General features: G+C 39.9%; 1 protein-coding gene across 1 annotated transcript; it reads left to right on the top strand.

Moving 5' to 3' along the window:
- The first annotated feature begins 424 nt into the window (after positions 1-424).
- On the top strand, positions 425-18,047 carry LARP6 (La ribonucleoprotein 6, translational regulator). The gene is made up of 3 exons (XM_020982082.2): positions 425-887; positions 10,161-10,371; positions 13,426-18,047. Exons 1-3 carry the CDS (start codon positions 619-621, stop codon positions 14,491-14,493), a joined length of 1,548 nt encoding a protein of 515 aa, XP_020837741.1. The 5' UTR covers positions 425-618; the 3' UTR covers positions 14,494-18,047.
- Positions 18,048-60,948: the final 42,901 nt, after the last annotated feature.

The raw sequence follows: 60,948 nt of genomic DNA, 5'->3' as shown, positions 1-60,948 counted from the left end.
AGGTAGGCGCAAGCCTGAGAGATTATGATGACCTAGATTTGGAGCCAGAGGCTCAAGATTCAAAACTAGCTCTACCGCTTGTTACCTATGGGATAGGTCATTTACTCTGAGCCTCAGTTTCCCATCTGTGAAGTGTGAGGTGGTCCTATATAATCTCCTAGGTTTTCTCTGAGTTATCACTGTAGTTCCCATAATCCTAAATGCTACCTTCTCTCCTGCCTAGGGCCCCTTCCTTCCGTGCAACATGAGACGGATGAGGGTGGAGGGAAGGTGGAGTATCGGGAATTGGGGGGTTAATTCCCTGACGGGCGTCAGCTGACCCCCGATCGCGACGCAAAAAGCACAAATGAAATTGACTCACCCTCCAGCCTCCCCCACCCCGCTTCCCTTAAAAGGAGAGGTTCAGCCTAGTATTGGGCGAACCAGATCTGCTGCTAGGGAGGCCGGCCCGCCTGCAGAGGGGGCAGCACCGACCCCTCAAGTCCCTCCCCTCCCAGATCCCCAGCCAGTCTCCCGCTGCCGCCGCCCCCGATCTGGCAGGCAGTCCTAGCGCAGGCAGGGGAGACCGCCACGCTCCCAGCCTCAGCCCCTCGGCTCCGCCTGCTCTCCGGCTCCGCCATGGCTCAGCCGATTGAGGTGGGCGGCTGGGACGGCGCAGGGCAACAAGAGGATGCATTGGGAGAGGAGGAGCAATACGAGGCTTGGTCCCGGACTAAGAATCCGGTGCAGATTCGAGTAGCCATCCAGGCGGCCGAAGAGGAGGGGGAGAAGAGGTTGGGGCCGCGATGGGGGGGCATCGGGGAAGGGGAAGACGACGGGGACTCGGCTCGCTATCTCAGCCCCGGATGGGGCAGTGCCAGCGAGGATGAGCCTAGCCGCGGGCACAGGTACGAGAGCAGGAAAGGCCTGGAGAGGGCTACGGGGTGCTTTGGAATGGAGAAGGGGAGGGGAGGGGGCGGTCTGGACAACCGCATGGGCGATAGCGCGCCAGACCAGACAGGCAGCAAGGGCTGTTCTGCACTAGGGCTCAGACTTTCCCCTCCCCAGGTTCCCTGGGGCTGGAAGAGCTAGCGCGGGGCACCCAGATCGCGCGCTTGTTGGGAGACACTCACACAGCCTGCACCACATCCCGGCCCCTTCCCCACAGGACGGTGGGAGGGGCCCATATAAGTCTGGTGGGCCCCATTCTCGATCTACACGATTCTGTTATCGTAGACTCTGAGGTTTTTCTTTCAGAGAGCAGCATCTCCATCTCTGTCTTCCCAGTGGCTGGCCATCGGAGGTGCAGAGTTTAGGGAGCCGTTGATGTCCTGTAAGCCAGGGCTGCCAAAAACTCCATATCAATCATTTGGGTTGGGTCAGTCATGCCTATGGAAAAGGACACTGATGTACTAGTCCCAGCTGTTACTCACTTTGTCTAGCTGTCTACACCTAAATCCACATTTTTTTTTGTAAGAGCTGAGCTCCCCCCAGTGCAAAGAGCGTGATAAAAGAGTATTGCTACCCACTCCTCTATTATATTCTATGTAATCCAAGCTGTCTCCTTTTGAGTGCTTTCTGTCTCTGTCTCTTCCTCTCTCCCTCTCTTTGTCTCTGTCTCTGTCACCCCCACCCCAGAGTGAGTGATGAGAGATTTGTAGATTCGTAAGTGGCATAAAGGTAGACTCACAGAAGGATTAATTCATGAACTCTTAGCTATCTATTTGCTAAGTTCTGTCACTTCTAGCATCCCCCAAGCTGTAGTATTCAACAGTTTTAACAGTCTATACCAGTCAAGCAGTCAGTTTAGCATATTATGCCTTATAATATAAATTGACTTATTCTGGTTGTAGAGGAACATTGCTTGGGGTTCTAGTCCCAGTTTGGCCGTTGATTAGCTGTATTATCTTGGCCAAATCACTTCCTTTCTCAAGGCCTCAGTTTCCTCATTTATAAAGTGAAGGAACTGAAGGCTTGATGATGTTGAAGGTGTCTTTCAGCTTTGACATTCTGTGATTTTTAGGTTTCTCAAACCTGCTGATCAGTGTCTTAATTCTAGGTAAAGCCCAAGAAGTATTTTTTTTTTTGCATAAGCCTGTTGTATCCCCACTAACTAGTACCTGCCGTCAGTGTCCTAACCATCTGAATTCCATGCTTCACAATACTGTTAGATTCATAATACTGGGTCTAGTATTCAAAGGGGTGGGACTCTTGTAGTATCAAGAGACTCTCTTTCCTATGTTTGCTCTAGGAGGCTTCAGTGTTTCAACTTCTGAGCCTTAATCATCAGTCAGGGGTCATGGTTTCAAGGACCTCACAGGCCATCAAGTCCAGCCCAAAAGGAAAAAAGAATCCCCTCCCTACCATAGCCACTAAGTGATCTTCAGTATTTTGCCTGAAGACTTCCCACAGCTTCTAAGGCAGTCCATTCTGCTTTTGGATAGCTCAAATCATGAAGAAGTATTTTTCCTATTATCAAGTTCAAATTGGCCTCTTTCCAACTTCCAACTATTGCGCTTGGTTCTACTCTTTGAGTCCCAGAGAATAAATTTAATCACCCCTTTTCCCACATGACAGCTATCATATTGTCCCAAAGTCTTTTCTTGTGCAGGCTAAATACCTCTGGTTCTTTCAGTTGATTCTCATAATATGAACATGAGGCCTTTAACCATTTAGTGTCCTCTGGGTGCTCTCCAGCTCTTCCTAAAACCTGGCACCCAGATTTGTATGCAGTATAATAAATGTTTAACCAAGGCAGGGTACAGTGGGAATGTCACCTTCCTAGTCATAGACATTATGCCCCTCAATGTTGTCTAAAATGACGTTAGCTTGTTTGGCTTCCATGTCACAGTATTCACAGAATTTCAGAATTGAGTGACCCAACTTAGCAGCCATCCAGGCTAGTTCAGACCTGAAAAAGAATCCTCTCTACAACATGCATGACACAGAGTTATCCAGGTTTTGCTTGAAACCCACTGAGTGGCATAGTAGGAAGAGTGCAGGATTTGTAAACAGAGGAACCAAGTTCAAATCCCTATGTTGCTACTTATTGCCAGTGTGAACTTGATAAATCACTTAACCACTCTGGACCTTAATTTCCATGTCTGTAAAATGAGGGGGTTGACTTGGATGACCTCAGAGGTCTAAATCTATAATCCCAATGAGGAGTAACCTATTACCCTCTGTGCAGCCTATTCCATTTTGGATAGCTTGAAGTTTTTGCTTACATTAGACATAAATTTTCCTCTTTGAAACACTCATCCATTACTTTTAGATCTGCATTCTGTAGGAAAGAGAAAATGTCTAAGCTCTCTTCTGCGTGATAACTCAAGTAATCATGCATCTGTGGCTTCACTGATCCAGGAGTGCCTTCCAGCAGCGCAGATTGTGGCCTCTCTGTACTTGCAATGTCATCTGTGCAACTCCAGTTCATATCCTCCCAAAAATTTGACATGGGAATCAACCTAATGTGCTGAAGACCTTCCTCGCTTTTGCCAACATCACAAGGGTAGCAGTGGAGGTCTTTGGCTGTCTACCCCTCATTCCTTACTCTTGCAACTTGACCAACCCATCTTGGAGTTTCTTATTGGTTATTGCTGCCACTCAACATATGCTTCTCCATTGCCCTCTGTGTGATCCCCAATTTTTTTTTTGTTATTTGCAAGCAGTTGTTTTCCTCTTGTCTCATTGCCACATAGCAACACCATTGAAATGTTTATATTGAAAAGATGAGCCTTGACTTTCATAGGAAGCTTGGGATCACTTAAAAAGAGCTTTGCAATTTCCCAAAAGCATTGCAGCTGGCCCTCTTCCTTTGATTCAATTATTTTCTTAACTTCTTATCCAATTCTACTTTCTGCCTCAGATATACATATTGTTAGCTGAACTTTATAGAATATCTATGTGAATCCATGTAGAAATCTGAAAAGTAGATTTCCTTCATCCACTTGGACAGACTCCTTTGAATGATGACAAATCTCTTCCAAAAGATTCTCCAGTATTCTAGGGCTTGATTCAAACATCACAGTGTTATCTGTGATGAAGGAGGTCCAGTGCAGAATTCAGATGGAAGAAGGATCCCTTTGGATGGTGATCCTGACATAGTTTTAAATCAATGATTGGTATTAAGCATAAGTGTACGTTCACCTCTGGTGAGCATACGTTTCCCTGTTCTGTGCTTCACTGGATGTTTATTAATAGGTCATTGACTGGGGTTATTTCTGTTATTGAATCTTCTAATGAATTTTGAATGATCTTGATGTATGTTTGGGAAACACCTTATTGTAAAAGAGTCTACCTGTAAGGTAGTATTTTGTTATAGGTTATTTTTTATAATCAACAAACAGGAAGCACAATGGGATCTTATATGTTCTACTTTCAGTTAATTATGAAATAGTGAAAATGTGACCAATTGTTGAATATCACTTGCAAAGGTATACTTTTTCTCTAATAGCACTGTTTTGTGTAGTGGTGTCTTTCACTGTCCTGGCTCCCTGTTCGTTGGTTACTCTCCAACTTATTCATGTTCTTCTTAAAATAAAGAATCCTGAGCTAAACCTAATGTAAGAGAATGATCAGACCAATGTAAAGATTTTTTTAATTTTTAAAAATTTTTATTCTGAACGTAAATAGCAAATGATGGTGATGATGATGATGGCTAACATTCAAGTAGAAATTCAGGATTTACAAAGCTCTTATTAAATATTAGCAGATACTTCCCTATACATAATAGAACAGAAAAAGAGGATTGTATGTGAAACTATAGATCTCTGTTGTGTACAACTTGCTAGGATGAGTATAGATGTCATTAGTACTATTACTTCCTTATTTCTGTATGCTTTGCCTCTCTTACTTCAGGCTAATGTCACATTAACATTGTTTCAAACTCTTGACTCACACTGAACTTGCAGTCTCCTAAAATCCCCAGATGAGTTGATATCTAGCCATGCATGCCTCCTGCCATCTCATGCTTATAAAGTTGACATTTGGAATCCAAATATAATTCTTTGAATTTATCCATCCACGAACTCCATGATCCAGGTACACTGGCTTACTTACTGTTCCACACAGAGACATTTCCCATCTCTGTGCCTTTATGCTGGCTGTCCCCCACACCTGGAATGCTCCACCTCCTCACCTCCACATCTTAGAATCCCTGGTTTCCTTCTAGACTAAGTTGAAGCGCTACCTTTTATATCAGGGGCTCTTAACTTTTTGTGTCATGGATCCCTTTGGCAATATGATAAAGCCTGTGGATCTCTTCTCCAAACAATATTTTTAAATGCATAAAATAAAGTACATAAGATTGCAAAGGAAACTAATGATTAGTGAAAATAAAGATGTAATTTTTCCCATTCCAGTTCACAGACCCCTTTAAATATATCCATGTATTTTTAGAAGGTCTGTGGACCCCAAATAAAGAACCCTTTTGAATCTACATGAGATCTTGCCTGATGCTTCTGAGTGGTAGTGACCTCTCTCCCCCCAAAATACCTGGTATTGATTGATCTTGTACGTATTTGATATAAACTTATTTAGAATCCATTTTGTCTCCCCCCACCAAAAAAAAGAATGTAAGCTCCTTGAGGACAGGGAATGTTTTTCTTTTACACTTAGCACAGTGCCTAGCACACAGCAAGCCCTTAATATATGCTTGTTGACAGATCCCTATTAAATTTATCTTATTTGAATTGGCCTCAATGTGCTAAACTGTTCAAATCTTTCTTAATCGTAACCCTTTTATCCAGTGTGTTAGCTATTCTCCTAGCTTCATTTAATCTGCAGATGTGATAAGCATGTCATCTATACCTTTATTTAAATCATTGATTAAAAATATTAAATAGCACAAGATCCTTGAAGTACCATTTATCAAGCTTGTTATAATACAAGAAAGCCTAAGGAATGAAAGTGAAGTTTCATGTACCTAGAAAGGATATAGGGTGAAAGAAGCAGGATAAAAGGCAGACCACTGGTCAAGAGAGGAGACTTCTTCATCTTTTGGAAAGTGATTCAGCAAACATTGATTAAACACCTACCGTGTAAAAAGGTACTATGCTATCAACTGGGTATACAAAGATAGATATGGAGACACAACTGTGATCTAAATCAAGAGGAGGAATTTACAATCCATTGGTAATAATTGCTTCCATTCAAGTTGGGTAATAGTTTTCAAACATCTTTTGCTTGGAAAAATTCTATTTCATTAAGAAATGAATCTTTCAATCTTTACCATCACTCATGCCCATCTCTTTTATTTTCTAGGTCATTGGGGTCTTTGTGGGCATTTTTCTATTAGTCTTCTAGACTCACAACCTAGGTGGCATCCCTAATTGCTTATTCTCTCTGAACTCTTCTGCCTTCCCCATCTCATCAGTGGTCAAGTCCTGTCGATTCTATCTTGGTAACATCTTTCCTTTATGCCTCCTTTTCTCCTTTGAAAGTACCCCAGCCTTGATTCAGACCCTTATCACCTCACATCTAGACAATTGCAACAGCTTGCTAACTGGTCTCTCTGCCACAAGGCTCTTCCCATTCCAATATGCCCTCTACTCAGCTGCCAAAAGGATCTGCCTAAAGTGCAAAGCTGTCAGTCACCCCCTCCCCTTATTTATTCAATCAACTCCAGCAACTCCCTGTTACCTCCAGGGTCAAGTGTAAAATGCCCTTTGGCTTTGAAAGCCCTTAATACCTGACCCCTTTCTACCTTTCCAGTCTCCTTGCACCATATTCCTCTCCACATACTCTGCAATCTAGTGACACCGGCTTCCTTGTTGCTCCAAGCACAAGACACTCCATCTTCCAGCTTCCCACATTTCCCCAGGCTTTCCCAAATATCTAGAAGACTCTGCTTCCTCATCTCCATCTCCTAGCTGACTTCGCTCAAGTCCCAGCTAATATCTCATCTTCTACAAGAAGTCTTTCACCACCCTCCTCAATGTTAGTGCCTCCCTTCTCAATAATCTCCAATTTATTCTGTTCATATTTCTTCTTTGCACATAGTTGTTTGCATGTTGTTACCATTAGACTGTGAGATCCTTATCAGCAGGGACTCTGTTTTGCCTTCCTTTGTATCTGCAGCATTTAGCACAAAGCCTGGCACAGAGTAGGTGCTTAATTAATGTTAGGTGGCTAAAAAATGCAGCTAGAGAAACACACCCACGATAGAAATAAGATAATACATTCCCCCCCCCCCATTCACTGCTTGTTCTAAGAGGCAGGGTAGTACAAGAACACCTTGCTAGAGCTTCAAAGAAGGGATTATTTCTCTATTGCAAATATTAAAATTTTTTTTTTCAAATCACAGACTCCTTTGACACTGTGGTAAAGCCTATGGACCCCTTCTCAGAATAATGTTCTTAAATGCATAAAAATAATATATATAGGATTACAAAGTAAATAAATTGTGTCAAAATAATCATGTAATTTTTTCATAGCTAAGTTTACACATTCCTCCTGAAATCCCCTTTAAGACTCCAGGTTAATAACTCCTATTCTAATACACAGTGTCTTGACTTGCCCAGAATACTCTGCTTGCAGAAACCCACTCTGACTTTAAGTAACTAAACATTCAGCAAGGCTTTGCAAGGGGGAGGGGGAAGGTAATATGCAGTGTCTGGTACTGATGAGATTTAGCTGTGGCTATAGAAAACAACTTCTCATTATGTCTGTGTAGATTTTATCAGCAACAGAAGTTAAATCCCCTTGGCACCAGAGCTTCTTCAGACAAGTCTTGGTTCCTGGTTCTTCCTACCTGTTCAACCTTTACCCTCAACTCTTCAGACTCCCACCTGGTGGGCTGTTCTTTCCAGTGCCCAGTGGCGCTCCCTAGGCAATTCTCTGATACAGCTCCTGCTACATGCTGGCATCTGGAATAAAGCTGACCCTAAGGGCCCCTGCAGAGAAGCTGACATAAACTCAGTGGAGATAAAATATTCAGAACGCACTAACCATCCTGTTCCATCCTTCTCTCAAAGCTGCCTGTCTTTCACACTACAAATAAATAACACATGGCTTTTTATCCGACATATATCATAGACTTCCTTTCTCCATTTATTATCTGAGAGTTTATAAACCAACCATTATTAATAATAAACTTGCATGAGAACAACCATCTTAACTTTCATTCGTGCAGTACCTTGCAGTTTACAAAACACATTCACATAGGTTATTTCATTTGATACATCTCATTCGAGCCTCATATAACACTGCTTTTTGGGTCATCTGCAATTTGTGATTCTTTACAAATTGTGATCTCCCATTATTTGCAGCCACATAGCTCCAATGTACAGTATTTACTTAAATGTTCAATGAAATGTATGCTTCATTATGGAGTCTTCTGGATTGCCTGATATATAATAAACTCACTGATCTGTTGTTTCTCTGATCCCCTATGGAAATCCTTATAAGAGCAAGAACTGCATTCTCTACTTTCTAGTCCCATAGTAAGTGTTCATTTAAGTAATAGGTTATGCATTTTGATAAACAATTACACAGTTTCACCTTTAACATCCTATAAAATCCTTGGGTGGATGCTTTCCAATTCTTGTGATTTATCTTTATCCCTGTGATTTATCCCTATCTAGTTTTTTGTCACCAGGTACAGACACCCTGTGCTTTTATGATTATTAGATCTGGTATCACGAACCGTAGATGTGAAAGGGGCCTTTGAGACCATTTAATCCAGCTTCTCACCCAAACTCGAATCCTTTTTCTATCATATCTCTGCCAAGTGTTCATGCAGCCCTTACTTGAATAGCTCCATGATTAGGAGACACCCAGTTCCTGCATCACCCCTCCAGCCTCTGTTGCAAAGGGGAACCTGGGAGTGGAATCTTTCCAACAACTTAACTTGCAAAGAACAAGGTGTGAAATTTATATGATCTGTTTGACATCAGCTTTTCATTTCTTGGTCACATTTTGCATTGAGATCATTGTGCTGATTCTTGAGCTGGCATCCTCCCTTTGATACACATAAAGAACATCATATTTTGATTTAGCTAGTGGTCTCCCAATTTTTTTATAAGACTATTTCCTTTGAAGTTTATACCTGACTTGTCACACCTTTGGAGCTTCCCTTTCTACTTTTCCCTTGAGTGATTCCTGTGCTTTTTGAAAGATATTTCTTCATCATGATGGTTTCTTTGGCATTACTAGTCAGTAAGACAGGATTGTGTTAGGCTCTTTGTTGTCTTCTGTCCACCTTTCCTCTCCCCCAACCCCCAGGTTCCAAAAGCCCAGAATTTTTTGGCTTCTTAAATGTTTTTCACTCATGAACACCTTTAGTGCTTCTTAAACTGTGGGTCTCGAGACCATATACAGTTTAAGATAGTACTCATTTTTCATGGGCTTCAAATAAGATACTTTAAAATAGTCTACAGGCTTCCTATGGATTAATGACTTTAAATTCTTCTTATACTTCCTTTCCTCTGTCAGTGTCCACATTTTGTCAAAAATTTCTTTTTCAAAATTGAATTGCAAAAGGTATGACTGATTTATATATATGTATATAATTTATATAAAATAATTTTTGTTGTTAAGTCATTTCAGTCACGTCTGACTCTTCATAACCCCATTTGGGGTTTCCTTGGCAAAGATACTTGAGTGGTTCACCATTTTCTTCTCCAGCTCGTTTTATAGATGAGGAAACTGAGGCAAACAGGATTAAGTAACTTGCCCAGGATCACACAGACAGTGGGTGTCTGAGGCTGGATTTGAATTCAGATCTTCCTGATTCCAAGCCCAGCCTTCCAACCACTGCACTATTTAGCTGTCCCATGTCTCATTCTATACCCTAAATCTATTACCTCTGTTAGGAGGTGAATAGTATGTTTTAAGATGGGGGTGTTTTTGAACACTAGGTTGAAGTGTAGGTAGGAACCAAATTTGAAGCAGTTCTTTTGTGAAGTCAGCACATTCCAGATGTGACAGAGGCCCTGGAGCGCTGGTTTTCCAGTTCTACTAATTTGAGTTAAATATGCAGCTCCCTGGGGTACTCACTATCTACAACTGAGTCATGAGTGTGTAGGGGCAGATAATATTGTATCACAAATTCATCCCTTTCTAAAAAAGAAAATTTAACACTTTAAAAACATCACCCTCACTGTGGGGCCACCTTTTCTCCAGTGACCAACTGTAGAATGGTTACTAGCTTCACAAATTAAGCATTTCTCATCTGGTTTTAGTGGTACGACTACAAGCGGAGGAGAGAATGATGGTTCTGACCAGGACCAGGACTGGAAGCCACCAAGCTATGAGTTAATCTTGAAGCTGGTTGATCAGATTGAGTTCTATTTCTCGGATGAAAACCTAGAAAAAGACGCCTTCCTCCTCAAACACGTTAGAAGGAACAAGCAGGGCTATGTGAGTGTCAAGCTACTCACATCTTTCAAGAAGGTAAGACCAAATTTGAGGAAGCTATTTCAAGGCACTCAAGGACAATTGGCTTATTTTTCTTGTGGTTCTGACTGACCAATAATGTTCTTTGAACATTTTAAAATTGTGAATTAGAAAGTCATCGACAAACATGAACATTTTCATATACAAAGAAAGCCAGAAAAGAGGGGATTGTGTGTGAAACTATGAATGTATTGCATAAAATATGTCAGTACATATACATAAACATATTTAATAGCTAATGTTTATATAGTGCTTTAAGATTTTCAAAGTGCTTTACAAATTTTATCTCATGTTATCCTCACAACAGCCCTGAGTGGTAGGTGCTGTTGTTATTTACATTTTGCAGGAAGCTGAGGCAGATAGAGGTTAAGTGACTGGCCCAGGGTCACATATCTTATAAGTATCTGAGATGGCATTTGAACCCAGCTCTACCTTCCTGACTTTAGGTCCAACATTACTTTGCTTGTCTACATCCCCTTATGAACTCCCTTCTCTCATTTATGTATCTTTAAAGGTTTCATTGGTTCTCTTATTTTTTTTTTGGCATCACTATCACTACCCCCTGGTTCACCCTACTCTCCTGATATTGGACCCCCAAAATAAAAACCCTCTCTTGAAACAAGTAAGTATAGTCAAACAAAACAAATTTCTACTATATCAGATCAATAATTTTCCATCTCCATTTACTAAGGCCAGAAGAGGATATGAGCTTAAATAATAGGAGAAGGGATTTAGGTTAGCTACTATGAAATATTCTCAGATTGGAACTACAGATAATTATAAAAGGGAATTGCCAGAGTGTCACTTTGATCACAGAATAACTCTAGGTGCATGGATATCGGGAGGAAGGCTGTGTGAAGGCACAGACTAGCTGGCCTCAAAACAGTTCCAGCAGCCCTAAGGTTCTGTGAAATACAAACTCTTCAATTAGTAGGTTGTATCAGTAATCTGAGGGTTAGGAAGTAGCAGAAGGTAGCCTGCGAGTTGTTATTTAATTGTTTTTCAGTTGAGTCCAACTATTTGAGACGGGTTTTCTTGGCAAAGATACTGCAGTGGCTTGCCATTTCCTTTTCCAGGTCATTTGACAGATGAGGAAACTGAGGCAGACAGGGTTAAGTGACTTCCCCAGGGTCACACAGCAAGGATCTGAGGCCAAATTTGATCTCAGAAAGATGGGTCTTCCTGACTCCAGGCCCAGCGCTCCATCCATTGCACCCCTTATTATTAGCTCATTATGAGAAGTTTCTTGAAATGTAAGGTTTAAGATTCAAAGCTTAGAGGCATTCTAGTCCAACCCACTTATTTTACAGATGAGCAACTGAAGCCTAGGAAGGTTGGTTGACCTCCCTACATTGGGGTCAAGGAACAGTGTGTCCAATGTGGCTGATCAGACCACTGCAAGCCCAGAAGGCTCTTTTACAGGTCAGACACCAATATTCCCTATGAACATTTGGAGTGGAAATGTCCCTAAATTTGCACATCCCACATTTCACCTGGAAAGGTTAAATGCCTTTCCTAGAGTCACACAGACAATAAGTAGCTGAGTCCGTATTTGAAGCCAGGGCCTCTGACTCCACCACCCTGCCTCTCTTTGGGTCTCTTAAGGTCTGACTGTGGTTGAAATGGCTTCTTCTGATTGCAGTCTTATCAAGGAGGGAGATGGAGAGCCCCCAACAGGTGCTTCTGTCATTGTAGGTAGTTTTATAGTCCTAGGAGTGGAGGTGGGAGAGGAGGAGGGGGAACCATCCCCATATATTTCAGTATAGTGAGAGAAAATGTGAAAGTAGATCAATTGTTCCTTGATGAGAACCGTGCTTGCTGGCCAGGAAGGAAACAAGCTTAAGTAAGCTTGATGAGTCATGCAACTAGAAGATCATTTCCACAAGTTATCTTGTGCACTTTGGCAGATTGTTTCACACCATTCAAATGCAAAGAGCCCTGAAGCAAAGCATTTCTCTCCAATGGTTTTCCCTCCAAAACCTAGGTCCTCTGTCCCATTCCATGTTTCTGAGGTCTAATTTGAGGCATTCTCCTGTTCTCATCTGAAATGTTGCAAGGAGACCCTAGAGCACTTTTGGACTAAATGTAAGTCCCAGAGGTACTCGTGAGCACAGAGAAGGAGAATCAGATTGTATTTGAGATAACTCTTTTCTGGGAATCCTTTTTTCTGTTTTGGATTTTAAAATCTCTGAGCTCTCTCACTTTAATGTTTCTTTACTTAGCATCCTTAATTGTAACTCGTGATGAAGTATGGTGCCTACCTCCTGACAAAGAAGTGGTGCACTCATTGTGCAAATTGAGACACATATTTTTTTGGACGTGACCAGTGTGACAATTTGTTTTGTTTGACTATGCATACTTGTTTAAAAGGCTTTTGTTTTCCTTTTTTACCAGTTTTAATGATACTACATATATTTAAGGGTGATGGTTCTAAGAAAGAGTGGGAGAGAATACCTAGGAAAGATTGACCAGTGGCTATTTAGAAAAATAACGGGAACAGTAACAACCATAGTTTCTTCCTTAAGATGAAGTATGTGTAAAGAGTGTGCTATTATCTCAATCCCAAGGGGGTTGGTGGAGTATGTTATTCTAAGGCCCAAAGGACTTCTTTTTAGGGGAAATTTGGTTGATTGATGATGTATACGGTTTATTCTTCTTGGTACCCTTCCCTAGGTGGGAAAAAGAAAAAAAATAGATTTTTATTAATTCAAAAAATTTAAATTAAAAAATAATATCTTTAGTTGTAGAAATATTTTTGTTGTTGTTCAGTCATTTTCAGTTATGTCTGACTCTTTGTGACATCTTTTGGGTTTTTCTTGGCAAATCCATTAGAGTGGTTTGCCATTTCCTTCCCCAGCTCATCTTATAGATTAGAAAACTGAGGCAAACAGGGTTAGTGACTTGCCCAGGGTCACACAGCTAGTAAGTGTCTGAGGCCAGATTTGAACTCAGGAAGATGAGTCTTCCTGATCTAGATAGATCTCATTGGTGTAGGATTGATGATTCTGAAGGAGTAGTTAAATAAGGCAATTTCAAATTTGCCTTTTCCAGGTGAAACACCTTACTCGGGACTGGAGAACCACAGCCTATGCTTTGAAGTATTCAGAGACACTGGAGTTGAATGAGGATCATCGGAAGGTGAGGAGGATTACACCTGTTCCTTTCTTTCCTGTTGAAAATCAACCCAGTAGGATGCTGCTGGTCTATGACCTCCACTTGTTCCCCAAGCCATGGGCTCTGGCTGTGCTTCAGGAGAATGGAAGACTGCAGGAAAAGGTCATGGAGCATCTTCTTAAGATCTTTGGAACATTTGGAGTCATCTCATCTGTACGAATTCTCAAGCCAGGGAAAGAGTTGCCTCCAGACATCCGGAAGTTTAGCAGCCGGTACAGTCAAGTAGGGACTCAAGTGTGTGCAATTGTGGAGTTTGAAGAGGTAGATGCTGCCATCAGGGCCCATGAGTCCATGAGCATGGGATCTCCAAGCAAAGGCAGCATTAAAGTTGTCCTCATTGGTATGAAAGCACCCAAGAAGAAGGCACCAAAAGATAAGAACCAGGAGGAGGAACCTGCCGTGAGCTTCCACCAAAATAAGACCCTAAATAAGAGAGTGGAGGAGCTTCAGTACCTGGGTGATGAGTCATCAGCTAATAGCTCCTCAGACCCAGAGAGTAATCCGACATCCCCCATGGCAGAACGCCGATACATGGCCTCCAGCAAGCTTAGTCCTTCCATCTATCAAAACCACCACCTGAGTCCAAATGCCTCCCCTCGCTCAAGTCCTTGGAACAGCCCTCTGGTGCAGCGCAAAGGAGTGTCCAAGAAATCTCCACTGGCTGAGGATGTCACACTGAACTCTAGTGCCAGCCCTGAGATTGTTCAGAAGTGTATGGATTATTCCTCAGACAGCAGCATCACTCCCTCCAGTAGCCCCTGGGTGCAGAGACGTCGACTAGCCCAGTGGGGAACACGTGAGAAAAGTCCGGCAGCCAGCCCGCTACTCACCCGGAAAGTCCAGAATGCAGATGGGTCACCTGTGGGAGTACTGAGGTTGCCAAGAGGCCCTGATGACACCAAAGGATTTCATGGAGGGTACGAAAGAAAAAGGGTCTTTGTCTAAACATAGTTCACCATCAGTACCAGCTTCATAGAAAAACCACCTTTATTTTCCTGAGTCCAACAAAACATGATCAAGGACTGTCTCAAGTACAAGTTTCAATGTTTATATTGGTGTAAATTTCTTAATTTATATATTTGTATTGGCAGGCAACTACCTTTTAAAGAATGTCTCCTGCTTCCAAACAACCATTTATCCTGGTATGGTCACTTTGATAATGCCACATATATGTAAACATAATGGTACTAAACAGGAATGGGAGAGACTCTCTAGGAAAGATTGAATAGATACTATTTTTCTGCTTTTTTTTTTTAAATAAACCTCCGTTGAGATGGGGTATGTGTAGAGATTGTGCTACCATTTAGAGTCCAAGGAGTCTAGTGTGGGTGTGGCTTAAAGACCAAAAGTTTTTAATGACAGCCTAGTTGACTGATGACTTACGTGGTTACTCTCCTATAGTCAAGTCAGTAAACATTTATTAAGTGCCCACTGTGTGCCAGGCACTGTGCTAAGTACTGATCTTTTAAGATCAAAACAAAAATGTATATTTTCTCTTATAAGTGAATTAAAAGAAAAAATATAGGAATGATTGGCTCTAGGGTCCCGGATTCATCTTGGCCCATTGATATGAAGAGCTGGCCCATCATTTGGAATCAGTGAATTGGCTATCTAGTCCCAATGGAAGAGGAGGGACTGAATAAGAGAATCATTGATTCAAAAGCATGGCCAATAGGTCACAGTGAAACAAGCTTAGCTTTCTCAGATTCCTTCCCCCATTTCATTAAATAGCAGGAGGGAGGAAAAGCAATGATTTTATTGTACAGACTTCCATTATGTGAGTGAAGCTTATGACTGTAATTATTTGACAGATTTTTTTCATTTTCTTAAGCAGGAGAGATTGTGTGGAGGTGGAGTTACTGTATATTCCTGTACTGTTTTGGCCTCCAGGGCACGCTGGTTGGGGTCCAGTGCTAGAGATACATTCAAAAGTAGATTTCAGATTCTTTTAATACACCTTCTGTTTTCAAGGGGACGAAAGGGGAAAGATTTGTCTTTCACAAACCATGTCCTGCAGTCTCATTGACTTCTCCAATCAACCAATGATTCCTCACGTTCCTGCACTGTGTACACACACACACACACACACACACACACACACACACACACACACACACACGAACACAATTGGACCTTACTGCAAGGTGGAGAAACTCCAAGGTAAAAGTTTCTAGAGTTAATATTTGCTGTGGTGTCAGGTTACCTGACACATCATAGCATCCAGTTACTCTGCATTAAGCAGTCTTCTCCAGGTATAGCTTGCTGGCCATTTACTTGTTAAAATCCTTGGGTTCTTTCCAGCTTATGACAAAGTCTTCCTTTTGCATTTTTCCCAAAGCCAGGCAAGCTGGGTCTTATGTCTTGGAAATATTGTGCCATCCTCTCCTTGTTTTTCCTTTTCTTCCTTTCTCCCGGAATGTTTACATGCTGTCCTTCTCCTTTGGTAATGGCATTTGTCCTTGCTTCCACACAATAAACTAAAAATGTCCAGGTCACCTTACCAGTCAGTCTGCTCTTTCCTAAACTCTGGCTAAACCCTCAGCTGTGGCACAGCGTTACTGTTTGTTAGCATAGCAAACGCTTCCCGAAAAGCTTGGCCGGGAAACCCAGCCCAGGGTGTTTTTACAGATTTTTTTTTGATTTTAATGAAAGCCAGATCCTACTTCACTCTGCAACATAAAACTCTGACTGCTAAGACAGGATTTACCAAAGGCTAATCTTCAGGGAAACAGCCCCAAACACCAAATCTGTTTCCTATACATAAGCTCAGCATACTTTAGGTGACATTTTGTCACCTAAAGGTGTAACTGGGTCAGAGGGGCCTTGATTTGGTCTGTATAATACAAGTGTCAAAAATGTGAGATCTACTTTTTTAAGCTGCAATATTAATTATTTGAGTATTTTGTATGTAAGCATTTTCCAAGGTATGAATTAGGCATCCCTTGTATTTTTGAGCTGCTAATTTAGAGGAGAATAATAAAATTTGACTGAAAAGTCATGTAGAGAAGGGCTGCATGATATAATGCTAATCTTACAGAATCATAGACCTAGAACTGAAAGCAAACACTCCCCTCATTTTATAGAGAATGAAACTGAGGCCCAGGCAGGTGAAATAATTTGCCCATAATCACACAAAGATTAAATGTTAAAGTCTTGATTCGAATGAAAGTCCTCTAACTAGGGGCAGCTAAGCATTGCAAGGGAGAGAGCAATGGCCTGAAGTCAGGAAGATCAGAGTTCTAATCTGTCCTCAGATACTTGCTAGCTGTGTGACCCTGGGCAAGTCACTTAACTACTATTTGCCTCAGTTCTTCATCTCTAAAATGAGCACATACTGGAGAAGGAAATAGCAAACCACTCTAGTGTCTTTGCCAAGAAACCCCATGGACAAGTTCTTGGGGTCACAAAGAATCAGATACAACTACACAAAACCAACAACAACCTCTTAACTATAAAGCACTTTCTACTTTATCACTCAAGAATCACTTAAAGTCAAAGGATGTGGTTTTTATATCTGGGTTCTGGCACTTACTGCTGGGTGAGCCAAGGCAAGTCTCAACCTCACCAAGTCCCAGGAAACTCTGTAAGACTTAGCTGCTAAGGTAAAAATGAGTTTCAAACTGCCTTAATGGAGTATATATGTTAGGGAAATGACAGGTGCTTGACATATTGACATTTGGGAGTATGCTGGAACCAGCTCATAAGTTCCTGAGAGCCAATTGTTAAATTTTCTGTGAGCATTGGCAGACTACAAATAAGGCTTCATTTATTGTTTGTCTCAACTTAAGAAAGTGGCAGTGAAAATATTAATAATGCAGATTAAATCTAAAAATGTATTCTGTGTACTTTTTCTGGAGAACTAGTTAAACATTTTTCTGTATGTACAGTTGCATCCACTTGTAGTGGCACAGTGGATAGAGTGCCGGGCCTGAAGTCAGGAAGACTCATCTTTGTGAGTTCAAATCCAGCCTCAGACACTTACCAGTATATGACCCTGGCCAAGTTTCTTCATCTGTCAAATAAGCTGAAGAAGGAAATAGCAAACCACTCCAATATCTTTGCCAAGAAAACACCAAATGGAGTCATGAAGAATCGGGCATAACTGAACAACAACAGTGGTTATGTAATGTAGTTGTCTCAAACTTTAATGAACTGATTTTCAAAATGAAAACTATGTAGATAGTGATCACACACAAAAAAAATCAGAAGAATAGTAACCACCACTTCTATTCCCATTAGGAAGAATTCATTCCTAATGTAATCAAAGTTCGCTTTTTTATTCTGGTGTGGCTAATGTGAATTTGGACAGCAATTTTCCCCATGCTTAATCAACCCTGGTTAAGTTCATCCCTGAGGCACTATTTTGTTAATGTTGTAAGACTAAACCTTGTATGCTAGAGCAGTGGCAATGACCTTGAGATCATTGCCCCTAAACTCCCAAACTACGTATTCTATCGAACTTTGTTCTGCAAAGAATATAAACCCTTCTATGTCATGTCTTACTGGTCCTCCTGATTTTTCATTGAGAGGTTTTGATGTAATATCCTAGAGTACTAGACTGTCTAAGAAAGGGAATTTAACAACCCCCCCAAAAAAAAGGGAATTCAGAGATCACCAGTCCCCTCATGTTACAGGTGAGGAAACTGAGGCCTAGAAAGACTAAATGACTTTCCCAAGACAGGACCAGGATACAAGCCTCTTACCCCTGAGTTTGGTACTTTTCCCACAATAGTAGGGTAGGAGAGAATGAAAACTAGTAGGCCCACAGGCATAATAAAGTGAATCAGTAGCTCATTAGGGAGACAATGTGGTATATAGTGGAAAATAGCGCTGGATTTGGAATCAGAATCCTTGGTTCAAATTCCAGCTCTACCGCTAATTTGTGTGGCCTTTAGTTTCCTCATCTGTAAAATGAGGGCATTGGATTAGATGGCCTCTGGGGCCCCTCCCAACTCTAAATCTGTGACTCTGTTAGAATCCCAAGGTTCTGCCTCCATGTTCTCGAATAATTTGTAATGCAAACTCTGTCCGTTGACAGTTATTTTTTTCTTCTAAATAGGTAGTCAAGATCCTCCTCAAAATATCATTTCAGCTATATTAACAAAACACATGTCCTTAATTTCCTTATTTAAAGGTGCAATACCTATTTTTGCCATGGGAATTTTGTTGTTCTATGGGAAGCAATGGGAGACTCAGGAATCCCAATACCCTGCCAGCCACCAATTTCACTGCTGCAGTTGTAGGTCATACTACACACATCAGTCACGAGGATAGAGTTCAATCCAACCATGATTCACTTCCTAGTTCTGTTGTTCATTCCTTGTATGACATAACCTCTCTGAGCCTCATTTTCAGCTATAAAATGAAATGATGTGACTAAGGCTCTTCCAGCTTTAAATTTGTGATACAGGGATTCTTTTTTTCCCTCAAAAAATGAAATATGCAATTTCTTAAATAGCACTTATATTAAGAAACATAACATTAATGAATATCTATTGCTATAATATTCATAAATAGTATAAGTGATCAATAGAAATATCACTTTAAAACTGTTGAAGAGTTAAAACAAGAATTTAAAGAAATACGAATCCTAGATATTCTGAAATACTTTGAATATCTTTTTTTGTTGTTTATGATATGGGTGGCTAGGTATCATAGTGGATAGAGTGCTGGACCTGGAGTCAGGGAGACTCATCTTCGCCAAGTTCTAAGCTGGCCTCAGACACTTAGTAGCTGTGTGACATCTGGGCAAGTCACTTAACCCTGGTTGCCTCAGTTTCCTCATCTGTAAAATGAGCTAGAGAAGGAAATGGCAAACCACTCCATTATCTTTGTCAAGAAAACCCCAAATGGTGTCATGATGAGTCGGACGTGATTGTAAATGACTGAACTGAACAACAAGAAGAGTTTATGGGATAGGGATTAGATCTATTATTTCATTGATATGTGGAACTGCAAGATAAAGAAAGTCCCTCCACCAGTACAGGGAGGTACCTTGTCTTTGCCTTATTGTCTTTTTTTTTTTTTACTTTTAGGCAATTGGGGTTAAGTGACTTGCCCAGGGTCACACAGCTAGTAAGTGTCAAGTGTTTGGTCTGAGGCCAGATTTGAACTCAGGTCTTCCTGACTTCAGGGCTGGTGCTCTATCCACTGCGCCACCTAGCTACCCCTGACTTACTGTCTTAAGAGAATTGTTTAGGGCACTGAGTTCCAAGGTCTGCTTTCTATCTACTATGCCATGCTTCTCAGTTCATCTTTCAACTGAAATTTGCTTTAGTCTAAGGTTGCAAGCCTGTGTTTGCTTTTGCTGGTGCATCTAAAGTCTCTACAGTTGCCTGTATACTAGCAGGAACTTTGGTAGATTTCACATATCTGGCTTCCTTCATCTCCTGGTAGCTTGAAATGTCAGAGGTCTCTGACAGAGGTAAAGGTAGGTAAGTGCCCTACCTTGGTTGGACACAAACATCAGGACTTGGCTGCAATACTGTGTGATTCATAGTAATAGGTAAGTCTAGACAGGCTGGCAAGCTCCTGTTGCCACTTTCTGTGGCACAGAAGAATCCAGCTGGTTCTCTGATTCTGATTCACCTGAGGCTGGGTAATGTTATCAATTAGGACACTTCCTATTCCTGTGTCTGCCTTCCATGAGAGAGGGAATAAACAACTGGTTGCTCAGTACATCTGGAATATGTATGTGTGTGGGTATGTGGAAAGTATGTGTGTGTTTGAGGGTGGAACCTTATTTGGCAATATGCTTTGATTTCCAGTTAGTGTAGTAATTCCTAGCTGAGAAGCTGTTTTCACAAGTACCCCTAGCTCTGGAATCAGTCATGTGATCTGTAGAGCTTGAGAAATAGATGTAGTGTGTGCAAAGTCATAACGTGGAATTTCAGAGCTGGAAGACACCTTAGAGATACTCTAGGCCAAAGGTTCCTGACATTTTTTGTGTTATGGGCCCCTTTGGCAGTCTGTTGAATCCTATGGATACCTTCTCAGAATAACACAGTTTTAATAATAATTAAAGAAAATGTGAAATCCCACTTAGAGGTTAGTGAAAATAAGTATGTAATTTTTTTTTCATCCAAGTTCACAAATCTCCCCAAAAGTCTATTCCTGGATTCTAGGTTAAGAACCTCTTCTCTAGGCTGCTACTGTTGGTAAAGAAATATTTTTGAAATAGATTTTTGGGCTATATTTTATTTTTACATCAGCTAGATTTTCATCTGTGTCCTCCCTCCTAGATCCCACAAAGCCATCTCTTTTAGCAAAGAATTTTATTTTAAAATAAAAAGAAATCTATTAATGCCAGTCAACATATTTTTTAAAGTAGAAAATTTTTTTAAATGTTTTCAAAAATATTATATACAATATTATATGCCAGGGGATCTGCATGTCTACAAAAGTACAAGAGGAGGTATCTTGTCATATTTCTTCTAGCCACATTTGTTTCTGATAATTTCGCAACATTCAATCTCATGTGCTTTGTGGTAGTTATTTCCATTTACACCGTTGTAGTCATTGTAGAGAGGGAAGGTTTTTGCAAGTGATAAAGCATCATATTAAAGTGAGCTATTACTTAATCCAATGCCCTTATTACCTGCACAGGACAATAGGGTGGGATGGAATGGGATGAAATAAGATGAGATGTGATGGGGTTGAATGGCACTAGACCCAAACTGCCTTTACCGATGCAGACAGATAACCTCCTTTGAAATTTACAATCCCAAAGGGTCACCTGAGACAGTACACATTGTGAAACACTATAACCAGACCACATATTAAGTTCAAACTTGAATTGTCAACCCTGGGGTTGTTTTCCTCATGTAAAACTAACTCAAATGCTAAATGTTTTCAATGGTCACATGTCAGCCTTATGTAGCTGTGTTTACACCCTAAAAACTGATTACTTGCTTTTTCTGCTCCCCCTGGTGTCCAAATTGTAGCATAGCTTGTAGCTATATCTTTTTAAATTTTTTTCCCTCAATTGAATGTAAACAAAAAATTTTAACATTCATTTTCAAAACTTTGATTTCCAAATTCTCTCCCTATCTTCCTCTCTCCCCTCTCCCTTATTTGAGAATTGTAACCATATCTATATGGCTCATTTTAAAATATCCCTCTGTATATAGTATAACTTAGTATCACAAGTTTAGAGCTAGATGAGATTGTAAATGTCATCTATTCCAATGCTTTCATCTTGCAAATTTAGAAGCTTAGCCCCAGAAAAGTTAGGTAATTAAAAAATGGTCACGTTGAATCCAGGTCCTCGAATTCCAAATCATTTGGTGATATTTCTACTTCCTAAATAAGAACGGAAAAAATTATTCACTCACTTAGCATCCATTTAAAAAGTAGGTACAAAATACTATCCTGTATACTAGTAGATGCAGAGATAATTAAGATGTAGCCTCTGCCTGACTAAAAGCTAATTTGAAACCTTTCTCCCATTAAGTAATGCAGTAACATAATGCATTAAAATCCAGACATAAAAATTAGTTATTTGTAAAACTCTGAACATCCTCTTTGAAGGGCAGGCACATGCCAAGCTATTTGCAATAGTAATCCAATTTAGCAACTCCTCTTTGCCCACAGATACCTCAGTTAATATGTGTAGTCTGGTAACTGAGAAAGGGCTGGCTGTGTGGTCTAGTTTTCCCATGGAGGATAGAAAAATAGAACATTCTGCTTAGCACAACAAAGTCTGCATTTGGGAGGGGGAAGACCCCAAGATGAAGATAACTGGGGGATCTGCAAATGAGTCAGAGTTCCTGGAATAAACTGAGGAGCACAGTGGAATACAGCAGAAAGAACACAGACCTGGATCTGTGGCTTTTTATCTGTGTGACCTTAGGGAAGTCATTAAATCTCTTAGTCTCACTTTCTTCAAGCTCTAAATCTGTAAACTCTAAGTGGTGAGAAGATAAGGAAGATTAGAGGAGGTCTGGATCTTCAGAAAGCAGAATCAAAGAAGACCTTTAAACTACTTCTGTCTTTGTTAAAAAGAGAGGGGACCAGATGATCCCTTAATTACTCAGCCCTAATATTCATTGTGCATTTCTGTTTGTACTAACCAACTCTGGTGCCAGTTAAAATAAAGACAGGTACTGAAGGCATAATTGGGAAAGGGGCAGTGTCAGGATCTGTGGTTTCATGGTGGTAAGGAACTCACTATGAGGAAACCCCTTCTACCAATGCAGATGGGCAACTTTTTTTTTTTAATCATTTCTACTGTTAAGGAATTGCTGGGACACTTGAGAAGTTCTTATTTTCCCAAGGTCACATAGCCAATGTGTATCAGAGGCAAGACTTGAACCCAAGTGTTGATTTCAAGGCCAGTTGTCTTTCCACACTGCCACCATACAGAGACTGTTGTTGTTTGTCCTTCATTCTTGAAGAGGACCATGAAATAAGGAAGGTGATGACATGCATTACAAGTGAATTGGATTTAAATGAGGAGGGGCTGTGCAAAGTCACCAGCTTCACTTTCTCCTCCAGAGCCAGCTGGGTCTAGTGGCAAGATATAGATCAGGACGACTAAAGAAGGCTCCCACAATTCGGAGATAAAGAATGAAATAACTCCTGTTATCAAGGAATCCTGTCATCAGTATCCCATTATATTTCAACGGAAGGCACAACAACCATATAAATATAAAGAGAATAAATAAAATAAACACAAAGTAGTTCAACATAAGGTAGTTTGAGGGGGAGGGCACTGAGACTGAAACCCAGCCATATAGTACAGCCTCAGGAAGGATCTGCATTCCCTGTGCAAGCAGGAGTTTGGTCATCTTTTTCCAATGAGAATAATGATAAAGCATGTTAAAACTCAAGTGTAATCATAGGTGGACAGTATTGCATTGCCTAAAATTTAAAAAAAAAAAGGTTTGGCAGAGAACAGACCCACATTGTTACCCCTGATATGTTGAGGAGGAACAGACTTAAAAAATGAAGGGCTAGCTGAAGTCCAAAGTAGCACTGACTGCAGGGAGTAGAATCAGACTCAGAACTCCACTCTTTTTCATTCTAAGGCAGCTATTCTCAAACTTTTTAAGTTTTAAACTATTTAAATTTTGTTTTGGTACCCCTAGCACGTAGCTCTTTTTAGCTATGTGATAAATTTTTTTAAGGAAATGCAGCAGCTATTATTATCTCTATTTTACAGATGAGATAACTGAGGTCCAGAAACAGAGGGATTTGCCTATGATCACACAGCTAGTAAAGGTTGAAGACTTGACTCCAAAGTCAGCTTTCCTGGATGTGGAGTCAAGACGGCAGTGTAGAGAAAGTAACACAGCCCAGTTCTCCCAGGGTTCCCCTCCAAAAAGACCTTTAAAATAATTCCCTGATCAAATTCTGGAGTGGCAAAACTAGCAAAAGGTTGGAGTGAGACATTTTTTCCAGCCCAAGACAACTTAGAAAGTTAGAAAGAGAGGTCTGTGGCACTGGGGTGAGGGCCAGCCTGGAGTGAAAGTGACAGCAGTACTAGCTGTGGGTCTTAGAAGCAGCAGCAGCAGCAGCAGCAGCAGCAGCAGCAGCAGCAGCAGCAGCAGCAGCAACAGCTTTGGAAGTCTTTAAGCCAGAGCCAGTAAGATCAGTCAACTGATCAGAAAGAGACTACAGGGAATCCCTGTACTGGCACTGGGTGTAGGACAGGGTGCTGTTTAGCAGTTCTGTTGTTGAGTCAGAGTTCCAGGGTGGAGAAGAATGCTTGCAGTAGCAAGGGGTCAGGGACCCTGAGGAGCAGTATTGCTTGCTGTTGCAAGGGAGCAGAGACCACACCTGTCTCCAGATGACACCACCTTGGGAGTACAGAAAAACTTCCAAACCCTCGAAACTAGTTCTGAAAAAAGTAATGTGAAAAAGTCTGAAGCTTGAAACAGTACTCACCTACCCCCACAATGGTAACAGAGCCCAGCTTTAACAAAAGTTCAAAGTTAAAAAATAGGCTGGGAAAAGGAGCAAGCAACAGCTACACACACACACACAAAAGTGAATTGGACACAAGCCCAACAAGAAATCCTAGAAGAACTAAAACAAATTTGGTTTTAAAAATTAAATGAGTGGTAGAGAAAAAAATTAAGAAATGAGAATGAGGCAAGAAAATCAGGAAAAGACAATTTAGAGCTTGATAAAAGAAGCACAAAATATAGTGAAGAAAATCATACCTTAAATGACAGAATTAGCCAAAATCACTGGCATAAACCCACATCTCACACTGTATGCCAAGGTAAGGTCAAAATGGGTGACATGATTTAGACATAAAGTATGATATCCTAAGTAAATTATGGAAGCATGGAAAAATTTACTGTCACATCTATGGATAAGGAAAGCATTTATGACTAAAAAAGAGATAGAAAAGATCACAGGAAACAAAACTGATACTTTTAATTACATGAAATTTAAAGTTTTCGGACAAACAAAACGGTGCAACCAAATTAGAAGGAATGCAAAAAACTGGGAGAAAAGCTTCTATAGCAAGTTTTTATTAAATAGAAGACTCATTTCTCAAATATATAAGGAAATGAGGGAAATTTAGAAAGAGTCCCCAATTGATAAATGGTCAAAGGATATGAACCAGCAGTTTTCAGAAGAAGCAATCAAATTATCAATAGTCACATGGGAAAATGCTCCAAATCATATTGATTAAAGAAATTTGAATTAAAACAACTCTAAGGTATCACCTCACACCCATTAAATTGACTAACATGACAAAATAGTAAATGATAAATGTTAGAAGGAATGTGGGGGAAAAAAATAGGTACAATAAAGCCCTCTTGGTGGAGTTCTGAACTAGTCAACGATTCTGGAGAATAATTTGGAACTGTGCCCAAAGGGCTATAAAACTACATACACTTTGAACCAACAACACCATCACTAGGTCTGTTTCCCAAAGAGATCAAAGAAAAGGGAAAAGAACCTACTTATACAAATGACATTTATTTATTTAGCATTCTTTTTTGTGGTGGCAACGAATTGGAAACTGAGGGGATCATCAATTGGGAATCGGCTAAACAAGTTGTGGCATATGATTATGATGGAATACTATTGTGCTATTAAGAAATGATGAGCAGGATGGTTTCGGGGAAGCCTGGAAAGACTCAAATGAACTGCTGCAAAGTTAGCAGAACTGGGAGAACATTGTACACCATAACAGCCATGCTGTAGCAATGATTAACTGTGAAAGACTTAGCTAGTCTGATCAGGACAATGATCCAAGACAATTCCATAAGCTCTATGATCAAAATGCGATCCGCCTCTAGAGAGAGAATTGATAAACTGAATACACTTTGAAGTATACTTTTTTCGCTTTCTTCCCCTGCCCACTTAATAGTATTTTGTTTCTTCCAATTATATGTAAAGATAGTTTTCAACATTCAGTTTTATAAGATTTTGAGTTCCACATTTTTTTTTCTCCCTCCCTCCCTCTCTCTCTTTTTTTCCTAGGCAATTGGGGTTAAGTGACCTGCCCAGGGTCACACAGCTAGTAAGTGTCAAGTGTTTGATCTGAGGCTGGCCTCCCTCCCTTTCTTTCGCCCTCCCCAAGACGGAAAGCAATCTGATATAGGCTATACATGTACAATCATATTAAACATGTTTCCACATTAATCATGTTTTAACTTTCTTTTCTCGCTTTTTCCTTTTTTCCCCCTCAATATGGCTAATACGGAACTATGTTTTGCTGTACATCACCTGTATAATTGGTATTATATTGCTTGCCTTTTCAGTGGGTGGGGGAAGGCCAGGAGGGAAGGAGAGAATTTGGAACTCAAAATTTTTTTAAATGAATGTTTTGTTTTCTAAGACGTGAGCTCAAATCTAGCATCAGCCACTTACTAGCTGTGTGAGACCCTGGGCAAGTCACTTAGCCCCACTGCCTTAAAAAAAAGCCTTTTTCACTCTACTGCCCTGACTCCAATGAAGAAAGCAGACTTTTTCTATCACTGTCTCTCTTTTTCCTCTTCCTGGTCCTCTGGAAGGAGCACTGTTGTCTCCATATTTTATCTGTTAAAGGAGTCTTCTTTCCATGACTGATTGCCATTTCAGTTCCGAGAGACCATGAGGAAAAAAAATCTGCTGAAGTAGCTTGGAAGGTACCAGAATCTTAGAGAAGCCCAACTCCCATTCACTTTGCTTGGCACAAACCTGCTCTTAGCCTTCTGTTTCTAACTTTTTCCCCTCCATGAGGAATGAGGGGACTCAAGTAACAATGCCATTTTTTGTATGTTGTGTTGCCAACAGCTAGTCAACAGAACCTCTTCGATGTTTGTTACCGTTGCTCTAGCCAGCTGGCCAGCTTGCCTGGTGTCTGTTGAATAACAGAAGTATTTCTGTAGTTACACTGATCAACCGCTCAGCCAACCCAGCAGGTTCATGGAGACTTCCAAACAACTTGAGCCCCAAGTCAGTGCTTCCATGTTTATTGAGGCCAGTGGCTCCCAGTGCTGTCCCTTAGTCTTTTGTTCTATTGTTCAGATTCCATTGTCCTGATGGCCAGTGAGAAGACAGGAGGTACCTTGGAAATCAACTTCAGGGAGCTATTCAAGCTTGTTTGAATCTCCAGAATGACTTGTTGGGTAGCAACAGGCCCCAGGCCATTAGCTCTAAGGAAGCAGTGAACGTTTGTATTGTCTAAAACAAGCAGTCCTGTCCCTGAGCCCTCTCCGTTTAGCAATGCGGAATTTGTTTAGTTCACTCTAGGAGACCAAGATAATTAAACCCAAGGTGTGACTGACTCTGTGATCGGTGCTACATTATTTAGAAATATACCTATCTACTTACTTCAACTTTCTGTTGAATGTCCAATCCTGTACATAGGCAGTAAAGTCAAAATTTTCTCCTTAGCTAAGAGGTTAGTTAGGCAAACCCATACATGGGCCCTAAAATGCTGAATCTATACCTCTCAATTGTGATATCATAGATTTAAAGGTAGCAGGTACATTACAGGTCATCTAGTCCCTATCATGGGGCAGCTAAGTGTTGCAGTGGATAGAATGCTGGACTTGGAGTCAGGAAGACCTGAGTTCAAATCCAACCTCAGACATTTACTGGCTGTGTGACACTGGCCAAATCACTTAACCTCAGTTTGCCTCATTTTCCTCATCTGTTAAATGGGGATAATAATAGTACCTAACTCCCATGGTTGTTGTGAGAATCAAATGAGATAATAATTTTAAAGCACTCAGCAGGGTATCTGGTATGTAGTAAGTAAGTAACATATAAATGTTAACTATTCTTATTCTTATTATTAATTATCTGGTCCCACCCCTTTATTTTACAGGTGAGGAAACTGAAGTCTTAACAGGTTAAGAGATTTTCCCAAGGTCACATGAGTACAAAGTTCACACTCTTGCCCCTATACCACACTGACTCCTATTGATTTAATGGAATCTTGGGATTTTAGGTTTGGAAGGTGGTCTCCAAAGTGGGGGCTATGTACTCCTAAAAGAATGACTCGTGGGAGTGTCTTACCTACCAAATAGTGCAGGGAAAATGACTCTTATCCTACCTTCCCGACAATAGACAATTACAGGGTCTCCAATGCAACCCTACCAATTTGATTATCTATTATCTCCCAAAACTAATCCGCTCATTCCTTCCTTTCCTGTCATTGTGAAAGCTCCCAATCTCTCCATAACAGACGTCAGAATAGTTCTAACTAACCACAACCCAGGCACCCACAACTGATGCATAGATGCCATTGGGAAAATCCCCTCCCTCTCCCAGTTTACTCAGCAATCCCGGTACCCTCAGGTCATTTCCTGACCTATCTCACCAATGGCTTGCTTTGTAGTCTAGGGCAGTGGCCAGTAAATGCTCCACCTCTTTCTTTATTAGCGTGAGTTGCACAAGATGGTCCTCAGAGATGCATTTTAATCTGTAGCACAGATTAGATTAGCATTCCCCTCAAAACCCACCGCTCCTCCCTATTTCCCTATTACTGTTGAGAACCCCATCGTCCTTCCAGCCACCCAGGTTTATGACATTGGAGTCATCCTTGCCTCCTCACTCTCCCTCATCTCACATGTCCAATCAGTTATTTGCCTTTATTGTTTCTACCTCTATGTCTCTTGCCTGTTATGTTCCAGGCACTGTGCTGGCTCTGGAGCTAAAGAGATAATGAAAAATGCCTGCTTTCGAGGAACATATATTCTAATGGGGGAAACAACAACTAAAATAATTATGTTTAGAATAAATATAAGGGGGGAAAGTACAAAGAAGTTAAATATGAGGTATTTATATGCTCACACACCTACCACCGTAAGACCCTAATTAACTCTAACCTAAACAACTATGATAGTCTAGGAATTGATCTCTCCTCTAGCGATATCCCCTTTGCCAATCTGCCCTAAAATGTAAGTTTGACCATGTCACTACCCTACTCTGTAATACTCCAGTGGCTCACTATTAATGAACTCTATTAATTAATTAACACTATTAATTAACTCACTCCAAGATTGTCTTAACTTGATTTCCTTCTACCCTTCCAGTCTTCTTACATTTTTCTCTCCTTCAGGCCTGCTATGAGCCAGCAACAGTATCCTACTTACCCACATGACACTCCAAATCTCCTCTTTATGACTTTGCACTGGTTGTCCCCCATGCATGGAATGCTTTACTTCTGTTTTACCTATTCACTTCCTTGACTTCCTCTAAGACTCAGCCCAAAGGTCTTTCCCAGTCCCTTCAAATGTTAGTGCCTTTGATGAGGGCGGGGCCCAAGCCAAGATCTTCACCCTTTGCCTCAAAGGGAATCTGACTCACAGGCCCCAGACCCTCATCTCCCTTTGAAAGCCTTAGGCTCCCTTTTGTCTATAGGCCCCAGAAAGGCCTTCCTTTATCTCCTTTTGAAAGTCCTAGCCCCACCTTGATTTTGTGCAGATGCCTTTCAAACTTCTGCCTTCCTGTTCCCTCCATTATCTATTCCCATTGTCTATTCAATCTCTCTGACCTCCCCAGTTAGAATTCTTACCTAGACCCTTTCCCCAACCCCCTTCTCTGGCCACCCAAAGTCACTTTAGTATTTAAGATCCACCTTGGCCCTCATTCAGATGCTGAGAATCTCAGGCCCACAAGGCTGAGAACCTCTCATGCCCGCTCGTCTTTACGGGCATCACCTAGCTGAGAATCTCTCGTGCCCCAAAGGCTGAGCCTTTCCCATGCCCGCCTGTCCTTATGGGCATCACCTGGCCTCTGTGATTTATCACTAATAAACTTTTCCTCTGGCTGAAGAAGATTTGAGTTGAATTCATTCAGCAGGGCCCGGTACCACGATCTTGGGGTCCCAGCACCCCAAAACCCCTAGACCTCTTCACCTTCACCTCTTTGGTTACCTTCTATCTACTCTGTATATAGCTTATTTGTTGTTCTTTAGTCATTCAATCATGGCCAACTCTTCATGTAATACATGGACCATAGTATGTCAATACCATCCATGGGGTTTTCTTGTTAAGGATACTCGAGTGGTTTGCCATTTTCTTCCCCAGAAGCAAAGAGAGGTTAAGTGACTTGCCCAGGGTCACACAGCTGGTAAGTGTCTAAGGTTGAGTTTGAACCTAGGTCTTCCTGACTCCAGACCAGCACTCTATCCACTGAGCCACCTAGCTGACATATAGTTTATATGTATCTAGTTATTTATATGTTTTCTTCTCCCCCCCCCACTCTTAGCATGTGATCTCCTTGACTCTGAGAAGGGAGAAGGCATAGGAATGCAAGGAGATAATGTAGGAGATGTAAAAACAAAAGATATTAACAAAAATCTATCTTTTAAAAAAGAATGTGGGGCAGCTAGGTGCCTGTAATGAATAGAGTACCGGCCCTAGAGTCAGGAGGACCAGAGTTCAAATTCGCCCTCAGCTATTTGACACTTAACTAGCTGTGTGACCCTGTGACACTTAACCCCATTGCCTAGCAAAAAACAACAACCAAAACAAAAAAACCAAAACAAAAGAATGTGAGCTCTTAGAGGACCTGAACTGTTTTTGTCTTTATTTTTATCACCAGGAATTAGCATGGTACTTGGCATAGAATAAGTACTTAATAAATACTTGTTAACTGGCAGAAAAGAACAAACATTATTTTTTAAAAACACCATAAACCTAAAAAGAAATAACATTCCAGGAAAGATAACACACCACTCACTAGTTAGTCCTAAATTTTTTTTCCTGTTCATTAAAATCTGGTTTAATTAAAAAATTTTTTTATGGGGGGGGGCAGAATTTGTGAGTTGGCTCAGCAGATAGAATGCTGGGCCTAGAGTCAGGAAGGCTTGAGTTCAAACCTGACCTTAGACACTTGCTAGCTATGTCCCTGGGCAAGTCACTTAACCCCCGTTTGCTTCTGTTGAAAGAAATGCCACCCCACTCCAGTATCCTGCCAAGAAAACTCCATGGACAGTATTGGTGTGATATGGTCCACAGTGTCACAAAGACTAGACAATGGAACAACAATTTATGAGTCCTCAAAAAGGAAATCAAGAAAGATTGAAGTTTTGAAGAAGATTTAAACAAAGTTGAGAGAATTAAATGGAAATAGTTTTTAAAAGCAAACAAATTTTGTTTGTTTTTATGGGCAGCTAGGTAGCACAGTGGATAGAGTTCCTGCCTGAAGTCCTGAGTTCAAATATGACCTCAGACACTTACTAGCTGTGTGACCCTGGGCAAGTCACTTAACTTTATTTGCCTCAGTTTCCTCATCTGTAAAATGAGTTGGAGAAGGAAATGGCAAACTACTCCAATATCTTTGCCAAGAAAACACCAAATGGGATCACAAAAAGTCAGTTACAAACTGGACTGACTGAAAAACAACACTAGACTTTTTGTTTTCCCCTGGTGGCTTCTTTCTCATCTCCACAAACCCAATTCTTTTGGCCTCTCTCATAAGCTTAATTTTGCTTCCTGTCCAGGAACTCGCTGCTTTTTGCTCCAACTCATCCAAAGGATCAGTGTCAAAAAAAAAAAAACCAAATGAAACTCCTGAGCACTGATCCTCAGAAAGATGATCAAGGTTGAAAGCCTATAGCTATAATTTTAATCACTAGATGGCGTGCCTGTATATTTGCTATAAAGAAATCCTATCAGTCATGACTAGGGCTATGTGGAAATTGAATGAGCAAATGGACTAGAGAAAAAGAAAGATACAGGCTTTCATGCAGAATTAGGGGAATAATGAGAAGCACCCAGAATGGTAGAAAGTGTGTTCGGCTTGGCCCCAGGAGAATTTAGTTTGAGTCTGATCCGCAACAGTCTTGGACAAGTCATTTTAACTCTGAGCCCCAAGTTTCTCATCTGTAAAATGAGAATAATAACAATTGCTCTACCTACCTCATAGAGTTATTGGGAGGAAAATAGTTTGTCAATCTCGAGGCACCATCTAAATGGGAATGGATATTATTGATGGATAAGTGAGATGCAAGGCAGAGAAAAGTGGAGACTTCTTCATATTCTTATGCCACACAGACCCCCTCCTGTTGTGGAGAGAAGTACAATCAGACAAAAATCATGTATATTGAAGTTTTAGGAACTCAGTGCATTCATTTGTCTCCCTGAGACAAAGGAACAAAAAGTATTGAAGTATTAGAGGTAGTTTCTTTCCATTAAGCTCTGGAAGAAAAAGCCAGATATGGAGTAGAGAGTGCATGGTCAGGTTAGAGTGCATGGTCAGGTTGGGGTGTGCTTGTAGAGTGTGTGTGTGTGTGTGTGTGTGTGTGTGTGTGTGTGTGTGTGGTGTATATGTAAAACCCATATTAAATAAGAAAAGAATGTGTTAAAGAATACTCATCTCAGACTCACAGGTGATAGAGATTTCTTGAGTGTTCTAATAATTTACATTTATGTAATACTTTAAGCTTACTACTACTATAATAATAAGAATAGCTAACATTTATGTAAATGCTTGCTATGCACCAGTCACTATGTGTGCTTTACAATTATTATCTCATTTTGTCCTCATAATAACCCTGGGAGGTCAGTGCTATTATTAACATCCTCATTTTATAGATGAGGAAACTGAGGCAAACAGAGCTTACGTGTTTTGCCCAGAATCATGCGGCTGGTAAAGGTCTGAGGTTGGATTTGAACTCGTGCCTTCCTGACTCCAAGCCCAACACTTTATCCCCTGTTCCACCAACCCTAGGAGATAAATAATGCAAGAATTATTTCTCCCCATCCCACCACCTTTTATGGATGAAGAAACTGAGTCTCAGAGAGGTTAAGTGACTGGCCTCCTTACTCCAGTATTTTCCTCATTGCACCGAGCTGCCCTACACCTCTTTTCAGAGACCTTGCATCCAGTCATAAGACCTAGACATAGGTCAGCCTGCGATCCTCAATCTGCATTTCTTTATACATGGCATCCCTGAAGTTTCTTCTATGATTTCAACTATGTTTTCCATGATCCCTCTCCTCACCTCACTCCAGCCGTAACTCCCAATTGGGGAGGGGGGAATAAAGGAGAGAAACTTGGTTTTAGGAAATCTCAGACATCCCCTCAGGCAGTGCTCTCCAGGCACCCAAGCTCCTCCCTACCTTCCTACTCCCTTTTCTCCTACACTCCTGCCTCAGCCAGAACTTCAACCCCTACTGAGGTATTAGAGACCTAATGTGTTTTCCATTCTAGGGGTATCTGCATTTGAAAGAGGGACCCTTGGACAAAGTCAGAAAATGAATTTTTAGGGAGAATATTTCATTTACCTTGACATCTAGATACTCAAGGGGGGGGGCGGCTATCAAGAAAGGAGCCCTTCTAGTGATGGTGAAGTCACTCCACATAGACAACCACCTTCTGGTACACCTAGCCCTAGATCTAAGATTCAGTCCAGTTTAATAAACAGTTCTAGAACACTATGATATAACCTTAGGAAATATAAAGCTTAGTCATCAAGAGAATATTATATATACCAAATAATTGCCACATTACACCAAATAATATTGCCTTTCTTTGTATCCTTAGCACTTAACCCAGTGTTGGAACATAGTCAGTACTTAATAAATTTAGTTCATTGTTATTGATGATGATGATGATGATGGTGGTGGTGGTGGTGGTGGTGGTGCTGGTGGTGATGACAATGATGATGATGATGATGATGATAATGTTGTTGATGATGATGGTAGTGGCAGTGGTGATGGTGATATTCTGGTATTTTGGTGTAGATATTCTCTTCAAAAAGTGAAACATGACTGTGTCTTCTTAGATGGTATGACTTTTGTCTACATCTTTTCATAAACACTCTGTAGGGGACTATTTGCAGCATGCTGGAAGATTTCCTTTGGATCTTTTATTATTTCATGCATGCCAGTGCCTTTAACATCATTATTCTCTCAGTGGTATTTTACAGCTGTGAATCATGGAATATTACAGTCTCTGAGGAATCATAATTGCATATCACCCAAGAAAAGTTGAGAGAAACCTTCTGGACAGCTGCAGCATATTACAAGTCATAACATATACAAAAAGTGATATAAGGAATATTATCTAGAAAAATGTATGATTAGAAAAGGTGGGACAGTTATGTCCCAATCAACTATTTTGTACTGTTTTATGAAGCAATATTACTCAGAATCTTCCATCTTCCTTCTTAGAACTCACAAATAAACTCATATCTAACTTTGTGGTACTACTGTTGTCTTTTGGGCAAGGAGGTGCAGCACTATATTTTCTGGGCTCTTTCGTCTTACTCATTGTGAGAACTTTCTTATCAATTCTTTTCTCTAAGAATCTGTAATGTAATTAACTTTATTTACTGCTATTCAATCCCTATTTTTCAGAGCTGATGACTTAACAGGTCAGGATAGAGTTGCTATACTTGTGTATAGTACCTTCTCTTTATTCTTTCTTCTGCATCTTTTATGGCAGATACACTTTGGGAGATTTTCTTTATTTTGTCTCATAGCTGAAGAAAATGAATGCATTGATATAGAACCCAAGGAAGTAAAAGAGAGAAAGGCCTCCTATATGCCATGATATTTATAGCAGCAGCTTTTATGGTAACAAAACAAAGTAGATTCCCATCCACTGGGAACTGGCTGAACAAAATATGAAGTAGTACTGCTCTATAAGAAATGAGGAATTTGGAGAAACATGTTAAAACTGGTATGAACTGTTACGCAATGCAGTAAGCAGGACAAGGAGAATGACATACACAATGACTACAATAAAGTCATATTAATTATAATAACCAATTCTAGTCTTAGAGGAGAAGTGACAAAATGTACATTCTTCCTCTCAGTAGAGGGATGGGGGGCTAAGGATTCAGAATATGGCATACACTGTCAGCCACAGTGGTTTTGCCATTTGGCTTTGCTTTTTTCTTTGTTACAAGAAAGGGTTCAGTGAGGGTACTGAGTTAGGGGCGATGACCCTGTGGTAAAAACAAAAGGCATCAATAACACTTTAATTTAAATGTCAAATCATATGAGCCCACGGTTCCTAATGAAAGAAATACAAGCTGTTGGACAACCATGTGAAAATATGCTCTGAATCACTAACAATTAGAGAAATGTAAATTAAAGCAAACCTGAGGTTCTACTACCTCACACCCATCAGACTGACAAAGTTGACCAAAAAATGAAAATAGCAAATAGTTTAGGGGCTTTGGGAAAACAGGGCTATTGATGCATCAAGGGAGGAGCTGTGAATTGGTCTAACCAATCTGGAAAGCAATTTGGTACTATATTCAAGGGGTCACTAAACTGTTCATACCCGTTGACTACTACTAGGTAAAATTGTTCTCCTGGATCTGTTTAACATCATTTTGTGTAAGTTCATACGTTCCCATATGATAATTTGTTCAGTCATTCCCAAGTTGATGGATTCCTCCATAGGTTCCAGTTCTTTGCCAACACCACCACCACCACCACTACCACATACACACACACACACACACACACACATCTTATAAAAATTTTTTTCAAGCAAAAAGTGCTATTTGTTGATAAAAAATTTTTATAAGAGCTTGTGTATGTGTGTGTGTATGTGTGTGTGTTGTGTGTGTGTGTGTGTGTGTGTGTGTGTGTGTGTGTGTGTGTGTGTGTGTGTTGGCAAAGAACTAGAACCTAAGGAGGAATCCATCAATTTGGGAATGGTGGAACAAATTATTATATATGAATGTAATAGAATGTTATTTTCTGTAAGAAGTGATGAAGGAGATAGTTTCAGAGGAACCTGGGAAAATTTGTATGCACTTACACAAAATGATGTAAGCAGAGCCAGGAGAACAATTTCACTATAACAACATTATAAAAATGAACAATTTTGAAAGACTTAAGGAATTTTAATCAATATTATGATTGACCATAATTCCAAAAGACTGATGATGGAGAATGCTATCCACCTCCTGAGAGAGAGGTAATGGACTTAAGATACAGAATGAGACATACATTTTTAAACATGGCCAATGGGAGAATTTATTTTGCTTGATTATGCATATTTGTTACTTGAGTTTTCTTTGTCTTTTTTCATTTGAGGGGGTGTGAGGATGAAAAAATAAATTCTGGGTAATTAAAAAAAATTAAAATAATATGTTGAAGAAATGCTGAGTATTTTATTCTCTTTCATTTATACACTTACATGTATAAGCATTTTTATTTTTTCCACTGTCCCTACTGTTATTTGAATAAAAGAAAAGAAAGCCCTCAAAACAAGTATGCATAGTTCAACAAAACAAATTCCTACAATGGCCAACTGCAAAAATGTATGTCTGATTCCACATTTTAAGTCCATCACTTCTCTGGCAAGAGGTAGGCATCATGTTTCATCTTAAGTTCTCTGGGCTCATGGTTTATCATTGCATTGACCTGAATGCAAAAGTCTTTGTTGTTTCTCTCTCTCTCTCTTTTTGTTTTTTGGAACTGTACAAATTTTTCTCCTAGTTCTGCTCACTTTGCTTTAGTTCAGAGAGACTTCCCAGTTTCCTCTGAAACTGTCCATTTCATATTTTCTCATGGCACAATACATATCCATTATATGCAATTATATACCTTGTGAACAACAATATGTAAGCAACTGTTAAATAGGCAGTTTATAATTCTGTCACCACAAAAAAATAGCTGCTATAAGAATTGGAAACTGAAGAGATACTCATCAGTTAGGGAATGGTTGAACAAGTTGTGGTATATGAATGTAATGGAATACTATTGTGCTATAAGAAATGATAAGCAGGCAGATTTCAGAAAAACCTGGTAAGATTTACATGAACTGATGCTGAGTGAAGTGAGCAGAACAAGGAGAACATTGTACACAGTAACAGCAACACTGTATAATGATCAACTTTGATAGACTTAGCTCTTCTCAGCAATACAATTATCTAAGATAATTCCAAAAGACTCATGATGAAAAATGCTGCCTACATCCAGAAAAAGAACTATGGAGTCTGAATGCAGATCAAAGCATATTATTTTCTCTTTTTTTCTTTTCTTTCTTGTGTTTTTTCCCCTTTTGTTCTGATTCTTCTTTCATAATGTGACTAATGTGGAAATATGTTTAATACAATTGTACATATATTGCCTATATCAGATTGTTTGCTGTCTAGGGGAGGAGGGAGAGGAAGAAGATGGGGAGAAAAAAATTGGAACTCAAAATCTTATAAAAAATAAATGCTGGAAACTATCTTTACATGTAATTGGAAAAAATAAAATACTATTAAGTGGGGAAAAATAGTTGCTATAAGTATTTTTGCACATATAGGGCTTTTTCTTCTTTCTTTGATCTCTTTGAGATATAGACCTACTTGTGACTTCTGGTCAAAGGTCATAGTAACTTTGAGGGTGTAGTTTCATTTTGTTTTTCAGAATGGCTAAAACAATTCACAGTTCCAACAGTATAGTTATATCCCTGTTTTTCCCACAGCCCCTCCAACATTTGTCATTCTCTTCTTTTGTCATTTTTGCCAGTATGACAGATGTGAGGCAGAACCTCAGAATTTAATTTACATTTCTCAAATTATTAGTCATTTGGAGCATTTTTTTTCATATTTTTTTGATAGTTTGAATTCCCTCCTTTGGCAATTACCTGTTCATATCCTTTGACCATTAATCTATTAGATAATGGCTCTTAAACTTATAAATTTTAATCAGTTCCTTAAATATCTTGGACAGAAGCCCTTTACCAGAGAAACTTGCTGCAAAGATTCTTTTCCCCAGTTCCCTATTTCCTTTCAAATTTTAATCATATTAGTTTGCGCAAAAGCTTTGTAATTTTATGTAATCAAAATTATCCATTTTCTCTTGTGGTAATCCTCTCAGTCATTTCTTTAGTTGTGAACACTTCCTCTATGCATAGATTTGAAAGGTAACTTCTTTCTTGCTTTTCTAAATTGCTTAAGACGTCACTTTTTATGTAGAAGTCATTTATACATTTGGAATTTGTCTCGGTATAAGAAGTGAGATATTCATCTAAGCCCAGTTTCTACCAAACTATTTCCCAGTTTGCTCAGTAGTTCTTGTCAAATAGTGAGTCTATACCCAAATAACTGTGGTCTTTGGGTTTCTCAAACTTGAACCTACTGTGTTGGTTTGCTTTTGGATATCGTTCTACTGATCTGCCTTTCTATATTTTAACCAGTACCAATTCATTTAAATAATTCAAAATGCTTTACATAGGCTATATAATTTGATCCTCGTAACAACTACTATTTCAGCTGTGTAGCATATTAGAGAGATCACTTGCTCTTGAGGACTTGCTCTTAGTTGGCCTTGCCTTTGTGAAACCAGGGTAAATACTGCCTGATCAATGTACTCTCAAGGCATAAAACAAGCAAAAAGAACAATATACCATCTGAGATGAGAAAAAGTTAGTACCAACTGACAGAAGAATAGAGGGGAATAAGGAAATGCTTCTAGAAAAAAATATGGCATTTCAGTTGAACTTTCCAAGTCTGTGTAGGACTCCAAAAGGTGCAGAGACAGAGGGTGGGCATTTCAATCACAAGGAAAATTTAAGTGAATGACATGGAGTTAGGAAAACAAAGCTTGAATCATGTTATAGGGAGACAAAGAGTAATCCATTTTGGCTAGTTTATAGAGTTACGGGAAGGAATAGAATGAGACAACACTGTAAAAACTAGAGTGACACCAGATTTTACAAAGGGTCTAGAATGCCAGGCAAAGGAATGTCAACTTTACTTGTTGGACAATCAGGAGCCATGAATAATTAGCCAGATCTGTGCAGAAGGAAAATAAGTCTTCTACTGATGTGAATGATGGATAGGGGAGGAGATGGTAAAGACAAGAACATCCTAGGGGGGCCACACTTTTGTATATCATTGACAGGTACACAGAGAAAGGTATTCTGGTGATTTTTATACAAATTCTTGATTGAAATTGTTACATTTGAAGAACTAGGAAAACAATATATGTAATAACTAGAACAATGTAAATAGGAAGAATGAAAAATAAAAACTGAAAAGTATTAATTATAATGACCAAATTTGAGTACAGAGAAGAGTTGAGAAAATGTATTTCCCTCCCTTTTTTTTTTTCCCAAAGGAAAGATACAACTGGTCTGGATACGCCGTTGGGCTTTGTTATATTTGATTAGTTTAGCTAAATTGCTTTTGTTTTCTCTTTCTTTTTTTTATCTTTTATTACCAAGGATGGATCAGTGAGTAATGGACAAGAGATATATTCACAAAAAATGGTGATTTAAATACAAAAGACACAAATAATTTTTAAAAATCTCGTTTTTGACCCAAATGAAGGCTAAAACAGTTGCAACTGAGCATGGGTATCAGAAATTATATCAATTGTACTTCGTGCTTTCTTCTTCCTTATTAAAAAGAAGAAAGAAAAGGTCTTGTTAAGTGAACTGTATGATGGGATCAGTGCCAATGGGGGATGTTGATATGGACAAATTTAAATATGGCTAAATGGGATTTTTGTGTTGTCGCTAGCAGATAGCAAGAATAAAGCTCACAGGATCTGGCCGGCCTGTTGGAGAGCTTCATGAAACAATGTTTTTGTTTTGTTTAAATTTTAGTGTATCAAGTCTCTGGAACTCCTCTCCTAATCCATATGTGTACTAGCAAGCTGGGTTCTAAGAGTTCAGCTGGCTACATCTCCCCCTAAGGGGAATGGGGTACTTCTAGCATTATGAGCTCAAGTCCCCATTCTGGTATGCCCCTCAATGTCTTTGCCAGTGACTATTGCCTAAATATCATTTACTTCTGACAGTTATTGTTTCTCCAATATCATTTAACCTATTGATAGCTCATTATTATCAATAAGCAATTGAAATCAATTAGCTTGTACAAAGGGTTGTTTGCTGGGTTCTAGTGAAAAAAAAATACTAACATGTCCTCTTGAATTGGGTGCACACTCTCCCCTCTGTCACCTTGGTCAGTGGGGAGAGTGGTCTCATACATAAAATGGCCTCTACCAACATTTACTCCACCAGGCTCACCTCTGAATAGAGCTTAACTGATGGACAACATCCCTCCCTTAGTTACAGGACATAAAGTCTTAATTGTCAGGTTGATGCACTCTCTGCTTGGGTCAAGGAAGTTATTCTTCAGGGCTGTGCTGGCTTACTCACCTTGGCTTGTCAGCATTTCTATTAGCTCTTGGGACCTTTCAAAGCTCACAATGTCATAGTCTAGTCCAGGGCTTCGAGGCCACAGGTTCCCCACCCCTGCCTAGTCTGTTTGGTCTCCTACTTTCACTTAAATCAGAGTAGAAAGAAGAAACATGAGACAAAGGAACAGAGGTACTATGTATTGAAGGTCACATATTTGGGTGGGAAGACTAAGCTAATGGCACCTTTTCTCTTCTAATTATCCACAGGATTACAGTTCTTGCTCTCGCCTGCAGTGGACAGAGAGACAGAAAGAGAGAGAGAGAGAGAGAGAGAGAGAGAGAGAGAGAGAGAGAGAGAGAGAGAGAGAGAGAGAAAGACAGAGAGAGAGAAAGAGAGAGAGATGGAAAGAGAGACAGACAGAGACACAGACAGAGAGAAAGAAAGAGAAAGAAAGAGAGAGAATTAAAATACTTTCTTTCCCAGTCAGTTAATAATCATTTATAAAGCACCTACTAAGTGCCTTGCACTTTGCACACTATATTGTAAGTAGAAAGGCAATAGTCACAGAATGTCCACATGTGCTCTGAAGTGGAGTAGAGCCCCTTCATTCTACATCAGCATAGATTTTCTCATGTCACTCACCAAACTCTCCATGTGGATTGACAGCAGGAAGAGCCCCTCCTTTAGGGCAGGGATTTAACACAATGCCTAGCAGGGGTGGGGAACCTGCAGCCTCAAGGCCACACGTGGCCCTCTTGGTCCTTGGGTGCTGCCTTTTGACTGAGTCCAAGCTTTAAAGAACAAATCCTTTTATCATGGGGATTTGTTCTGTGAAGTTTAGATTCAGTCAAAGGGCTGCACTTGAGGATTTAGAGGGCCACATATGGCCTCAACGAAGCAGTTTCCCCACCCTGGATAGTAGGCACTTAATCAATGACTGACTAGGCCCTTATTTGATAGCTCCTCCCTCAGTGTAACAGGCAGGATTTGTCAGTGTTACATGTACATAAGAGTCCCTTTTGTTATTCCATTTTTAAACACAAAATTATGCTTTCAGGAAAACATCCTAAATTCTAGTGGAAGCTCCAGAATAAGCAGTTCATACCTTTGATTAAAAGTTGAGTGCCCTGAAAACATAAGTCCCTTCCTTCTTTTCCTATGGGTATAGGACACTGCACATACTGTCAGAGTCCATTGATGTATTGGTTAGTTTTGCTAAGCTACTTTTTTTATTTTTTGTTTTTCACTCTGTTACCTGGCAGAAAAATATAAGGAAATGAAGGTAATTTAAAAACAAAAACAAAAGTGATCAATAAAAATGTAACATTTTTAAAAAATTGTCCCATTCCCACCTCCATTCCTTCTTGGTTTCTTCTCTTAAAATATATATTCCCTGGGAAAGTTAACACATAAATGAGAATATCAGACACTTTATGCCCTGACAAGAGGTTTTCCTCACTCACTGCCAAATGAGTCTTGGCACCCTGAAAGGGTAAGAAGGGGTAGCAAAGAGAGACAATCTTTGTCTCTGAAAATTTGCTGAATGTCAGTCTTAGTCCTATATGTAGGAGACACAGGCAGCTGCCTATGTTCTATGACTTGTAATATTTTCCCCATGAGACTGTCCTGCAAGGAATCAACTCATCACTATTTGAGCAAGTCCATTTCAGCCTTCTTTCTAAGATTGTTCATAAAACAGACTAGTGGGATCTATCATTTCAATTTATCTAGTGGGATCTATCATAGGACACATCATGGTTAAGTTTGTCAGATTAGCTCATTGCCTCCTCTATTGTCTAGTGAAAGAGTATCAGGTTCTAATGGAATGGCACATGAGAGAAATAAGGTTTGAAAGGAGGTTTGGAACATGGGATGATATCTAGGCACCATTTGGTTGGGGGAGATGGTCAAAATACAAAGTAAGCCATGAGCAAAGTTATGAAATAGGTAGATTGATTTCTGGAGCTCCCAGCCTCCCTCATCTACTCACCAGACTTCCAGGTTAGTGATCGGAATTCCAAAAACATTGCCTTACCCTTTATCTGTGACTTGGATGCTACTTTGACTTCACCCTGTTGGAGGAGGAAGCAAAGAAAAGGAAGGATGGAGTGGAAAGGAAAGAGAAGAAGATGGTGGGAGGAGTTCTCATGACTAGTTTGTTACCTTATAGAAATGAGACAATAGAATTAAATAACACCAGAGTGTGGCACCGGGGTGGTGACAATGACCTGACAATCTCCTTAATTGGCTGAATCAACAAGAATCTGGTGGGGCTGCTACCCCCAGCTAGACAGCTTTTTCTGCTTCTAAGGCCAAAATTGGTATTACCAAAAAAAAAAAAATCCCAGGCATTAGCCTGCCCTTCCTAAGGATGAAAGAGAGAAGAGGAGAGGAAACTGTGTTACTAGAGAGGAAGCAAGTGTCATCTAGACTTGGGACTTGGCAAAACATTTAAGTGGACAGCTGAGCGGACGTGTGAAGAAACCCTATGTCTGAGATTGGGGTGGGGGTGGAGGGGCAATAGGACTCGGGTTTGGTTTCCACTTTCTTTCTACATCTAACCTGAAGAGAATCCCCAAGCTGAATGATTTTCCAGACCAGCCCCATCTGACCTTGGTTGAACTCTGGAGTATTCACAAACAATACAACGATGACACCTCACATTTATATGATGCCTTGAATAATAGCTTATATTTTTTATAAGACTTTAAGCTTCACAAAGCATTTTTCTCACAACAAACCAGTGAAGTCATCTGTGATATTATTATTTATTATTATTATTCCTATTTTATAGATGAGGAAACTTAACTTGTCAGAAAAGTTGAGAGACTTGTCCATGGCCATGGAGCCAGCAAGTGTTGAAGAAAAAAAAATATTAATATGAACAATGTACTCTGAGATTTAGCTTCATCTGCTAGAAATATTTTATTGAATTTAGCCTTAACATAAATTCAAGCCGTTTTGGGGCAGGTAGGTGGCGTAGTGGATAGAGCACTGGCCCTGAAGTCAGGAGGACCTGAGTTCAAATCTGGCCTCAGACCAAACACTTGACACTTACTAGCTGTGTGACTCTGGGCAAGCCACTTAGCCCCAGTGGCCTAAAAAAAAAAAAAAGACTTCAAGCCATTTCTAGCTTGGAGGAGTGTCCAAACTAGCAAAATCTCCCATCACATCTCTGCCCCAAGATAATTTGAGGTAACATTCACAGGAATATTGAACGGGGAATAAGATCACAATATATTATCTATCTATACAATTTGGGGATAACATTCCAGAATAGTTTCTATTTAGTTCCTTCCTGGACCACTTACCTTTAAGAGTTCCTTCCTGTGATCAATATCTTAACCTTGAATTTCAAAAGAGAAGACACCATCCCCAGTGGGTCATAGCACCAATCACTTCAAAGGGTGGGGAGGCAACCATCCTATCTAGACAAGAGTTAAGTTTGGTTAATCATCTGTACTCCATTTCAAAGGATGACCCTTCGTCACTTTCTCAAAGAGAAGAGTCTGGAAAGGATTTTAGGCTAAAGAAATAGTATTAATGTTTCTGGAGAAACAAAAAGGGTATTTTAAATATCCTTCCACAGAAGTGTTAGAGGCAAGATTTGAAGCTAGGTCTATTGACTTCAAGTTCAGCATGCTGTCATTCTCTGCTGGTGTAATTTATAAAGCATGTTTGCTTGTTTTGTTTGCATTCAGACCTTTTTAAAAATGGCATCTCGTCTATTAGACTGTAATCTTCTTTAGTACTAAATGAAAAGCAGAGTGAAAAAAGAGCTGAACCAGCAGCCAGGAGTTCTGGGCTCCCGTTCTAGCTTGACTACTAGTTTACTATATGATCTGGGAAGGTTACCTCCCTGAGCCAGTTTTCTGATCTACAAAATAGAGATGACAAGTGTCTCTTTACTTTCCAGCATCACCTGAGGAGCAACTGAAATAATGGAAGTGAGAGCCCATTTTTTTCTATATTTCTCTTTGTCACCTTCCAGTGGCTAGCACCAGTGTTAACCCACAATGAGCCATCAGTTCTAGGCACTGGCTGATTGCTTCACTGATTCCTAATGGATCACAGCGTAACAGTGAAGTTGGGTTATACCAGTTAATAAGAATGCATCCAGGATCGTGCAAGGGTGGAAGGGGCAGCCTCTGATTGGGCCATTTTATCCAAGGACTCCAGCTATGGTTGCTCTTTTTCAATGAGTAAAGCATAGACAGGACAGGCTCCTCTCCTGCTTCTAGACCAGTCCTTCATGCCTGGAGTCCCCACAAACAGTGTAAGAGTCCTTCTTTCATGCTGCTGAGAGCAATCCATCATTCAACCAATATTAATTGGGCACCTGTAATATACAAGGAAACCATGTTAGTGGCACTGTTCTGTGGAGTATACAAAGATGTGTAAGAATTCCCTTTTGCCTTTAAGGAACTTACAATCTAGCAGGAAAAATCATATGCATTAAAGAATTATGTAACAATTCCAAGGCCTTGAATTGTATATGGTATATAGGTATTTTAGATGTTAAGTCCCAAATGAGTGGTACAGAAAATGTCTGCCATAGGAATTCAAAGGAGGCAGATTCCCTGTGAACTAGAGTTCAGAGTACTTTGGGAATATTTCACAAAGGACATGACGTTGGAGGTAGAACTCAAGGATAGTCACAATACTATCACATCTCATGCTAAGTCCCCTTTGTGCTTCTCAAGCACATTCTTCCTGATAATTCCTTGGTGAACCAGTTCAATTCTACACTGACCTCTTCTCTTGAATTTCTTGCCCCTGTATTTTATTGAAGACCTTGCCCAGCCCAGTCCAGTCTTCAGACTTCTACCATCTGCTATTTTCCTTTCCCTCTATGTGCTACTGCATGAAAATGGAGAAAATCATGAAACTGTACTAATTGGTTCCACCATGAGTTTATGCTACATAGTCTCAACTGGGACCTCACACCAGGAAAACAATCTTATACCTCCCTAACTGACTCACTATTCCACTCACCATAGTGGTTTTTCTAAATCTTTTCATCACTCCTAAAATCTCCCATGGCTCTTTCTTCCCAAAGCCTCTCAGCTGAGAACCTTACTTCATATTTCATTGAAAGATGAAGGCATTCACTGAGACCTCTCTCTTCTCCTTAGCCAATGGCAACCCAATGTCTAGAGAAACTTAGTCTAGGCATCTTTAAGTCTGTCTTTTTAAATTACGCTTCTCTCTTATCTTCTGGGTTTTCTCATTCTAGCTCTTCATCTGAGTTACGGATAAAAAATTATTTTTAATTCTTATCATACTCCTGGTCTCAGTAAATTAATCCCAAGGGTTTTACTTGGCAAACCTACAAATAATTTGATTGAAGCTATGCTGAAGGGACTCTTCTCAATACCTGTTCTCTATCACATCCCTTGAATTCTGTGCAAATTACAGGGTTCAAGCTTGGTCAGGGGTCAAACTTCCACCAGAAACAGAAATTATTCCCTATACTCTGCCTTTGAAGCTCATTTTACACACTCAGAAGTTAGCATGAAAACCTGCACTTCTAATATCATTGACAGGAATGTACCCCAATGATTCCTAAGAATGCTTAAGTTATAATTGATAGATGTGAACAGCTGTGTGTCCTTGTAACCTTGGGCACAAAGTTGTTTTTCTTTGTCAACATTCAGACTCCAAGAGAGAAATCATTGGGCATTACCTAAGCAGGGGTTCTTCAACTTTTGTGTCATGGACCCCTCTGGAACTCAAGGTAAGCATAGATTCCTCAGAATAAGGTTTTGCTACCTATATTCATAATGGAAGGATATATTAGTTTCAGGATAGTGAAAATCATATGATTTTTCCCCATACAAGTACATGAATCCCCAAAAATCTGTCCACATACCCCATGTCATTTCACAGTAAATGATTTGTCCAAGGCCAAATAAATAGCTAGTAAACAGAAGAGCCATGTTTCAAACCCAAGTCTGTAACTCCAAATGTAGAGCTCTTTCTCCTACACTGTATAATAAGCTTAACTTTAGCAAAGCATTTGGCAGAACTCTTTCATGCTAATCCTGGTGGTGCCATGTGGGCTGAGGTATCCCTTTCATCCTTTTTCCTTATAGTGTAGGGGTTGGCATCCCTTCAGAAGTACCATATGAAGTCTTCAAGCCTTAATGAGCAGAGGGGGAGTAGAGTGGCAGATCTCCAAATGTCACCCATTCCCACCTCACCCCCACTCACCAAGGAGCAGCTGTGGAGTAAGGTAGACAAGCTGAGTCTTTTAGCAGAGATATATTTTCTAAGAGATTGTCATCCCCCAATCCCCAGGCCCTTGCAACACAGTGAACATATAGGTGGTCTGGAGGAGAGTTAGAGCAGTGGAAGCACAGTATGTTCTTCCCACCCTAGTTTGTGCTGACCTCTCTAATTTTGGACAACTGCTATAAACTCCTTTCCCACCTCCTGCCTGGTCCCTTGGTTACCCTGGGAACTTTGGATTGCCCCAGCAGAGCATCCTGTTTACTCTCTTAGATCAGAACTTGGCCCACACCCTCTTTTCCTCCAGAGAATTCTTTGCCTCAAATACCATTAATTACCCTAAGACCTTAGCAAGGCGTAGTTGACCGTCATTTGAGAGTCCAGAGAGGACATAGGATTGACTCCTTTAAGGTAGAAGGCAACAGGCAGAGGAAAGAGACACTGACAGAACAGGTGGGAACATGCCAAACATAAACTTCATCAAGTTGACATTTTTGTCAAAAGCTAATCCTGACCATGCCATTCAGTCATCTGGATGAGACAGTGTGCTGCAGTGGAGAGAGAACTGCCTGATTAGTGATGGAGTTAGAAGACATGAGTTCAGATCTTACCTCTGACATTTACTGCTTGTATGACTTTGGGCAAATCAATTAGCTTCCCTGGGCCTAAGTTTCCTTATCTGTAAAATAAAGGGGTTGGTCTACATGGCCTCTGAGGTTCCCTTCAGCTCTAGACCTAAGACTTGGCATGTTCTAGATCATCAGTCTTTACTTAGAAGATTGTTACATAAAAGTAAGAGGTACCAGAAAGGAAGCAATTACCTCAGAGGTGTCTTGTAAAAGAGTTAGCAACAAAGGATGTAGGGAAATGCCTACTCTCTAATCATAACTGGGGTGAAAGTGCTCCATTGGGACATCCCCATAGGGTGAAATTCTCCTTTGAGCATTGTGGTTTCTACTCCAACTTTTTGTTTTGTTTTGTTTTTACAAATCACACTGGCTATTTGGCTTTATTTTGCCTTTTGGAGAGTTATACTCAACTGCTCATGTTTTCTTCTCTCCTCAACTTCATGTTCACCTTTTTCTTCCTTCTTGCCATACTGTCAGTATGGTCAGACAGCCTTTCAGATCAGAAGTTCTTTTGACTGCTTCCCCTATCCAGGATTAGCTCTCAAGATTGCTCTCCCTGAAGGCCCTCCTTTAGGACTGGAGTCTGAATACATAGAGAATTGCCCTGGCTACAGATGCTGCAGATTTTCCTTCTCCACCCCCGCCACTGGCTGTGAATATGACCTTGGGGAATTTGACAATGACCTCATTGAAGATTGCTGCCATCCCTCATTCCTGTTTCCTTGCTCTGATCTCTTCTGCTTATTTTTTCTATTTTGTGGTTCTTAAGGTATTTTTTTGAATTTTCAAAAGAGAAATGTTATTTCTGCTTGTTTTTCTTTTGAGTAAATGTTCAGTCAAGTGAACCCTATGTTTATTTCTTTTCCACTTTTGGAATCAAAATTTGGTCTTTCCCCCTCTTTTTCTCTCTTATAATTTATTTCCCAAGCAACAGTCTGCAGTTTCCTCAGTTGGGAAGAAACAAACCCAAAGTCTGTGTCTATGTGAACTGGAACAGAGAGTAAAAGGAAATACTATACATTTGCATTGTAGAAAATGCCACTGAAATCCATGAATAGAGTATTGTTTCAATAATACAAATTTATGTATGTTTTTCCAAAACAAAATGATTCAGATACCTCTCTCTCAGTCTATAAAGCTCTGACCTTTTCTATAGTCTTTCAATACACTTTTGACTCCATTAATGAATAAGTTTGCATTATGTACCAATTCTCCCTCCTACTTTGTAACTTCTGGTCAGAGAAGTTATGTGGCCTGATAGAGTGGATATCCTTGGAGTTAGGAAAACTTGGGTTCAATTTCTGCCTCCTGCACCTATCAACTATATAACCATGGCCAAGTCACTTAGTTTTCATGCAACCCTGTAAGATTATGAATTAGAGGTAAGTTGCTGATCCACTTTAATGGAAGGAGTTTCCACAGCAGAAATTTTCCCACACACATAAAATCACAGGCTTAGACCTATCCCCCAACCTCCTCTAGCCCCAAAAGATTGATGTTCTCCTTTCCAAAACAGATATTTCTAGATTAGTCCATCTGCTGGGTGAAGCATCTAACAGCAAGAAGCTGGACTACAGTGGTACTGCAGAGGAGGCAAGTGAGTGTATGATAGGACACCAGAGAAGACCTTAAACATTAAAAACCTGGATCCTGAATCCAGGAATCCAGAGGGTTTTTTTATCTGGATAATCCAAACCCCATATACCCTAACATGTTTGCATCAGTGCTTTTGGTATACAGGTGAAAACATTTGAGGGGGAGTGTTAGGGGCTAGATAAGATAGCTGCCTAGATTCTGGACTCTCTCTTCTCTCCTCTTCATCTCACATAACCCAGATGCCTTGCATTTATCTAGCATTGATGAGTCTGTAGTCAATACAGATTATGAAGAATAAGCCAAAAAGCTTCTAGAATTAGTGGAACACTAATACTGTCTCACATCATGGTAACCCTTTTTCTTGCCAAGGCAAACTCCTCTGCATGCACAAGTGATTCCATTCTATCCTGTCTTCTTCAACAGATTTCCCCCTCCAACATCCCCCCCTCTCACTTAGCGTCGATCTCTCCTTGTTTATTGGCTGCTTCTCTACCACCTATAAATTTGCTGATATCTCTTCCCCATCTCACACTTGATCCATCCATTCCCCCTCACAATCATCCCATGTTTTCACATTCTCAAGAAATGACTTCATCTGTCTATTCCCACTAATTATCATCCTATATCTCTTCTCCCTTTCTTGGCTAAACTCACAAAGGGCACTAACTCAGTAAATACATTGCAATATGGAGGTAAGTGAGGCACATCTGGAAGATATTCCATCTTGAATTCCACTCAGTTCCACATAAGGCCTTGTTTCTAAGGTCTTGGTCCCTTTGATCTTTAGTCTGATGTCTGAGTCCCCAGTGGGCAGTGTGGGGCTTTTTCCTGGTGTTCCATCTTTCCTGCTCCAGGCAAGCATGTTGGTAAAGACAAACTCAATACTCTATAGAAAAGAGGGGATATTAGGGCATATTGACATCCTAAAGCAGCTACTTTCACTCACATTATAAAGAAAATCAGGATGAGGGGGTTGCCCATGGGTCCTTTCTTAGAACTTAAGCCAGTCAGGGCTGGTCCATGAAAGTAAGTATGACCAAGACCAAGGCAGTCATACTGATATTGGTCAAGTTTTCTACCTAAGTGATTTATAAAAGTTGATACTCCCAAGTCTCCATATTCAATGCCTGATCCCACATGTCCTGAGAAAATCAAGCCAAATCAAATCAAGAAGAATTTATTAATCATCTAATATGTGCCAGGCACTGTGCTAAGTACTGGGGATACAAAGCAAGGCAAAAATAAAGTTTCTGCTTTTAAGGATTTCAACATCTAATGGGGGAGACAACATACCAACAACTATGAACAAACAAGATACATACAGGATAAACTGAAGATAATGTAAGATAAGGGTAATAGGAAAAGGCTTCTTTCAGAAGGTGATACTTTAGCTGAGGCTTGAAGGAAGCCAGGGAACTTGGTATTTGGAAAAAGAACCCTGCACTAATACTAGCTTGCTTCTTTATAGGACCTTGGAAGCTAGAGTTCCAATCAGTTGATACCTATGGCTAAACAGTTTGAATTTCCTTCTCTCCTAATCTAATAATTCAGAAGCAACATTCCCCTTGCCTAAAGTCCCCTCCTCTTCCCATTTCTCCCCCTACTCTAATTTCCAACCAACTTAATCCTACTATTCCCCATACAGAATTCACTTCTGTTCTCCATTTCCATCAAGCTCTCTGGAAGTCCTGGATGATCATTAGTAAACTTTCCTTCATGCTCCATTCTTTTTTTTATATTCTTTCCAAAATCTTGATCTCACAGGAAGCCAGCTCACTCCAGAAGACACTGAATCTCTTCCTTTAGATTCCCTCTATCAAATGATACTATCATATCCAGATCTTTGTTGCTATCATCTGAGTACTACTTTCCCTCCTTTTTTAAGGAGTTCTGTTCCAGGCCAATAGCCTTTCCAACCCAGTTTCTACTCTCCTACTGGGCACTTCAATATACAGAATAATATCCACTGAAATTTCCCCTACCCTTCCATTTCATCAGTTTTCTTATCTCTTCATTCTACAGCAGCCATTCAACAAGATTGGTTATGCCTTGGATATTCCATCACCCGTAACTGTGCCACCTTAATTATTTTAACTCTGAATTTTCTCTATTATTTACTGTTCTTCCATCTCTTATTTTACTTCATTTTTCCTAAATCTATTCTTTGTCCTTATTAAAACCTCCAGTCCCTTTATCTTTTCCTGTCTTCCCATCAAATTACACCTGCTCTGGCATTATATTTCCCTCTTTACAACCTTGACCCTATGGTTAACCAGTTCTACTTTATGATGTTTTCCACCCTTGGAGCCTTTGCATTTATGGCCTGTCAATTCTCAACCCTGAATCATCTTGCCTGCTCTTCATGCATTCCCAAGTGGCTGAATGCCAGTAAAGAAATTCACACCATCACACTGATTCAGTCCATTATAAATTCATGAGATCTAATCTCAATTAAACCCTCATTCTGCACAGCAAACTGTCTCTCTGATTGACTCTCACATTTTCTATAATAGCAATTTCAAATCTCTTTTCTCTTCCAATCTCCTACTCCTTACTCTCTCTCCTTTTCTGCTTCAGCAACAGACCTGCCTCCTCCTTTATTGAGAAAAAGTCTATTTACCTTGAGCTCATTCTTTCCCTCTCCTTCATACCTCAAAATCTCTCTAGATCTTCACCCATTTCTCTCCTCTTTTACTTTGGTCCTTGAGGAAGGGAAATCACTTCTTCCTAAAAGTAGTTACTCTACCTAGGCTTCATCCTATTTAATTCCCTCCATCTTCTCCAGGAGTTTGCCCCATAGATTGTTTTCTCCTCCTCTCTTTCTTTCTCAATCTCTTTTTTTCTCTGAGTTCATTTCTGTCTCTCTCTGTGCCTCTGTATGTTTCTGTGTCTCTGTCTCTGTCTCTGTCTCTCTCTCTTTTGCCTATCTACACATCTTCTAGATATGCCTCACCTTCCTCCTTTCTATTCTATAAACCTTCATTTGATCATGTCATCCCCTCATGTCATCAGCCTATAGTTTGTCTTATATCCTGTATCTCCCTTTCATAGTGAAACTCCTAGAAAATTCCATCTACACTTGTCTACTTTTGTACCTTCCAGTTCTCCAACCTTTTGAGTTTGTCTTTAAACCCTATCATTTGGCTGAAACTACTTTGCCCAAAGTTATAAATGCTTAACTATTCAATCTGATGATCTTTTTTCAGTCCTCATCCTCCTTGACCTTTCTGTAGGTTTTAATATTGTTGAACCCCCTCACCTCTTGAAAACTTTCTCTTCCTTTGACTTCTGTGACATTGCTCTGGCCTAAAGCACCTCCAACCTGTCTGATTGTTCCTCAGCATCCTTTGCTGGGATACCATCTTATTTCCCGACTCCACAATATGTTTCCTGTGCCTTATGACCCTTGGACCTGTTCTTCATTCTTACTAAGACTTCCTTTACCCCTCAGTTCATCCCCACACCAGCTAGACTCTCCTCCCCTCCCTGTCTTGACTCCTTGGTGAACCAGTTCAACTTTATCCTTTGCATTCTTATGCTATTGCTAAGTAAGCCTTGCCAAACCCTAGCCCTGGATTTCCCCAACCAACCACCTCCTCTGCTCCTATTAATGTATTCATGAATAGTGCTGGAGGAAGTTGCAAAACCACATTGGCTAGGCTCACTATAAATTTATGTTATCTAATTCTAACTGGAGCTTTACTTCAGCAAGGCATTCCTTCTACTCCTATCAAATTGTTTTTTTTATCATACACCCCAAAATGTTATTCACCAAAATGATCATCCTAAACCACAGGTACAGGTGCCATTCCTGTGTTCAAAATCTTCAATAGCTTCCAGAAGAGCTGGGAAGAAGAAAATATAAACTGCTTGGTCTTCCATTTAAGGTTGTTCACAATCCAGCTTCCACCTAGTTCCTCTGCCTTATTCTACACTATTTCCCATCATAAACTCCAGCTACAATCCCCTTCTCCCAACCTCCATTGCATGCATTCTCTCTTCATCTCCATATTTGTCTTCCTTTAAGGCTCAGCTTAAGTTGTATTCTCCTGATCAAATGCAAGATCCTGAAATCTAGAACTGCCTCATTTGTGTCTTTGTACTCCTACTACATAAAAGAAAGCTTTGTATGCTGTGGGCTCTTTAAAATATTTGTTGAATTGTTCTTGCAATCCTGCCCCTTTGAAGTAGCCTTCTCTGACTCATTGAAGTAGAGAGAGTTATCTCCTCATTAAATGCCCTTTCCTCACTCACAGACCTCACTTTATTAACCTAGCAAACACACATTTCTTTGCTTGCAGATAATGTAAATGACTAAAAGGCAATAATAAATAGTTTATTTATTCTGACTTTACTGTAACAATGAATTAGTCAATCAATCACTGTTACTGAATAACTACTATGTATCTAGCCCTGTTCTAGGTGTGTTTGCAAAAGTAATGATTGTAAAAAAGAAAAGTAGAGGAGGGGAAATAATCAATTTAGTCAATAAGCATTTATTTATTAAGGATCTACTATGTATAAGGCAAGGAGTTAGGCATTGAAATTTCAAAGACAAAAAAAACACAGTCATTTCCCCTAAGAAGTTTACAATTTAGTCAAGAAGAACAAGAAGAAATTCTCTCTCTCTCTCCCTCTTTTTCTCTATCTCTTTCTCCCTCTTTTTCTTTTCTTCCTCTCCCCACCCCCATGTATATCCCTCCTCTGCTTCTCTCTTGATAGATAATAGGTATACACATATATACGTGCAATATTTAGATAGATGAGATAGATAGAAACAAAAAATAGGATAATTTTGAGAACTAGTAGATGGGGAAATAGGAACAGTGGACTTGGAATCAGAAGAAGTAGGTCTGAATATTAGTAGTTTAATCATGGGCAAATCACTTAACCACTCTGCACTGTGGTTTCCTCATTTGTTAAATGGGAATGACAATACCTGCTCTACCAACCTCATAGGGCTGTTTTGAGGAAAGTGTTGTCTGAACTTTAAAATGCTAGAGGAATAGAAGCTACTATTAGGTACATGAACATCACCCAAGCTACTTTTAGGGAGCCTACAGTCTAGTTGGGAACACAAGACTAACACATACAAAAACATAGAACAACTAAATGCTGCAGAGGTATTAGCTTTAAATGTGGTAGGTCAATCAATAAATAAGCATTTGGTGTTGTTCAGTCGTTTCAGTTGTGTCTGACTCTTCATGACCCCATTTGTGGGTGATTTGTCATTTTTTCCAGGTCATTTTACAGATGAGGAAACTGAGGCAAATAAGGTTAAGTGACTTGCCCAGCTAATAAGTGTCTGAGGCCAGATTTGAACTCAGGAAATCCATGCATTGGGCCAACTAGCTATCCATCGAGCACTTATAAAGTACCTAATAAATACTTTATAATTCTGTGCTGTGCACTGAGGTTACAAAGACAAAGAATGAAATAATCTCTGCTCCCAAGGATCTCATACTCTGTTAGGAGTGTATATATGGAATAAATACAAGGTAGTTAGGGAAAGGAACTCAGAGAAAAGAGACATCATGGTGACTTGGAGTATTTAGGAAAAACTTATTGGAAGAGGTGGGACTTGAAGAATGGATGAGATGTGTGTTTGCCATTTAGACTCTACTAGGGGAAGTGAATAGCACTTAACAGCAAAGTCTGCCATCATTTCCATGTCCTGTTAATTGCTACCTTTTCCAGACCCAGTAATTGTAACTAATGCAAAGAATTTAGGGCTTTGCTCTAGGATGCTGATGGCCAGAGAGGGGTGCACTTTAGTCAATAAATATTTGTTAAGCCCATACTATATGCTAGGCACTGTGCTAAACACTAGGAATACGACAAAAAGTAAAAACCAGTCCATATTTTTAAAAAGCTCACATCCTAATAGGGGAGAAAACATGAAAAGAACTATATGCAAACAAAGCCATATGCAAAATAAATGGAAAATAATCTTGCATTAGAAGCAAGAGGGATTGGGAAAGTCTTCTTGTACAAAGTGGAATTTGTAGCTGGGGCTTAAAGGAAGCCAGAGAAAACAGGAAATAGAGATGAGGAGGGAGAGCATTCCATGCATGGGACATTCCATACCCCCTTGGAGGCAGGAGATGAAGTATCTTGCTGGAAAAACAGTAAGGGAGCCAGTGTCACTGAATTGAAGAGTACATGAAGGGCAGAGAATTAAGGCATAAGATTAGAAAGATGTATGTGTAGGAGGTGAGCAGGTTATGGAGGACTTTGAAGGCCACAGAGATTTTATATTTGATCCTGGAAGTGATAGGGAGCCATTGGAGTTTATTGAACAGATAGGTGACATGCATTGTCAGAACTGTACTTTAGGAAGATTACTTTTGCAGACAGTGGAGGATGATCCAAAATGTGGAGAAATTTGTGGTAAATAGATCAACCATCAGAATATTGCAATAATCCAGGGAAGAGGTAATGAGGGGCCTATGCCAGAGTGATAGCAGTGTCAGAAAACGGAGGCCAAATGAAGATGTTATGAAGCTAAAATCAACAGGCTTTGTCCCAACTTGAAGACTCTTAAGTGAAGAGATTCTTCTATCTATTCCATTCCTAAAGTGGGCATGTTCTTCTGTTAGGTCATCTATCTATAGAAACAGATCCCTCTACCACAACTCCTCACTTCTTTTGTTTTCATAATCATTGCATTTAATTAATTTATGAAATTACCACCATGTGGTAATATAAGACATGACTCCTGCCCTTGGGCAGTTTGGAGTTTAGCTGGGGAGCTAAGACACATGTGAAATGTTAAATTAAAACAGAAGCTAAGTAACAATATAGTAAAGATATCACTGTAAAAGCTGTCATAAGATCGCACTTGATTAGCTGTCAAAGGAGGCATCCAGGTAGGGTAGAAAAAGCCCTACATTTGAAGACAAAAGAACTAGGTTCAAATCTTGAGTCATCTACTCATTATCTGTGTGACTTTGGGCAAATCAATCCACCTCACTGGGACTCAATTTCCTGTTCTATAGTAACAGCTAGCAATTATATAGCCCTTGAAATTTTGCAAATGTTATCATGTTATCACACTTGATTCTATAAAATGTGAGGACTGGCCAAAACGCTCTTTAAGGTGCCTCCCATCTCTAACTCTTGTGATCTGAGTGATACAAAGCTTTGGTTCCCTGAGATTAGAGAAGGGAGGAATCACTGTGAACTGATGTGATCTAGGAAGGCTTTGTGGAATGCGGTGGGATGGGGAGGAGGATAATTGGAGGAGAAGGGCAGTGGACCTTGAAAAATGAGTAGGATTTGTCTAGGTGGAAAGGAAAAAGGACAACATTCCAGCCAGGAGGAAATGGTGAATTGAATTAATTATCTGGATCTTTGTGAACAGAAGAATTCTTTCCCTGGGAATATCTCTGTCACTGAGGCAAAGGGGTGTGTGTAGGTGGGTGAAGGGGTAGTGTGTGATGGTTTGAATTATCAGGACAAATTATATCAGTTCACCATTTCACTTGGCATGTGTATATGCAGCTAAAATGAACTGAATCAATAGGCTGCTTTCCATTGTGCAGGAAGAGCTCTTGGAACTCTCCTCCAGCCTGTAAAACAACCCAAGCAAACACTTCAGGCTAATCTTTTGTGGTCAGGAGGAGGTTAGGGAATTACTTGAGATTTTCTCCACAGGAATCTAACTCTGCAGCTGAATGAGGCCCACACACTCTTCATTTGGGTATTCACTCCCCATCCTCATTCCTGTAGCCTAGACTTCCTTTATTTCAAAGTTAAATTTAATATATTTAATATATTAAATATCAACATATTTAATATATTATGAGCCAAATGGCCTTTTTGTAAGTAATAGGGGAAAAAATGACAAATCCATAAACAGATAATAATCCCTTACATTTGTTAGGCATTTTATACTTCTTGTCAATACATATTCATAACCATTATTTCATCTGAGTACTGCTCTGGAGTCAGAAGACCTAGGTTTAAATCTTGGGATTTTTTTGTTTTTTTTTGGTGAGGCAATCAGGATTAAGTGACTTGCCCAAGGTCGCACAGCTAGTAAGTGTCAAGTATCTAAGGCTGGATTTGAACTCAGGTCCTCCTGACTCCAGAGCCAGTGCTCTATCCACTGTGCTACCTAGTTGCCTCTCCTAGGTTTAAATCTTGCCTCCGATGCTTAATACCTGTGTGACCTTGGGAATCACTTAGCCTCCTTAGCAAGCAGTTTCCACAACTAGAGGTTGGACACCATGGCCTCTGAGGGCCCTTCCAGCTTTAGAATTAGGATCCTATTATGTGACACTAACAACTTTGTTATTCAAAGAAGATTGTTATTCCTATTTTATAGCTGATAAAACAGAGATCCAAGGAAGTGACTTGAGTATCAGAGGCATGAATCATGAAACTCATGAATCCTACCCATAGTCCTTTCCAATGGCCACACAGCCTTAACAAAGGCTGAATACTCTAAATTTTGGGGGGCAAATCTGTGATTTCATCCCTGTAAGGACTTCACTCTATCCGTGTACCTTAGCATGTACCTACAACTTAGAATCTTAGAGATTTGCTGGGTAGGGTGGGGTGGGTAGGATAAGGGACTTGCCTATGGCCAATATGTGCCAGAGATGAGACTTGAATAGAGGTTCTCTATCCACTACTTCTGTCCACCTTTTGTAGCCTTTTATTCTCCACCCCCCCCTCAAGTTCCTTTCAACTATTCCTGGGTTTTTCTAGATCCAGGCTTTCTTTTTCAATAATGGCCACATTCATGTTGCATTACTCTGAGACCATAGAATTGGGAGAAAAAAAAACTAGTGGAAGCAAATACTTTTTTGGATTTGGCTTCTAGATTTTTTCCCTCTAGAAACAGATCATAGGTTTTCAATGAAGGCTTGGCTTCCATGCCAGTGGTATAGCTGTAGCTGACTGTCTTGGGTTTATGGCCTGCGGTTAGAAATCATACTCTAAATCCCCCTCCATAAATCTGGATAACATATCCTTAAAATGAACAACAAAGGAATCCTTGAAGAGAAGTCTTAAAGGAACGGTAAACAGTCTGACTAGTGTGCGGTAGCACCTATTTGCCTAGGTTAAATGGAGAGATTTACAGACTTCGTGTATGAAAATGAGCCTCAGTACCTTATGGTGGAGCCACTTATCTTTGGTTCAGCAACCTGTCTGCTTGTGCTGGCTGGTTCCCTGGATCATTGTCCAGACAGACAAAAGAGGGACCCAGAAAGCACTGGGCTTGGGGTAATTGACCCAATTCCCACATAACCGCATAGGAAAATCTGTTAAATTTGTAGTCAGAAGACCTAGGTTCAAGCCCTGCCAATAAAAAGATAGAGGTGAGGGTAAAGTTGCTTGAAGGGAAGGGGTAAGAAGATATTGGGCTAAAATAGAGGCATTGTTTATTTGGTCTTAGGAACAGCTTTGTATTATATAATGTATCATAGTAGGAAACTATGATACATTATATAATGTATTTGTGTTTGGAATCAAAAGATCTGGGCTTAAATGTCAGCTAATTAACTTACAAGCTATGTGTCTTCAAGGAAGTCTCTCTGGGCCTTGGTTTCCTCATTTGTGAAATGAGGAAATTGCAAGAGGTAAATTAATCAATCAGCACTTATTAAGTGACTACTCTGTATCAGGCACTGTATGAAGGAACTAATGGGGAAGACAATTAGTATACACAAAAATGAATAAATACAAATAATAAAAAATAGTTAAATAAAAGCTGGGGCCCCTAAGTGGTCCCCTGGATGGTGGACCAGGCCTGGAGTCAGGAAGACTCATCTTCTTGAGTTCAAATCTGGTCTCAGACACTTATGAGCTATGTGACCCTGGCCAAGTCATTTGCCTCAGTTCCTCTTCTGTAAAATGAGCTGGAGAAGGAAATGGCAAACCACTCCGGTATCTATGCCAAGAAAACCCAAAATGAGGTCACGAAGAGTCAGATATGACTGAAACAACAGAACAACAACAACTAAAAGTTAGATTGATAGCGACGACACTAGCAGTTGAAGGGAATTAGGAAAGGTTTCTTGCAGATAATTGGAATCAGAATTTGATTAGCTTCCAATCTCAGCCACTTTCTGACCCTGTGACCTTGAGTTTTCTCATCTGGAAAATGAGGGAGATGGAGTGAGCCAGATGACCGATAACGTCCTTCCTCGTTTTAATCTATAATCCTATGATCTTTCTCTTCCAACTTTAAATTCAAAAATCCTATGTGGGGTCCAAAAAAGGAGGGGAATATAAGAACTACATAGCAAAAATCTTTGGGTTATGGGCTGGAGGAGGGGGGATGTCCCCCTGTAAAATTTTTCTTGGGTTATGGGATTTGAATTTAACTACTGCGTCCCTCTAATGTGTTTCTTTTTTGTTTAAATAGTATTTAATTTTTAAATTTCACATAAAGATAGTTTTCACCATTCTTTTTTTATAAGAATTTGAGTTCCAAATTTTTCTCCCTCCCTCTCTTCTTCTCTTCTTCCCATCCCAAGACACGAAACAATCTGATATGAGTTATACAAGTGCAATCATATTAAACATATTTTCACATCTAATGTACCTTTTAAAATATTTAACCTTAAACCAAAAGATTCTTATAATTTTTAGAACACAAGACCACATCTCATCTATTTATTAGTATTGTTGGAGAAATTCTGGTTGGGATGCTGAATTAACCAAAATGAAAGGCCACATGTATGTAAGACTGATACACTAAAGTCAAGTGTTTTCTGTGCATTACCAACAGTTCATTATCATATACTTGTGATAAGAATCTAAATTTTTCACCAATGATGTGCTAGAAGACGGTTTGTTTTCTTTTCCTAGGTCTAGTTATATGACTTCAGGCAAGTCACTTAAATTCTCTGTGCTTCAGTTTCATCATTTGTAAAATGGAATTTAAAACACTTATCATAAGTTGTCTTATAACTTAAAATTTGCATAATAACTTCTCTTATTACCCGAACTACTTGCCCTGCTGGATTGTTGTGAGGATCAAATGACTTAATGAATGTAAAGCTATTAGGGTAATTTGGGCAGGGGATTGTCCCAAATTGTAATTTCATCTGTGTGAGGAGCTCTCCATAAAGATGTGCCCTTCCCTGATGCAGATCTGCAACTGTACTTTGTCATCTAAGAGCATTATCTAAGGGCACATAGCTGGTGTGTGTCAGAGGAACTACTGGTTTCCCCAACTTCGTTCAAATCCCAGGGAAATTCTCATCTTCCTTGAGAAGACTTTCCTGATGCTTGTTAATGTTAGTGTCTTCCCTCTGTATAAATACATACAATTTATCCTGTATATATTTTGTTGTTGGCACAACAAAATGTTTATGTTTTTGCCCCATTAGACTGTGAGCTCCTCAAGAGCTAGGAGTGTCTTTTATCTTTCTTTGTATCCTCAGTGCTTAGCAGACATTTAATAAATGCTCATTGACTAATTGACTCTTAGGTCTTCCAAACTCCAAGGCCAGCCCCTTACATCCTACTCTATTCTGTCTACCCAACTACTAATATTAATATTAACAATAATGATTATAATAAAAACAGTAAAAATGATGTCTTTAAGATTTTATAAGTCATGCCTTTCCAAATTTGCGTCTTCTACAGCGTAAAGACCCGATGAGGAACAAAGCATTGCACATAGCAGGTGCTTAATAAATAATGGTTGGCTTGAATTGAAAGACTGAGAATTACAGGGTGAGAAAATAGAATATTGTTAGTGAGAAACATCAAGAAAACCTGTCTGACTGAAATATAAAATATGTGAAGGGAAGTGATGAATAATAAGGTTGGAAAGGTAGATTAGAGCTGGCTTGCAAAGGGCTTTAAATGCACAAATGAGAGGTTGGTAGTTGATCCTAGAGATAATAAGAAGCCATTGGAGTTTACTGAGCAGGGGAAGGGTAAGGTTAGACCTAAACTTTAGGAAGATTAGTTTGGTAGCTGTGTTGTAGATGGCTTGGAAAGGGGAGAAATCAAAGGCAAAGGAACCATTTTAGAGGCCATTGCAGTAGTTCAGGCTCAAAATGAGGAGGTTCTTCATTGGAGTATTGGCCAGGTGAGTTGAGAGAAAGGGATGGATATTAGAGATATTGTGGAGGTAAAATTGACAAGACTCAGCAACTCATCAGATATGTGTATTAAGGAGAATCAGGGGTGGAGGGTGATTCCAAGGTTGAAAACCTCAGTTACTGGTAAAAGGGTGATGTCCTTGACAGAAATAGGGACATTTGTTTTGTTTTGTTTTGGCTAGGCAATGGGGTTAAGTGACTTGCCCAGGGCCCCACAGCTAGTAAGTGTTAGATGTCTGAGGCCAGATTTGAACTCAGGTCCTGTGCTCTATCCACCTCACCACCTAGCTGCCCCAAGAAATAGGGAAGTTTGGAAGAAAAAATTGGCTTGCAGGAAAAGATAGTCAGTTCTGCTTTGGATATGTTGA

This window comes from Phascolarctos cinereus, unplaced genomic scaffold (genome assembly GCF_003287225.1).
Source record: "Phascolarctos cinereus isolate Bilbo 61053 unplaced genomic scaffold, phaCin_HiC Scaffold_3;HRSCAF=262, whole genome shotgun sequence".
Taxonomy (NCBI): Eukaryota; Metazoa; Chordata; class Mammalia; order Diprotodontia; family Phascolarctidae; genus Phascolarctos; species Phascolarctos cinereus.
The sequence above is the reverse complement of the archived record's forward strand: the minus strand, read 5'-3'. Positions and strand labels throughout refer to the sequence as shown.

What these genes read in the sequence shown, in the direction of transcription:
- LARP6 (XM_020982082.2), top strand. Translation starts at nt 619, where the DNA reads ATGGCTCAGCCGATTGAGGTGGGCGGCTGGGACGGCGCAGGGCAACAA. An exon ending in GAGCCTAGCCGCGGGCACAG is followed by an intron (nt 888 to 10,160) that starts GTACGAGAGCAG and finishes ATCTGGTTTTAG; the next exon opens with TGGTACGACTACAAGCGGAG. An exon ending in TACTCACATCTTTCAAGAAG is followed by an intron (nt 10,372 to 13,425) that starts GTAAGACCAAAT and finishes TGCCTTTTCCAG; the next exon opens with GTGAAACACCTTACTCGGGA.